Here is a 70044-nt window from a genome sequence, read left to right as displayed (position 1 = left end):
GCAGAAAACAGTAACACTTGTTCAGAACGAAAGAAAGCACAGAGCCCCAGATTTTATGTTGTCCTGGAGAGCTTGCAGAGCACTGGGGAAAGGCAGGCAGAGAATTCCCTGCTAGCACCTTCTCTGTGCCTGGGAAGCAGAAGTGTTCACATTGCTTCGCAGAATCGCTTTTGTGCAGAAAACAGTAACACTTGTTCAGAATGAAAGAAAGCACAGAACCCCAGATTTTATGTTGTCCTGGAGAGCTTGCAGAGCACTGAGGAAAGGCAGGCAGAGAATTCCCTGCTAGCACCTTCTCTGTGCCTGTTCACTTTGCTTTGCAGAATCGCTTTTGTGCAGAAAACAGTAACACTTGTTCAGAACGAAAGAAAGCACAGAGCCCCAGATTTTATGTTGTCCTGGAGAGCTTGCAGAGCACTGGGGAAAGGCAGGCAGAGAATTCCCTGCTAGCACCTTCTCTGTGCCTGGGAAGCAGAAGTGTTCACATTACTTCGCAGAATCGCTTTTGTGCAGAAAACAGTAACACTTGTTCAGAACGAAAGAAAGCACAGAGCCCCAGATTTTATGTTGTCCTGGAGAGCTTGCAGAGCACTGGGGAAAGGCAGGCAGAGAATTCCCTGCTAGCACCTTCTCTGTGCCTGGGAAGCAGAAGTGTTCACATTGCTTGGCAGAATCGCTTTTGTGCAGAAAACAGTAACACTTGTTCAGAACGAAAGAAAGCACAGAGCCCCAGATTTTATGTTGTCCTGGAGAGCTTGCAGAGCACTGGGGAAAGGCAGGCAGAGAATTCCCTGCTAGCACCTTCTCTGTGCCTGGGAAGCAGAAGTGTTCACATTGCTTCACAGAATCGCTTTTGTGCAGAAAACAGTAACACTTGTTCAGAACGAAAGAAAGCACAGAGCCCCAGATTTTATGTTGTCCTGGAGAGCTTGCAGAGCACTGGGGAAAGGTAGGCAGAGAATTCCCTGCTAGCACCTTCTCTGTGCCTGGGAAGCACAAGTGTTCATATTGCTTCGCAGAATCGCTTTTGTGCAGAAAACAGTAACACTTGTTCAGAACGAAAGAAAGCACAGAGCCCCAGATTTTATGTTGTCCTGGAGAGCTTGCAGAGCACTGGGGAAAGGCAGGCAGAGAATTCCCTGCTAGCACCTTCTCTGTGCCTGGGAAGCACAAGTGTTCACATTGCTTCGCAGAATCGCTTTTGTGCAGAAAACAGTAACACTTGTTCAGAATGAAAGAAAGCACAGAACCCCAGATTTTATGTTGTCCTGGAGAGCTTGCAGAGCACTGAGGAAAGGCAGGCAGAGAATTCCCTGCTAGCACCTTCTCTGTGCTGTTCACATTGCTTCGCAGAATCGCTTTTGTGCAGAAAACAGTAACACTTGTTCAGAACGAAAGAAAGCACAGAGCCCCAGATTTTATGTTGTCCTGGAGAGCTTGCAGAGCACTGGGGAAAGGCAGGCAGAGAATTCCCTGCTAGCACCTTCTCTGTGCCTGGGAAGCACAAGTGTTCACATTGATTCGCAGAATCGCTTTTGTGCAGAAAACAGTAACACTTGTTCAGAACGAAAGAAAGCACAGAGCCCCAGATTTTATGTTGTCCTGGAGAGCTTGCAGAGCACTGGGGAAAGGCAGGCAGAGAATTCCCTGCTAGCACCTTCTCTGTGCCTGGGAAGCACAAGTGTTCACATTGCTTCGCAGAATCGCTTTTGTGCAGAAAACAGTAACACTTGTTCAGAACGAAAGAAAGCACAGAGCCCCAGATTTGCTGTTGTCCTGGAGAGCTTGCAGAGCACTGGGGAAAGGTAGGCAGAGAATTCCCTGCTAGCACCTTCTCTGTGCCTGGGAAGCACAAGTGTTCACATTACTTCGCAGAATTGCTTTTGTGCAGAAAACAGTAACACTTGTTCAGAACGAAAGAAAGCACAGAGCCCCAGATTTTATGTTGTCCTGGAGAGCTTGCAGAGCACTGGGGAAAGGCAGGCAGAGAATTCCCTGCTAGCACCTTCTCTGTGCCTGTTCACATTGCTTCGCAGAATCGCTTTTGTGCAGAAAACAGTAACACTTGTTCAGAACGAAAGAAAGCACAGAGCCCCAGATTTTATGTTGTCCTGGAGAGCTTGCAGAGCACTGGGGAAAGGCAGGCAGAGAATTCCCTGCTAGCACCTTCTCTGTGCCTGGGAAGCACAAGTGTTCACATTGCTTTGCAGAATCGCTTTTGTGCAGAAAACAGTAACACTTGTTCAGAACGAAAGAAAGCACAGAGCCCCAGATTTGCTGTTGTCCTGGAGAGCTTGCAGAGCACTGGGGAAAGGCAGGCAGAGAATTCCCTGCTAGCACCTTCTCTGTGCCTGGGAAGCACAAGTGTTCATATTGCTTCGCAGAATCGCTTTTGTGCAGAAAACAGTAACACTTGTTCAGAACGAAAGAAAGCACAGAGCCCCAGATTTTATGTTGTCCTGGAGAGCTTGCAGAGCACTGGGGAAAGGCAGGCAGAGAATTCCCTGCTAGCACCTTCTCTGTGCCTGGGAAGCACAAGTGTTCACATTGCTTCGCAGAATCGCTTTTGTGCAGAAAACAGTAACACTTGTTCAGAATGAAAGAAAGCACAGAACCCCAGATTTTATGTTGTCCTGGAGAGCTTGCAGAGCACTGGGGAAAGGCAGGCAGAGAATTCCCTGCTAGCACCTTCTCTGTGCCTGTTCACATTGCTTCGCAGAATCGCTTTTGTGCAGAAAACAGTAACACTTGTTCAGAACGAAAGAAAGCACAGAGCCCCAGATTTGCTGTTGTCCTGGAGAGCTTGCAGAGCACTGGGGAAAGGCAGGCAGAGAATTCCCTGCTAGCACCTTCTCTGTGCCTGGGAAGCACAAGTGTTCACATTGCTTGGCAGAATCGCTTTTGTGCAGAAAACAGTAACACTTGTTCAGAACGAAAGAAAGCACAGAGCCCCAGATTTTATGTTGTCCTGGAGAGCTTGCAGAGCACTGGGGAAAGGCAGGCAGAGAATTCCCTGCTAGCACCTTCTCTGTGCCTGGGAAGCAGAAGTGTTCACATTACTTCGCAGAATCGCTTTTGTGCAGAAAACAGTAACACTTGTTCAGAAGGAAAGAAAGCACAGAGCCCCAGATTTTATGTTGTCCTGGAGAGCTTGCAGAGCACTGGGGAAAGGCAGGCAGAGAATTCCCTGCTAGCACCTTCTCTGTGCCTGTTCACTTTGCTTCGCAGAATCGCTTTTGTGCAGAAAACAGTAACACTTGTTCAGAACGAAAGAAAGCACAGAGCCCCAGATTTTATGTTGTCCTGGAGAGCTTGCAGAGCACTGGGGAAAGGCAGGCAGAGAATTCCCTGCTAGCACCTTCTCTGTGCCTGGGAAGCACAAGTGTTCACATTGCTTTGCAGAATCGCTTTTGTGCAGAAAACAGTAACACTTGTTCAGAACGAAAGAAAGCACAGAACCCCAGATTTTATGTTGTCCTGGAGAGCTTGCAGAGCACTGGGGAAAGGCAGGCAGAGAATTCCCTGCTAGCACCTTCTCTGTGCCTGTTCACTTTGCTTCGCAGAATCGCTTTTGTGCAGAAAACAGTAACACTTGTTCAGAACGAAAGAAAGCACAGAGCCCCAGATTTTATGTTGTCCTGGAGAGCTTGCAGAGCACTGGGGAAAGGCAGGCAGAGAATTCCCTGCTAGCACCTTCTCTGTGCCTGGGAAGCACAAGTGTTCACATTACTTCGCAGAATCGCTTTTGTGCAGAAAACAGTAACACTTGTTCAGAACGAAAGAAAGCACAGAGCCCCAGATTTTATGTTGTCCTTGAGAGCTTGCAGAGCACTGGGGAAAGGCAGGCAGAGAATTCCCTGCTAGCACCTTCTCTGTGCCTGTTCACATTGCTTCGCAGAATCGCTTTTGTGCAGAAAACAGTAACACTTGTTCAGAACGAAAGAAAGCACAGAGCCCCAGATTTTATGTTGTCCTGGAGAGCTTGCAGAGCACTGGGGAAAGGCAGGCAGAGAATTCCCTGCTAGCACCTTCTCTGTGCCTGGGAAGCAGAAGTGTTCACATTGCTTCGCAGAATCGCTTTTGTGCAGAAAACAGTAACACTTGTTCAGAATGAAAGAAAGCACAGAACCCCAGATTTTACGTTGTCCTGGAGAGCTTGCAGAGCACTGAGGAAAGGCAGGCAGAGAATTCCCTGCTAGCACCTTCTCTGTGCCTGTTCACTTTGCTTCGCAGAATCGCTTTTGTGCAGAAAACAGTAACACTTGTTCAGAACGAAAGAAAGCACAGAGCCCCAGATTTTATGTTGTCCTGGAGAGCTTGCAGAGCACTGGGGAAAGGCAGGCAGAGAATTCCCTGCTAGCACCTTCTCTGTGCCTGGGAAGCACAAGTGTTCACATTACTTCGCAGAATCGCTTTTGTGCAGAAAACAGTAACACTTATTCAGAACGAAAGAAAGCACAGAGCCCCAGATTTTATGTTGTCCTGGAGAGCTTGCAGAGCACTGGGGAAAGGCAGGCAGAGAATTCCCTGCTAGCACCTTCTCTGTGCCTGGGAAGCACAAGTGTTCACATTGCTTGGCAGAATCGCTTTTGTGCAGAAAACAGTAACACTTGTTCAGAACGAAAGAAAGCACAGAGCCCCAGATTTTATGTTGCCCTGGAGAGCTTGCAGAGCACTGGGGAAAGGCAGGCAGAGAATTCCCTGCTAGCACCTTCTCTGTGCCTGGGAAGCACAAGTGTTCACATTGCTTCGCAGAATCGCTTTTGTGCAGAAAACAGTAACAGTTGTTCAGAACGAAAGAAAGCACAGAGCCCCAGATTTTATGTTGTCCTGGAGAGCTTGCAGAGCACTGGGGAAAGGCAGGCAGAGAATTCCCTGCTAGCACCTTCTCTGTGCCTGGGAAGCACAAGTGTTCACATTGCTTCGCAGAATCGCTTTTGTGCAGAAAACAGTAACACTTGTTCAGAACGAAAGAAAGCACAGAGCCTCAGATTTGCTGTTGTCCTGGAGAGCTTGCAGAGCACTGGGGAAAGGCAGGCAGAGAATTCCCTGCTAGCACCTTCTCTGTGCCTGGGAAGCACAAGTGTTCACATTACTTCGCAGAATCGCTTTTGTGCAGAAAACAGTAACACTTGTTCAGAACGAAAGAAAGCACAGAGCCCCAGATTTTATGTTGTCCTGGAGAGCTTGCAGAGCACTGGGGAAAGGCAGGCAGAGAATTCCCTGCTAGCACCTTCTCTGTGCCTGGGAAGCACAAGTGTTCACATTGCTTGGCAGAATCGCTTTTGTGCAGAAAACAGTAACACTTGTTCAGAACGAAAGAAAGCACAGAGCCCCAGATTTTATGTTGTCCTGGAGAGCTTGCAGAGCACTGGGGAAAGGCAGGCAGAGAATTCCCTGCTAGCACCTTCTCTGTGCCTGGGAAGCAGAAGTGTTCACATTGCTTCGCAGAATCGCTTTTGTGCAGAAAACAGTAACACTTGTTCAGAATGAAAGAAAGCACAGAGCCCCAGATTTTATGTTGTCCTGGAGAGCTTGCAGAGCACTGGGGAAAGGCAGGCAGAGAATTCCCTGCTAGCACCTTCTCTGTGCCTAATCACATTGCTTCGCAGAATCGCTTTTGTGCAGAAAACAGTAACACTTGTTCAGAACGAAAGAAAGCACAGAGCCCCAGATTTTATGTTGTCCTGGAGAGCTTGCAGAGCACTGGGGAAAGGCAGGCAGAGAATTCCCTGCTAGCACCTTCTCTGTGCCTGGGAAGCACAAGTGTTCACATTACTTCGCAGAATCGCTTTTGTGCAGAAAACAGTAACACTTGTTCAGAACGAAAGAAAGCACAGAGCCCCAGATTTTATGTTGTCCTGGAGAGCTTGCAGAGCACTGGGGAAAGGCAGGCAGAGAATTCCCTGCTAGCACCTTCTCTGTGCCTGGGAAGCACAAGTGTTCACATTGCTTGGCAGAATCGCTTTTGTGCAGAAAACAGTAACACTTGTTCAGAACGAAAGAAAGCACAGAGCCCCAGATTTTATGTTGTCCTGGAGAGCTTGCAGAGCACTGGGGAAAGGCAGGCAGAGAATTCCCTGCTAGCACCTTCTCTGTGCCTGGGAAGCACAAGTGTTCACATTGCTTCGCAGAATCGCTTTTGTGCAGAAAACAGTAACACTTGTTCAGAACGAAAGAAAGCACAGAGCCCCAGATTTTATGTTGTCCTGGAGAGCTTGCAGAGCACTGGGGAAAGGCAGGCAGAGAATTCCCTGCTAGCACCTTCTCTGTGCCTGTTCACATTGCTTCGCAGAATCGCTTTTGTGCAGAAAACAGTAACACTTGTTCAGAACGAAAGAAAGCACAGAGCCCCAGATTTTATGTTGTCCTGGAGAGCTTGCAGAGCACTGGGGAAAGGCAGGCAGAGAATTCCCTGCTAGCACCTTCTCTGTGCCTGGGAAGCACAAGTGTTCACATTGCTTCGCAGAATCGCTTTTGTGCAGAAAACAGTAACACTTGTTCAGAACGAAAGAAAGCACAGAGCCCCAGATTTTATGTTGTCCTGGAGAGCTTGCAGAGCACTGGGGAAAGGCAGGCAGAGAATTCCCTGCTAGCACCTTCTCTGTGCCTGTTCACATTGCTTCGCAGAATCGCTTTTGTGCAGAAAACAGTAACACTTGTTCAGAACGAAAGAAAGCACAGAGCCCCAGATTTTATGTTGTCCTGGAGAGCTTGCAGAGCACTGGGGAAAGGCAGGCAGAGAATTCCCTGCTAGCACCTTCTCTGTGCCTGTTCACATTGCTTCGCAGAATCGCTTTTGTGCAGAAAACAGTAACACTTGTTCAGAACGAAAGAAAGCACAGAGCCCCAGATTTTATGTTGTCCTGGAGAGCTTGCAGAGCACTGGGGAAAGGCAGGCAGAGAATTCCCTGCTAGCACCTTCTCTGTGCCTGGGAAGCAGAAGTCTTCACATTGCTTCGCAGAATCGCTTTTGTGCAGAAAACAGTAACACTTGTTCAGAATGAAAGAAAGCACAGAACCCCAGATTTTATGTTGTCCTGGAGAGCTTGCAGAGCACTGAGGAAAGGCAGGCAGAGAATTCCCTGCTAGCACCTTCTCTGTGCCTGTTCACTTTGCTTTGCAGAATCGCTTTTGTGCAGAAAACAGTAACACTTGTTCAGAACGAAAGAAAGCACAGAGCCCCAGATTTTATGTTGTCCTGGAGAGCTTGCAGAGCACTGGGGAAAGGCAGGCAGAGAATTCCCTGCTAGCACCTTCTCTGTGCCTGGGAAGCAGAAGTGTTCACATTGCTTCGCAGAATCGCTTTTGTGCAGAAAACAGTAACAGTTGTTCAGAACGAAAGAAAGCACAGAGCCCCAGATTTTATGTTGTCCTGGAGAGCTTGCAGAGCACTGGGGAAAGGCAGGCAGAGAATTCCCTGCTAGCACCTTCTCTGTGCCTGGGAAGCACAAGTGTTCACATTGCTTCGCAGAATCGCTTTTGTGCAGAAAACAGTAACACTTGTTCAGAACGAAAGAAAGCACAGAGCCCCAGATTTTATGTTGTCCTGGAGAGCTTGCAGAGCACTGGGGAAAGGCAGGCAGAGAATTCCCTGCTAGCACCTTCTCTGTGCCTGGGAAGCACAAGTGTTCACATTGCTTCGCAGAATCGCTTTTGTGCAGAAAACAGTAACACTTTTTCAGAATGAAAGAAAGCACAGAACCCCAGATTTTATGTTGTCCTGGAGAGCTTGCAGAGCACTGGGGAAAGGCAGGCAGAGAATTCCCTGCTAGCACCTTCTCTGTGCCTGTTCACATTGCTTCGCAGAATCGCTTTTGTGCAGAAAACAGTAACACTTGTTCAGAACGAAAGAAAGCACAGAGCCCCAGATTTTATGTTGTCCTGGAGAGCTTGCAGAGCACTGGGGAAAGGCAGGCAGAGAATTCCCTGCTAGCACCTTCTCTGTGCCTGGGAAGCACAAGTGTTCACATTGCTTGGCAGAATCGCTTTTGTGCAGAAAACAGTAACAGTTGTTCAGAACGAAAGAAAGCACAGAGCCCCAGATTTTATGTTGTCCTGGAGAGCTTGCAGAGCACTGGGGAAAGGCAGGCAGAGAATTCCCTGCTAGCACCTTCTCTGTGCCTGTTCACATTGCTTCGCAGAATCGCTTTTGTGCAGAAAACAGTCACACTTGTTCAGAACGAAAGAAAGCACAGAGCCCCAGATTTTATGTTGTCCTGGAGAGCTTGCAGAGCACTGGGGAAAGGCAGGCAGAGAATTCCCTGCTAGCACCTTCTCTGTGCCTGGGAAGCACAAGTGTTCACATTGCTTCGCAGAATCGCTTTTGTGCAGAAAACAGTAACACTTGTTCAGAATGAAAGAAAGCACAGAACCCCAGATTTTATGTTGTCCTGGAGAGCTTGCAGAGCACTGAGGAAAGGCAGGCAGAGAATTCCCTGCTAGCACCTTCTCTGTGCCTGTTCACTTTGCTTTGCAGAATCGCTTTTGTGCAGAAAACAGTAACACTTGTTCAGAACGAAAGAAAGCACAGAGCCCCAGATTTTATGTTGTCCTGGAGAGCTTGCAGAGCACTGGGGAAAGGCAGGCAGAGAATTCCCTGCTAGCACCTTCTCTGTGCCTGGGAAGCAGAAGTGTTCACATTACTTCGCAGAATCGCTTTTGTGCAGAAAACAGTAACACTTGTTCAGAACGAAAGAAAGCACAGAGCCCCAGATTTTATGTTGTCCTGGAGAGCTTGCAGAGCACTGGGGAAAGGCAGGCAGAGAATTCCCTGCTAGCACCTTCTCTGTGCCTGGGAAGCAGAAGTGTTCACATTGCTTGGCAGAACCGCTTTTGTGCAGAAAACAGTAACACTTGTTCAGAACGAAAGAAAGCACAGAGCCCCAGATTTTATGTTGTCCTGGAGAGCTTGCAGAGCACTGGGGAAAGGCAGGCAGAGAATTCCCTGCTAGCACCTTCTCTGTGCCTGGGAAGCACAAGTGTTCACATTGCTTCGCAGAATCGCTTTTGTGCAGAAAACAGTAACACTTGTTCAGAACGAAAGAAAGCACAGAGCCCCAGATTTTATGTTGTCCTGGAGAGCTTGCAGAGCACTGGGGAAAGGCAGGCAGAGAATTCCCTGCTAGCACCTTCTCTGTGCCTGGGAAGCACAAGTGTTCATATTGCTTCGCAGAATCGCTTTTGTGCAGAAAACAGTAACACTTGTTCAGAACGAAAGAAAGCACAGAGCCCCAGATTTTATGTTGTCCTGGAGAGCTTGCAGAGCACTGGGGAAAGGCAGGCAGAGAATTCCCTGCTAGCACCTTCTCTGTGCCTGGGAAGCACAAGTGTTCACATTGCTTCGCAGAATCGCTTTTGTGCAGAAAACAGTAACACTTTTTCAGAATGAAAGAAAGCACAGAACCCCAGATTTTATGTTGTCCTGGAGAGCTTGCAGAGCACTGGGGAAAGGCAGGCAGAGAATTCCCTGCTAGCACCTTCTCTGTGCCTGTTCACATTGCTTCGCAGAATCGCTTTTGTGCAGAAAACAGTAACACTTGTTCAGAACGAAAGAAAGCACAGAGCCCCAGATTTGCTGTTGTCCTGGAGAGCTTGCAGAGCACTGGGGAAAGGCAGGCAGAGAATTCCCTGCTAGCACCTTCTCTGTGCCTGGGAAGCAGAAGTGTTCACATTGCTTCGCAGAATCGCTTTTGTGCAGAAAACAGTAACACTTGTTCAGAACGAAAGAAAGCACAGAACCCCAGATTTTATGTTGTCCTGGAGAGCTTGCAGAGCACTGAGGAAAGGCAGGCAGAGAATTCCCTGCTAGCACCTTCTCTGTGCCTGTTCACTTTGCTTTGCAGAATCGCTTTTGTGCAGAAAACAGTAACACTTGTTCAGAACGAAAGAAAGCACAGAGCCCCAGATTTTATGTTGTCCTGGAGAGCTTGCAGAGCACTGGGGAAAGGCAGGCAGAGAATTCCCTGCTAGCACCTTCTCTGTGCCTGTTCACATTGCTTCGCAGAATCGCTTTTCTGCAGAAAACAGTAACACTTGTTCAGAACGAAAGAAAGCACAGAGCCCCAGATTTTATGTTGTGCTGGAGAGCTTGCAGAGCACTGGGGAAAGGCAGGCAGAGAATTCCCTGCTAGCACCTTCTCTGTGCCTGGGAAGCACAAGTGTTCACATTGCTTTGCAGAATCGCTTTTGTGCAGAAAACAGTAACACTTGTTCAGAACGAAAGAAAGCACAGAGCCCCAGATTTTATGTTGTCCTGGAGAGCTTGCAGAGCACTGGGGAAAGGCAGGCAGAGAATTCCCTGCTAGCACCTTCTCTGTGCCTGGGAAGCACAAGTGTTCACATTGCTTCGCAGAATCGCTTTTGTGCAGAAAACAGTAACACTTGTTCAGAACGAAAGAAAGCACAGAGCCCCAGATTTGCTGTTGTCCTGGAGAGCTTGCAGAGCACTGGGGAAAGGCAGGCAGAGAATTCCCTGCTAGCACCTTCTCTGTGCCTGGGAAGCACAAGTGTTCACATTACTTCGCAGAATTGCTTTTGTGCAGAAAACAGTAACACTTGTTCAGAAGGAAAGAAAGCACAGAGCCCCAGATTTTATGTTGTCCTGGAGAGCTTGCAGAGCACTGGGGAAAGGCAGGCAGAGAATTCCCTGCTAGCACCTTCTCTGTGCCTGTTCACATTGCTTGGCAGAATCGCTTTTGTGCAGAAAACAGTAACACTTGTTCAGAACGAAAGAAAGCACAGAGCCCCAGATTTTATGTTGTCCTGGAGAGCTTGCAGAGCACTGGGGAAAGGCAGGCAGAGAATTCCCTGCTAGCACCTTCTCTGTGCCTGGGAAGCACAAGTGTTCACATTGCTTTGCAGAATCGCTTTTGTGCAGAAAACAGTAACAGTTGTTCAGAACGAAAGAAAGCACAGAGCCCCAGATTTGCTGTTGTCCTGGAGAGCTTGCAGAGCACTGGGGAAAGGCAGGCAGAGAATTCCCTGCTAGCACCTTCTCTGTGCCTGGGAAGCACAAGTGTTCATATTGCTTCGCAGAATCGCTTTTGTGCAGAAAACAGTAACACTTGTTCAGAACGAAAGAAAGCACAGAGCCCCAGATTTTATGTTGTCCTGGAGAGCTTGCAGAGCACTGGGGAAAGGCAGGCAGAGAATTCCCTGCTAGCACCTTCTCTGTGCCTGGGAAGCACAAGTGTTCACATTGCTTCGCAGAATCGCTTTTGTGCAGAAAACAGTAACACTTGTTCAGAATGAAAGAAAGCACAGAACCCCAGATTTTATGTTGTCCTGGAGAGCTTGCAGAGCACTGGGGAAAGGCAGGCAGAGAATTCCCTGCTAGCACCTTCTCTGTGCCTGTTCACATTGCTTCGCAGAATCGCTTTTGTGCAGAAAACAGTAACACTTGTTCAGAACGAAAGAAAGCACAGAGCCCCAGATTTGCTGTTGTCCTGGAGAGCTTGCAGAGCACTGGGGAAAGGCAGGCAGAGAATTCCCTGCTAGCACCTTCTCTGTGCCTGGGAAGCACAAGTGTTCACATTGCTTTGCAGAATCGCTTTTGTGCAGAAAACAGTAACACTTGTTCAGAACGAAAGAAAGCACAGAGCCCCAGATTTTATGTTGTCCTGGAGAGCTTGCAGAGCACTGGGGAAAGGCAGGCAGAGAATTCCCTGCTAGCACCTTCTCTGTGCCTGGGAAGCAGAAGTGTTCACATTACTTCGCAGAATCGCTTTTGTGCAGAAAACAGTAACACTTGTTCAGAAGGAAAGAAAGCACAGAGCCCCAGATTTTATGTTGTCCTGGAGAGCTTGCAGAGCACTGGGGAAAGGCAGGCAGAGAATTCCCTGCTAGCACCTTCTCTGTGCCTGTTCACATTGCTTCGCAGAATCGCTTTTCTGCAGAAAACAGTAACACTTGTTCAGAACGAAAGAAAGCACAGAGCCCCAGATTTTATGTTGTCCTGGAGAGCTTGCAGAGCACTGGGGAAAGGCAGGCAGAGAATTCCCTGCTAGCACCTTCTCTGTGCCTGGGAAGCACAAGTGTTCACATTGCTTTGCAGAATCGCTTTTGTGCAGAAAACAGTAACACTTGTTCAGAACGAAAGAAAGCACAGAACCCCAGATTTTATGTTGTCCTGGAGAGCTTGCAGAGCACTGGGGAAAGGCAGGCAGAGAATTCCCTGCTAGCACCTTCTCTGTGCCTGTTCACTTTGCTTCGCAGAATCGCTTTTGTGCAGAAAACAGTAACACTTGTTCAGAACGAAAGAAAACACAGAGCCCCAGATTTGCTGTTGTCCTGGAGAGCTTGCAGAGCACTGGGGAAAGGCAGGCAGAGAATTCCCTGCTAGCACCTTCTCTGTGCCTGGGAAGCACAAGTGTTCACATTACTTCGCAGAATCGCTTTTGTGCAGAAAACAGTAACACTTGTTCAGAACGAAAGAAAGCACAGAGCCCCAGATTTTATGTTGTCCTGGAGAGCTTGCAGAGCACTGGGGAAAGGCAGGCAGAGAATTCCCTGCTAGCACCTTCTCTGTGCCTGTTCACATTGCTTCGCAGAATCGCTTTTGTGCAGAAAACAGTAACACTTGTTCAGAACGAAAGAAAGCACAGAGCCCCAGATTTGCTGTTGTCCTGGAGAGCTTGCAGAGCACTGGGGAAAGGCAGGCAGAGAATTCCCTGCTAGCACCTTCTCTGTGCCTGGGAAGCAGAAGTGTTCACATTGCTTCGCAGAATCGCTTTTGTGCAGAAAACAGTAACACTTGTTCAGAATGAAAGAAAGCACAGAACCCCAGATTTTACGTTGTCCTGGAGAGCTTGCAGAGCACTGAGGAAAGGCAGGCAGAGAATTCCCTGCTAGCACCTTCTCTGTGCCTGTTCACTTTGCTTCGCAGAATCGCTTTTGTGCAGAAAACAGTAACACTTGTTCAGAACGAAAGAAAGCACAGAGCCCCAGATTTTATGTTGTCCTGGAGAGCTTGCAGAGCACTGGGGAAAGGCAGGCAGAGAATTCCCTGCTAGCACCTTCTCTGTGCCTGGGAAGCACAAGTGTTCACATTACTTCGCAGAATCGCTTTTGTGCAGAAAACAGTAACAGTTGTTCAGAAGGAAAGAAAGCACAGAGCCCCAGATTTTATGTTGTCCTGGAGAGCTTGCAGAGCACTGGGGAAAGGCAGGCAGAGAATTCCCTGCTAGCACCTTCTCTGTGCCTGGGAAGCACAAGTGTTCACATTGCTTCGCAGAATCGCTTTTGTGCAGAAAACAGTAACAGTTGTTCAGAACGAAAGAAAGCACAGAGCCCCAGATTTTATGTTGTCCTGGAGAGCTTGCAGAGCACTGGGGAAAGGCAGGCAGAGAATTCCCTGCTAGCACCTTCTCTGTGCCTGGGAAGCACAAGTGTTCACATTGCTTCGCAGAATCGCTTTTGTGCAGAAAACAGTAACACTTGTTCAGAACGAAAGAAAGCACAGAGCCTCAGATTTGCTGTTGTCCTGGAGAGCTTGCAGAGCACTGGGGAAAGGCAGGCAGAGAATTCCCTGCTAGCACCTTCTCTGTGCCTGGGAAGCAGAAGTGTTCACATTGCTTCGCAGAATCGCTTTTGTGCAGAAAACAGTAACACTTGTTCAGAACGAAAGAAAGCACAGAGCCCCAGATTTTATGTTGTCCTGGAGAGCTTGCAGAGCACTGGGGAAAGGCAGGCAGAGAATTCCCTGCTAGCACCTTCTCTGTGCCTGGGAAGCACAAGTGTTCACATTGCTTGGCAGAATCGCTTTTGTGCAGAAAACAGTAACACTTGTTCAGAACGAAAGAAAGCACAGAGCCCCAGATTTTATGTTGTCCTGGAGAGCTTGCAGAGCACTGGGGAAAGGCAGGCAGAGAATTCCCTGCTAGCACCTTCTCTGTGCCTGGGAAGCAGAAGTGTTCACATTGCTTCGCAGAATCGCTTTTGTGCAGAAAACAGTAACACTTGTTCAGAATGAAAGAAAGCACAGAGCCCCAGATTTTATGTTGTCCTGGAGAGCTTGCAGAGCACTGGGGAAAGGCAGGCAGAGAATTCCCTGCTAGCACCTTCTCTGTGCCTAATCACATTGCTTCGCAGAATCGCTTTTGTGCAGAAAACAGTAACACTTGTTCAGAACGAAAGAAAGCACAGAGCCCCAGATTTTATGTTGTCCTGGAGAGCTTGCAGAGCACTGGGGAAAGGCAGGCAGAGAATTCCCTTCTAGCACCTTCTCTGTGCCTGGGAAGCACAAGTGTTCACATTACTTCGCAGAATCGCTTTTGTGCAGAAAACAGTAACACTTGTTCAGAACGAAAGAAAGCACAGAGCCCCAGATTTTATGTTGTCCTGGAGAGCTTGCAGAGCACTGGGGAAAGGCAGGCAGAGAATTCCCTGCTAGCACCTTCTCTGTGCCTGTTCACATTGCTTTGCAGAATCGCTTTTGTGCAGAAAACAGTAACACTTGTTCAGAACGAAAGAAAGCACAGAGCCCCAGATTTTATGTTGTCCTGGAGAGCTTGCAGAGCACTGGGGAAAGGCAGGCAGAGAATTCCCTGCTAGCACCTTCTCTGTGCCTGGGAAGCACAAGTGTTCACATTGCTTTGCAGAATCGCTTTTGTGCAGAAAACAGTAACACTTGTTCAGAACGAAAGAAAGCACAGAGCCCCAGATTTTATGTTGTCCTGGAGAGCTTGCAGAGCACTGGGGAAAGGCAGGCAGAGAATTCCCTGCTAGCACCTTCTCTGTGCCTGTTCACATTGCTTCGCAGAATCGCTTTTGTGCAGAAAACAGTAACACTTGTTCAGAACGAAAGAAAGCACAGAGCCCCAGATTTTATGTTGTCCTGGAGAGCTTGCAGAGCACTGGGGAAAGGCAGGCAGAGAATTCCCTGCTAGCACCTTCTCTGTGCCTGGGAAGCAGAAGTCTTCACATTGCTTCGCAGAATCGCTTTTGTGCAGAAAACAGTAACACTTGTTCAGAATGAAAGAAAGCACAGAACCCCAGATTTTATGTTGTCCTGGAGAGCTTGCAGAGCACTGAGGAAAGGCAGGCAGAGAATTCCCTGCTAGCACCTTCTCTGTGCCTGTTCACTTTGCTTTGCAGAATCGCTTTTGTGCAGAAAACAGTAACACTTGTTCAGAACGAAAGAAAGCACAGAGCCCCAGATTTTATGTTGTCCTGGAGAGCTTGCAGAGCACTGGGGAAAGGCAGGCAGAGAATTCCCTGCTAGCACCTTCTCTGTGCCTGTTCACATTGCTTTGCAGAATCGCTTTTGTGCAGAAAACAGTAACACTTGTTCAGAACGAAAGAAAGCACAGAGCCCCAGATTTTATGTTGTCCTGGAGAGCTTGCAGAGCACTGGGGAAAGGCAGGCAGAGAATTCCCTGCTAGCACCTTCTCTGTGCCTGGGAAGCACAAGTGTTCACATTGCTTTGCAGAATCGCTTTTGTGCAGAAAACAGTAACACTTGTTCAGAACGAAAGAAAGCACAGAGCCCCAGATTTTATGTTGTCCTGGAGAGCTTGCAGAGCACTGGGGAAAGGCAGGCAGAGAATTCCCTGCTAGCACCTTCTCTGTGCCTGTTCACATTGCTTCGCAGAATCGCTTTTGTGCAGAAAACAGTAACACTTGTTCAGAACGAAAGAAAGCACAGAGCCCCAGATTTTATGTTGTCCTGGAGAGCTTGCAGAGCACTGGGGAAAGGCAGGCAGAGAATTCCCTGCTAGCACCTTCTCTGTGCCTGGGAAGCAGAAGTCTTCACATTGCTTCGCAGAATCGCTTTTGTGCAGAAAACAGTAACACTTGTTCAGAATGAAAGAAAGCACAGAACCCCAGATTTTATGTTGTCCTGGAGAGCTTGCAGAGCAGTGAGGAAAGGCAGGCAGAGAATTCCCTGCTAGCACCTTCTCTGAGCCTGTTCACTTTGCTTTGCAGAATCGCTTTTGTGCAGAAAACAGTAACACTTGTTCAGAACGAAAGAAAGCACAGAGCCCCAGATTTTATGTTGTCCTGGAGAGCTTGCAGAGCACTGGGGAAAGGCAGGCAGAGAATTCCCTGCTAGCACCTTCTCTGTGCCTGGGAAGCACAAGTATTCACATTGCTTGGCAGAATCGCTTTTGTGCAGAAAACAGTAACACTTGTTCAGAACGAAAGAAAGCACAGAGCCCCAGATTTTATGTTGTCCTGGAGAGCTTGCAGAGCACTGGGGAAAGGCAGGCAGAGAATTCCCTGCTAGCACCTTCTCTGTGCCTGGGAAGCAGAAGTGTTCACATTGCTTCGCAGAATCGCTTTTGTGCAGAAAACAGTAACACTTGTTCAGAATGAAAGAAAGCACAGAGCCCCAGATTTTATGTTGTCCTGGAGAGCTTGCAGAGCACTGGGGAAAGGCAGGCAGAGAATTCCCTGCTAGCACCTTCTCTGTGCCTAATCACATTGCTTCGCAGAATCGCTTTTGTGCAGAAAACAGTAACACTTGTTCAGAACGAAAGAAAGCACAGAGCCCCAGATTTTATGTTGTCCTGGAGAGCTTGCAGAGCACTGGGGAAAGGCAGGCAGAGAATTCCCTGCTAGCACCTTCTCTGTGCCTGGGAAGCACAAGTGTTCCCATTACTTCGCAGAATCGCTTTTGTGCAGAAAACAGTAACACTTGTTCAGAACGAAAGAAAGCACAGAGCCCCAGATTTTATGTTGTCCTGGAGAGCTTGCAGAGCACTGGGGAAAGGCAGGCAGAGAATTCCCTGCTAGCACATTCTCTGTGCCTGGGAAGCACAAGTGTTCACATTGCTTGGCAGAATCGCTTTTGTGCAGAAAACAGTAACACTTGTTCAGAACGAAAGAAAGCACAGAGCCCCAGATTTTATGTTGTCCTGGAGAGCTTGCAGAGCACTGGGGAAAGGCAGGCAGAGAATTCCCTGCTAGCACCTTCTCTGTGCCTGGGAAGCACAAGTGTTCACATTGCTTCGCAGAATCGCTTTTGTGCAGAAAACAGTAACAGTTGTTCAGAACGAAAGAAAGCACAGAGCCCCAGATTTTATGTTGTCCTGGAGAGCTTGCAGAGCACTGGGGAAAGGCAGGCAGAGAATTCCCTGCTAGCACCTTCTCTGTGCCTGTTCACATTGCTTTGCAGAATCGCTTTTGTGCAGAAAACAGTAACACTTGTTCAGAATGAAAGAAAGCACAGAACCCCAGATTTTATGTTGTCCTGGAGAGCTTGCAGAGCACTGAGGAAAGGCAGGCAGAGAATTCCCTGCTAGCACCTTCTCTGTGCCTGTTCACTTTGCTTTGCAGAATCGCTTTTGTGCAGAAAACAGTAACACTTGTTCAGAACGAAAGAAAGCACAGAGCCCCAGATTTTATGTTGTCCTGGAGAGCTTGCAGAGCACTGGGGAAAGGCAGGCAGAGAATTCCCTGCTAGCACCTTCTCTGTGCCTGTTCACATTGCTTTGCAGAATCGCTTTTGTGCAGAAAACAGTAACACTTGTTCAGAACGAAAGAAAGCACAGAGCCCCAGATTTTATGTTGTCCTGGAGAGCTTGCAGAGCACTGGGGAAAGGCAGGCAGAGAATTCCCTGCTAGCACCTTCTCTGTGCCTGGGAAGCACAAGTGTTCACATTGCTTTGCAGAATCGCTTTTGTGCAGAAAACAGTAACACTTGTTCAGAACGAAAGAAAGCACAGAGCCCCAGATTTTATGTTGTCCTGGAGAGCTTGCAGAGCACTGGGGAAAGGCAGGCAGAGAATTCCCTGCTAGCACCTTCTCTGTGCCTGTTCACATTGCTTCGCAGAATCGCTTTTGTGCAGAAAACAGTAACACTTGTTCAGAACGAAAGAAAGCACAGAGCCCCAGATTTTATGTTGTCCTGGAGAGCTTGCAGAGCACTGGGGAAAGGCAGGCAGAGAATTCCCTGCTAGCACCTTCTCTGTGCCTGGGAAGCAGAAGTCTTCACATTGCTTCGCAGAATCGCTTTTGTGCAGAAAACAGTAACACTTGTTCAGAATGAAAGAAAGCACAGAACCCCAGATTTTATGTTGTCCTGGAGAGCTTGCAGAGCACTGAGGAAAGGCAGGCAGAGAATTCCCTGCTAGCACCTTCTCTGAGCCTGTTCACTTTGCTTTGCAGAATCGCTTTTGTGCAGAAAACAGTAACACTTGTTCAGAACGAAAGAAAGCACAGAGCCCCAGATTTTATGTTGTCCTGGAGAGCTTGCAGAGCACTGGGGAAAGGCAGGCAGAGAATTCCCTGCTAGCACCTTCTCTGTGCCTGGGAAGCACAAGTGTTCACATTGCTTCGCAGAATCGCTTTTGTGCAGAAAACAGTAACAGTTGTTCAGAACGAAAGAAAGCACAGAGCCCCAGATTTTATGTTGTCCTGGAGAGCTTGCAGAGCACTGGGGAAAGGCAGGCAGAGAATTCCCTGCTAGCACCTTCTCTGTGCCTGGGAAGCACAAGTGTTCACATTGCTTCGCAGAATCGCTTTTGTGCAGAAAACAGTAACACTTGTTCAGAACGAAAGAAAGCACAGAGCCCCAGATTTTATGTTGTCCTGGAGAGCTTGCAGAGCACTGGGGAAAGGCAGGCAGAGAATTCCCTGCTAGCACCTTCTCTATGCCTGGGAAGCACAAGTGTTCACATTGCTTCGCAGAATCGCTTTTGTGCAGAAAACAGTAACACTTTTTCAGAATGAAAGAAAGCACAGAACCCCAGATTTTATGTTGTCCTGGAGAGCTTGCAGAGCACTGGGGAAAGGCAGGCAGAGAATTCCCTGCTAGCACCTTCTCTGTGCCTGTTCACATTGCTTCGCAGAATCGCTTTTGTGCAGAAAACAGTAACACTTGTTCAGAACGAAAGAAAGCACAGAGCCCCAGATTTTATGTTGTCCTGGAGAGCTTGCAGAGCACTGGGGAAAGGCAGGCAGAGAATTCCCTGCTAGCACCTTCTCTGTGCCTGGGAAGCACAAGTGTTCACATTGCTTCGCAGAATCGCTTTTGTGCAGAAAACAGTAACAGTTGTTCAGAACGAAAGAAAGCACAGAGCCCCAGATTTTATGTTGTCCTGGAGAGCTTGCAGAGCACTGGGGAAAGGCAGGCAGAGAATTCCCTGCTAGCACCTTCTCTGTGCCTGGGAAGCACAAGTGTTCACATTGCTTCGCAGAATCGCTTTTGTGCAGAAAACAGTAACACTTGTTCAGAACGAAAGAAAGCACAGAGCCCCAGATTTGCTGTTGTCCTGGAGAGCTTGCAGAGCACTGGGGAAAGGCAGGCAGAGAATTCCCTGCTAGCACCTTCTCTGTGCCTGTTCACATTGCTTCGCAGAATCGCTTTTGTGCAGAAAACAGTAACACTTGTTCAGAACGAAAGAAAGCACAGAGCCCCAGATTTTATGTTGTCCTGGAGAGCTTGCAGAGCACTGGGGAAAGGCAGGCAGAGAATTCCCTGCTAGCACCTTCTCTGTGCCTGGGAAGCAGAAGTGTTCACATTGCTTCGCAGAATCGCTTTTGTGCAGAAAACAGTAACAGTTGTTCAGAAGGAAAGAAAGCACAGAGCCCCAGATTTTATGTTGTCCTGGAGAGCTTGCAGAGCACTGGGGAAAGGCAGGCAGAGAATTCCCTGCTAGCACCTTCTCTGTGCCTGGGAAGCACAAGTGTTCATATTGCTTCGCAGAATCACTTTTGTGCAGAAAACAGTAACACTTGTTCAGAACGAAAGAAAGCACAGAGCCCCAGATTTTATGTTGTCCTGGAGAGCTTGCAGAGCACTGGGGAAAGGCAGGCAGAGAATTCCCTGCTAGCACCTTCTCTGTGCCTGTTCACATTGCTTCGCAGAATCGCTTTTGTGCAGAAAACAGTAACACTTGTTCAGAACGAAAGAAAGCACAGAGCCCCAGATTTTATGTTGTCCTGGAGAGCTTGCAGAGCACTGGGGAAAGGCAGGCAGAGAATTCCCTGCTAGCACCTTCTCTGTGCCTGGGAAGCAGAAGTGTTCACATTGCTTCGCAGAATCGCTTTTGTGCAGAAAACAGTAACACTTGTTCAGAACGAAAGAAAGCACAGAGCCCCAGATTTTATGTTGTCCTGGAGAGCTTGCAGAGCACTGGGGAAAGGCAGGCAGAGAATTCCCTGCTAGCACCTTCTCTGTGCCTGGGAAGCAGAAGTGTTCACATTACTTCGCAGAATCGCTTTTGTGCAGAAAACAGTAACACTTGTTCAGAAGGAAAGAAAGCACAGAGCCCCAGATTTTATGTTGTCCTGGAGAGCTTGCAGAGCACTGGGGAAAGGCAGGCAGAGAATTCCCTGCTAGCACCTTCTCTGTGCCTGTTCACATTGCTTCGCAGAATCGCTTTTCTGCAGAAAACAGTAACACTTGTTCAGAACGAAAGAAAGCACAGAGCCCCAGATTTTATGTTGTCCTGGAGAGCTTGCAGAGCACTGGGGAAAGGCAGGCAGAGAATTCCCTGCTAGCACCTTCTCTGTGCCTGGGAAGCACAAGTGTTCACATTGCTTCGCAGAATCGCTTTTGTGCAGAAAACAGTAACACTTGTTCAGAATGAAAGAAAGCACAGAACCCCAGATTTTATGTTGTCCTGGAGAGCTTGCAGAGCACTGGGGAAAGGCAGGCAGAGAATTCCCTGCTAGCACCTTCTCTGTGCCTGTTCACATTGCTTCGCAGAATCGCTTTTGTGCAGAAAACAGTAACACTTGTTCAGAACGAAAGAAAGCACAGAGCCCCAGATTTTATGTTGTCCTGGAGAGCTTGCAGAGCACTGGGGAAAGGCAGGCAGAGAATTCCCTGCTAGCACCTTCTCTGTGCCTGGGAAGCACAAGTGTTCACATTGCTTCGCAGAATCGCTTTTGTGCAGAAAACAGTAACACTTGTTCAGAACGAAAGAAAGCACAGAGCCCCAGATTTTATGTTGTCCTGGAGAGCTTGCAGAGCACTGGGGAAAGGCAGGCAGAGAATTCCCTGCTAGCACCTTCTCTGTGCCTGGGAAGCAGAAGTGTTCACATTACTTCGCAGAATCGCTTTTGTGCAGAAAACAGTAACAGTTGTTCAGAAGGAAAGAAAGCACAGAGCCCCAGATTTTATGTTGTCCTGGAGAGCTTGCAGAGCACTGGGGAAAGGCAGGCAGAGAATTCCCTGCTAGCACCTTCTCTGTGCCTGTTCACATTGCTTCGCAGAATCGCTTTTGTGCAGAAAACAGTAACACTTGTTCAGAACGAAAGAAAGCACAGAGCCCCAGATTTTATGTTGTCCTGGAGAGCTTGCAGAGCACTGGGGAAAGGCAGGCAGAGAATTCCCTGCTAGCACCTTCTCTGTGCCTGGGAAGCACAAGTGTTCACATTGCTTTGCAGAATCGCTTTTGTGCAGAAAACAGTAACACTTGTTCAGAACGAAAGAAAGCACAGAGCCCCAGATTTTATGTTGTCCTGGAGAGCTTGCAGAGCACTGGGGAAAGGCAGGCAGAGAATTCCCTGCTAGCACCTTCTCTGTGCCTGTTCACATTGCTTCGCAGAATCGCTTTTGTGCAGAAAACAGTAACACTTGTTCAGAACGAAAGAAAGCACAGAGCCCCAGATTTTATGTTGTCCTGGAGAGCTTGCAGAGCACTGGGGAAAGGCAGGCAGAGAATTCCCTGCTAGCACCTTCTCTGTGCCTGGGAAGCACAAGTGTTCACATTGCTTCGCAGAATCGCTTTTGTGCAGAAAACAGTAACACTTGTTCAGAATGAAAGAAAGCACAGAACCCCAGATTTTATGTTGTCCTGGAGAGCTTGCAGAGCACTGAGGAAAGGCAGGCAGAGAATTCCCTGCTAGCACCTTCTCTGTGCCTGTTCACTTTGCTTCGCAGAATCGCTTTTGTGCAGAAAACAGTAACACTTGTTCAGAACGAAAGAAAGCACAGAGCCCCAGATTTTATGTTGTCCTGGAGAGCTTGCAGAGCACTGGGGAAAGGCAGGCAGAGAATTCCCTGCTAGCACCTTCTCTGTGCCTGGGAAGCACAAGTGTTCACATTACTTCGCAGAATCGCTTTTGTGCAGAAAACAGTAACACTTGTTCAGAACGAAAGAAAGCACAGAGCCCCAGATTTTATGTTGTCCTGGAGAGCTTGCAGAGCACTGGGGAAAGGCAGGCAGAGAATTCCCTGCTAGCACCTTCTCTGTGCCTGGGAAGCACAAGTGTTCACATTGCTTCGCAGAATCGCTTTTGTGCAGAAAACAGTAACACTTGTTCAGAACGAAAGAAAGCACAGAGCCCCAGATTTTATGTTGTCCTGGAGAGCTTGCAGAGCACTGGGGAAAGGCAGGCAGAGAATTCCCTGCTAGCACCTTCTCTGTGCCTGGGAAGCAGAAGTCTTCACATTGCTTCGCAGAATCGCTTTTGTGCAGAAAACAGTAACAGTTGTTCAGAACGAAAGAAAGCACAGAGCCCCAGATTTTATGTTGTCCTGGAGAGCTTGCAGAGCACTGGGGAAAGGCAGGCAGAGAATTCCCTGCTAGCACCTTCTCTGTGCCTGGGAAGCACAAGTGTTCACATTGCTTCGCAGAATCGCTTTTGTGCAGAAAACAGTAACACTTGTTCAGAACGAAAGAAAGCACAGAGCCTCAGATTTGCTGTTGTCCTGGAGAGCTTGCAGAGCACTGGGGAAAGGCAGGCAGAGAATTCCCTGCTAGCACCTTCTCTGTGCCTGGGAAGCACAAGTGTTCACATTACTTCGCAGAATCGCTTTTGTGCAGAAAACAGTAACACTTGTTCAGAACGAAAGAAAGCACAGAGCCCCAGATTTTATGTTGTCCTGGAGAGCTTGCAGAGCACTGGGGAAAGGCAGGCAGAGAATTCCCTGCTAGCACCTTCTCTGTGCCTGTTCACATTGCTTCACAGAATCGCTTTTGTGCAGAAAACAGTAACACTTGTTCAGAACGAAAGAAAGCACAGAGCCCCAGATTTTATGTTGTCCTGGAGAGCTTGCAGAGCACTGGGGAAAGGCAGGCAGAGAATTCCCTGCTAGCACCTTCTCTGTGCCTGGGAAGCACAAGTGTTCACATTGCTTCGCAGAATCGCTTTTGTGCAGAAAACAGTAACACTTGTTCAGAATGAAAGAAAGCACAGAACCCCAGATTTTATGTTGTCCTGGAGAGCTTGCAGAGCACTGAGGAAAGGCAGGCAGAGAATTCCCTGCTAGCACCTTCTCTGTGCCTGTTCACTTTGCTTCGCAGAATCGCTTTTGTGCAGAAAACAGTAACACTTGTTCAGAACGAAAGAAAGCACAGAGCCCCAGATTTTATGTTGTCCTGGAGAGCTTGCAGAGCACTGGGGAAAGGCAGGCAGAGAATTCCCTGCTAGCACCTTCTCTGTGCCTGGGAAGCACAAGTGTTCACATTACTTCGCAGAATCGCTTTTGTGCAGAAAACAGTAACACTTGTTCAGAACGAAAGAAAGCACAGAGCCCCAGATTTTATGTTGTCCTGGAGAGCTTGCAGAGCACTGGGGAAAGGCAGGCAGAGAATTCCCTGCTAGCACCTTCTCTGTGCCTGGGAAGCACAAGTGTTCACATTGCTTCGCAGAATCGCTTTTGTGCAGAAAACAGTAACACTTGTTCAGAACGAAAGAAAGCACAGAGCCCCAGATTTTATGTTGTCCTGGAGAGCTTGCAGAGCACTGGGGAAAGGCAGGCAGAGAATTCCCTGCTAGCACCTTCTCTGTGCCTGGGAAGCAGAAGTCTTCACATTGCTTCGCAGAATCGCTTTTGTGCAGAAAACAGTAACAGTTGTTCAGAACGAAAGAAAGCACAGAGCCCCAGATTTTATGTTGTCCTGGAGAGCTTGCAGAGCACTGGGGAAAGGCAGGCAGAGAATTCCCTGCTAGCACCTTCTCTGTGCCTGGGAAGCACAAGTGTTCACATTGCTTCGCAGAATCGCTTTTGTGCAGAAAACAGTAACACTTGTTCAGAACGAAAGAAAGCACAGAGCCTCAGATTTGCTGTTGTCCTGGAGAGCTTGCAGAGCACTGGGGAAAGGCAGGCAGAGAATTCCCTGCTAGCACCTTCTCTGTGCCTGGGAAGCACAAGTGTTCACATTACTTCGCAGAATCGCTTTTGTGCAGAAAACAGTAACACTTGTTCAGAACGAAAGAAAGCACAGAGCCCCAGATTTTATGTTGTCCTGGAGAGCTTGCAGAGCACTGGGGAAAGGCAGGCAGAGAATTCCCTGCTAGCACCTTCTCTGTGCCTGTTCACATTGCTTCACAGAATCGCTTTTGTGCAGAAAACAGTAACACTTGTTCAGAACGAAAGAAAGCACAGAGCCCCAGATTTTATGTTGTCCTGGAGAGCTTGCAGAGCACTGGGGAAAGGCAGGCAGAGAATTCCCTGCTAGCACCTTCTCTGTGCCTGGGAAGCACAAGTGTTCACATTACTTCGCAGAATCGCTTTTGTGCAGAAAACAGTAACACTTGTTCAGAACGAAAGAAAGCACAGAGCCCCAGATTTTATGTTGTCCTGGAGAGCTTGCAGAGCACTGGGGAAAGGCAGGCAGAGAATTCCCTGCTAGCACCTTCTCTGTGCCTGGGAAGCACAAGTGTTCACATTGCTTCGCAGAATCGCTTTTGTGCAGAAAACAGTAACACTTGTTCAGAACGAAAGAAAGCACAGAGCCCCAGATTTTATGTTGTCCTGGAGAGCTTGCAGAGCACTGGGGAAAGGCAGGCAGAGAATTCCCTGCTAGCACCTTCTCTGTGCCTGGGAAGCACAAGTGTTCACACTGCTTCGCAGAATCGCTTTTGTGCAGAAAACAGTAACACTTGTTCAGAACGAAAGAAAGCACAGAGCCCCAGATTTTATGTTGTCCTGGAGAGCTTGCAGAGCACTGGGGAAAGGCAGGCAGAGAATTCCCTGCTAGCACCTTCTCTGTGCCTGGGAAGCACAAGTGTTCACATTGCTTCGCAGAATCGCTTTTGTGCAGAAAACAGTAACACTTGTTCAGAACGAAAGAAAGCACAGAGCCTCAGATTTGCTGTTGTCCTGGAGAGCTTGCAGAGCACTGGGGAAAGGCAGGCAGAGAATTCCCTGCTAGCACCTTCTCTGTGCCTGGGAAGCACAAGTGTTCACATTACTTCGCAGAATCGCTTTTGTGCAGAAAACAGTAACACTTGTTCAGAACGAAAGAAAGCACAGAGCCCCAGATTTTATGTTGTCCTGGAGAGCTTGCAGAGCACTGGGGAAAGGCAGGCAGAGAATTCCCTGCTAGCACCTTCTCTGTGCCTGTTCACATTGCTTCACAGAATCGCTTTTGTGCAGAAAACAGTAACACTTGTTCAGAACGAAAGAAAGCACAGAGCCCCAGATTTTATGTTGTCCTGGAGAGCTTGCAGAGCACTGGGGAAAGGCAGGCAGAGAATTCCCTGCTAGCACCTTCTCTGTGCCTGGGAAGCACAAGTGTTCACATTGCTTTGCAGAATCGCTTTTGTGCAGAAAACAGTAACACTTGTTCAGAACGAAAGAAAGCACAGAGCCCCAGATTTTATGTTGTCCTGGAGAGCTTGCAGAGCACTGGGGAAAGGCAGGCAGAGAATTCCCTGCTAGCACCTTCTCTGTGCCTGGGAAGCACAAGTGTTCACATTGCTTCGCAGAATCGCTTTTGTGCAGAAAACAGTAACACTTGTTCAGAACGAAAGAAAGCACAGAGCCCCAGATTTTATGTTGTCCTGGAGAGCTTGCAGAGCACTGGGGAAAGGCAGGCAGAGAATTCCCTGCTAGCACCTTCTCTGTGCCTGGGAAGCACAAGTGTTCACATTACTTCGCAGAATTGCTTTTGTGCAGAAAACAGTAACACTTGTTCAGAACGAAAGAAAGCACAGAGCCCCAGATTTTATGTTGTCCTGGAGAGCTTGCAGAGCACTGGGGAAAGGCAGGCAGAGAATTCCCTGCTAGCACCTTCTCTGTGCCTGGGAAGCACAAGTGTTCACATTGCTTCGCAGAATCGCTTTTGTGCAGAAAACAGTAACACTTGTTCAGAACGAAAGAAAGCACAGAGCCCCAGATTTTATGTTGTCCTGGAGAGCTTGCAGAGCACTGGGGAAAGGCAGGCAGAGAATTCCCTGCTAGCACCTTCTCTGTGCCTGGGAAGCAGAAGTGTTCACATTGCTTCGCAGAATCGCTTTTGTGCAGAAAACAGTAACACTTGTTCAGAACGAAAGAAAGCACAGAGCCCCAGATTTTATGTTGTCCTGGAGAGCTTGCAGAGCACTGGGGAAAGGCAGGCAGAGAATTCCCTGCTAGCACCTTCTCTGTGCCTGGGAAGCACAAGTGTTCACATTGCTTCGCAGAATCGCTTTTGTGCAGAAAACAGTAACACTTGTTCAGAACGAAAGAAAGCACAGAGCCTCAGATTTGCTGTTGTCCTGGAGAGCTTGCAGAGCACTGGGGAAAGGCAGGCAGAGAATTCCCTGCTAGCACCTTCTCTGTGCCTGGGAAGCACAAGTGTTCACATTACTTCGCAGAATCGCTTTTGTGCAGAAAACAGTAACACTTGTTCAGAACGAAAGAAAGCACAGAGCCCCAGATTTTATGTTGTCCTGGAGAGCTTGCAGAGCACTGGGGAAAGGCAGGCAGAGAATTCCCTGCTAGCACCTTCTCTGTGCCTGTTCACATTGCTTCACAGAATCGCTTTTGTGCAGAAAACAGTAACACTTGTTCAGAACGAAAGAAAGCACAGAGCCCCAGATTTTATGTTGTCCTGGAGAGCTTGCAGAGCACTGGGGAAAGGCAGGCAGAGAATTCCCTGCTAGCACCTTCTCTGTGCCTGGGAAGCAGAAGTGTTCACATTGCTTTGCAGAATCGCTTTTGTGCAGAAAACAGTAACACTTGTTCAGAACGAAAGAAAGCACAGAGCCCCAGATTTTATGTTGTCCTGGAGAGCTTGCAGAGCACTGGGGAAAGGCAGGCAGAGAATTCCCTGCTAGCACCTTCTCTGTGCCTGGGAAGCACAAGTGTTCACATTACTTCGCAGAATCGCTTTTGTGCAGAAAACAGTAACACTTGTTCAGAACGAAAGAAAGCACAGAGCCCCAGATTTTATGTTGTCCTGGAGAGCTTGCAGAGCACTGGGGAAAGGCAGGCAGAGAATTCCCTGCTAGCACCTTCTCTGTGCCTGGGAAGCACAAGTGTTCACATTGCTTGGCAGAATCGCTTTTGTGCAGAAAACAGTAACACTTGTTCAGAACGAAAGAAAGCACAGAGCCCCAGATTTTATGTTGTCCTGGAGAGCTTGCAGAGCACTGGGGAAAGGCAGGCAGAGAATTCCCTGCTAGCACCTTCTCTGTGCCTGGGAAGCACAAGTGTTCACATTGCTTCGCAGAATCGCTTTTGTGCAGAAAACAGTAACACTTGTTCAGAACGAAAGAAAGCACAGAGCCCCAGATTTTATGTTGTCCTGGAGAGCTTGCAGAGCACTGGGGAAAGGCAGGCAGAGAATTCCCTGCTAGCACCTTCTCTGTGCCTGTTCACATTGCTTCGCAGAATCGCTTTTGTGCAGAAAACAGTAACACTTGTTCAGAACGAAAGAAAGCACAGAGCCCCAGATTTTATGTTGTCCTGGAGAGCTTGCAGAGCACTGGGGAAAGGCAGGCAGAGAATTCCCTGCTAGCACCTTCTCTGTGCCTGGGAAGCACAAGTGTTCACATTGCTTTGCAGAATCGCTTTTGTGCAGAAAACAGTAACACTTGTTCAGAACGAAAGAAAGCACAGAGCCCCAGATTTTATGTTGTCCTGGAGAGCTTGCAGAGCACTGGGGAAAGGCAGGCAGAGAATTCCCTGCTAGCACCTTCTCTGTGCCTGTTCACATTGCTTCGCAGAATCGCTTTTGTGCAGAAAACAGTAACACTTGTTCAGAACGAAAGAAAGCACAGAGCCCCAGATTTTATGTTGTCCTGGAGAGCTTGCAGAGCACTGGGGAAAGGCAGGCAGAGAATTCCCTGCTAGCACCTTCTCTGTGCCTGGGAAGCAGAAGTCTTCACATTGCTTCGCAGAATCGCTTTTGTGCAGAAAACAGTAACACTTGTTCAGAATGAAAGAAAGCACAGAACCCCAGATTTTATGTTGTCCTGGAGAGCTTGCAGAGCACTGGGGAAAGGCAGGCAGAGAATTCCCTGCTAGCACCTTCTCTGTGCCTGGGAAGCACAAGTGTTCACATTGCTTCGCAGAATCGCTTTTGTGCAGAAAACAGTAACACTTGTTCAGAACGAAAGAAAGCACAGAGCCCCAGATTTGCTGTTGTCCTGGAGAGCTTGCAGAGCACTGGGGAAAGGCAGGCAGAGAATTCCCTGCTAGCACCTTCTCTGTGCCTGGGAAGCACAAGTGTTCACATTGCTTCGCAGAATCGCTTTTGTGCAGAAAACAGTAACACTTGTTCAGAACGAAAGAAAGCACAGAGCCTCAGATTTGCTGTTGTCCTGGAGAGCTTGCAGAGCACTGGGGAAAGGCAGGCAGAGAATTCCCTGCTAGCACCTTCTCTGTGCCTGGGAAGCACAAGTGTTCACATTACTTCGCAGAATCGCTTTTGTGCAGAAAACAGTAACACTTGTTCAGAACGAAAGAAAGCACAGAGCCCCAGATTTTATGTTGTCCTGGAGAGCTTGCAGAGCACTGGGGAAAGGCAGGCAGAGAATTCCCTGCTAGCACCTTCTCTGTGCCTGTTCACATTGCTTCACAGAATCGCTTTTGTGCAGAAAACAGTAACACTTGTTCAGAACGAAAGAAAGCACAGAGCCCCAGATTTTATGTTGTCCTGGAGAGCTTGCAGAGCACTGGGGAAAGGCAGGCAGAGAATTCCCTGCTAGCACCTTCTCTGTGCCTGGGAAGCAGAAGTGTTCACATTGCTTCGCAGAATCGCTTTTGTGCAGAAAACAGTAACACTTGTTCAGAACGAAAGAAAGCACAGAGCCCCAGATTTTATGTTGTCCTGGAGAGCTTGCAGAGCACTGGGGAAAGGCAGGCAGAGAATTCCCTGCTAGCACCTTCTCTGTGCCTGGGAAGCACAAGTGTTCACATTACTTCGCAGAATTGCTTTTGTGCAGAAAACAGTAACACTTGTTCAGAAGGAAAGAAAGCACAGAGCCCCAGATTTTATGTTGTCCTGGAGAGCTTGCAGAGCACTGGGGAAAGGCAGGCAGAGAATTCCCTGCTAGCACCTTCTCTGTGCCTGGGAAGCACAAGTGTTCACATTGCTTCGCAGAATCGCTTTTGTGCAGAAAACAGTAACACTTGTTCAGAACGAAAGAAAGCACAGAGCCCCAGATTTTATGTTGTCCTGGAGAGCTTGCAGAGCACTGGGGAAAGGCAGGCAGAGAATTCCCTGCTAGCACCTTCTCTGTGCCTGGGAAGCACAAGTGTTCACATTGCTTCGCAGAATCGCTTTTGTGCAGAAAACAGTAACACTTGTTCAGAACGAAAGAAAGCACAGAGCCCCAGATTTTATGTTGTCCTGGAGAGCTTGCAGAGCACTGGGGAAAGGCAGGCAGAGAATTCCCTGCTAGCACCTTCTCTGTGCCTGGGAAGCACAAGTGTTCACATTGCTTCGCAGAATCGCTTTTGTGCAGAAAACAGTAACACTTGTTCAGAACGAAAGAAAGCACAGAGCCTCAGATTTGCTGTTGTCCTGGAGAGCTTGCAGAGCACTGGGGAAAGGCAGGCAGAGAATTCCCTGCTAGCACCTTCTCTGTGCCTGGGAAGCACAAGTGTTCACATTGCTTTGCAGAATCGCTTTTGTGCAGAAAACAGTAACACTTGTTCAGAACGAAAGAAAGCACAGAGCCCCAGATTTTATGTTGTCCTGGAGAGCTTGCAGAGCACTGGGGAAAGGCAGGCAGAGAATTCCCTGCTAGCACCTTCTCTGTGCCTGTTCACATTGCTTCACAGAATCGCTTTTGTGCAGAAAACAGTAACACTTGTTCAGAACGAAAGAAAGCACAGAGCCCCAGATTTTATGTTGTCCTGGAGAGCTTGCAGAGCACTGGGGAAAGGCAGGCAGAGAATTCCCTGCTAGCACCTTCTCTGTGCCTGGGAAGCACAAGTGTTCACATTGCTTTGCAGAATCGCTTTTGTGCAGAAAACAGTAACACTTGTTCAGAACGAAAGAAAGCACAGAGCCCCAGATTTTATGTTGTCCTGGAGAGCTTGCAGAGCACTGGGGAAAGGCAGGCAGAGAATTCCCTGCTAGCACCTTCTCTGTGCCTGGGAAGCAGAAGTGTTCACATTGCTTCGCAGAATCGCTTTTGTGCAGAAAACAGTAACACTTGTTCAGAACGAAAGAAAGCACAGAGCCCCAGATTTTATGTTGTCCTGGAGAGCTTGCAGAGCACTGGGGAAAGGCAGGCAGAGAATTCCCTGCTAGCACCTTCTCTGTGCCTGGGAAGCACAAGTGTTCACATTACTTCGCAGAATCGCTTTTGTGCAGAAAACAGTAACACTTGTTCAGAACGAAAGAAAGCACAGAGCCCCAGATTTTATGTTGTCCTGGAGAGCTTGCAGAGCACTGGGGAAAGGCAGGCAGAGAATTCCCTGCTAGCACCTTCTCTGTGCCTGGGAAGCACAAGTGTTCACATTGCTTGGCAGAATCGCTTTTGTGCAGAAAACAGTAACAGTTGTTCAGAAGGAAAGAAAGCACAGAGCCCCAGATTTTATGTTGTCCTGGAGAGCTTGCAGAGCACTGGGGAAAGGCAGGCAGAGAATTCCCTGCTAGCACCTTCTCTGTGCCTGGGAAGCAGAAGTGTTCACATTGCTTCGCAGAATCGCTTTTGTGCAGAAAACAGTAACACTTGTTCAGAACGAAAGAAAGCACAGAGCCCCAGATTTTATGTTGTCCTGGAGAGCTTGCAGAGCACTGGGGAAAGGCAGGCAGAGAATTCCCTGCTAGCACCTTCTCTGTGCCTGTTCACATTGCTTCGCAGAATCGCTTTTGTGCAGAAAACAGTAACACTTGTTCAGAACGAAAGAAAGCACAGAGCCCCAGATTTTATGTTGTCCTGGAGAGCTTGCAGAGCACTGGGGAAAGGCAGGCAGAGAATTCCCTGCTAGCACCTTCTCTGTGCCTGGGAAGCACAAGTGTTCACATTGCTTTGCAGAATCGCTTTTGTGCAGAAAACAGTAACACTTGTTCAGAACGAAAGAAAGCACAGAGCCCCAGATTTTATGTTGTCCTGGAGAGCTTGCAGAGCACTGGGGAAAGGCAGGCAGAGAATTCCCTGCTAGCACCTTCTCTGTGCCTGTTCACATTGCTTTGCAGAATCGCTTTTGTGCAGAAAAAAGTAACACTTGTTCAGAACGAAAGAAAGCACAGAGCCCCAGATTTTATGTTGTCCTGGAGAGCTTGCAGAGCACTGGGGAAAGGCAGGCAGAGAATTCCCTGCTAGCACCTTCTCTGTGCCTGTTCACATTGCTTCACAGAATCGCTTTTGTGCAGAAAACAGTAACACTTGTTCAGAACGAAAGAAAGCACAGAGCCCCAGATTTTATGTTGTCCTGGAGAGCTTGCAGAGCACTGGGGAAAGGCAGGCAGAGAATTCCCTGCTAGCACCTTCTCTGTGCCTGGGAAGCAGAAGTGTTCACATTGCTTCGCAGAATCGCTTTTGTGCAGAAAACAGTAACACTTGTTCAGAACGAAAGAAAGCACAGAGCCCCAGATTTTATGTTGTCCTGGAGAGCTTGCAGAGCACTGGGGAAAGGCAGGCAGAGAATTCCCTGCTAGCACCTTCTCTGTGCCTGGGAAGCACAAGTGTTCACATTACTTCGCAGAATTGCTTTTGTGCAGAAAACAGTAACACTTGTTCAGAAGGAAAGAAAGCACAGAGCCCCAGATTTTATGTTGTCCTGGAGAGCTTGCAGAGCACTGGGGAAAGGCAGGCAGAGAATTCCCTGCTAGCACCTTCTCTGTGCCTGGGAAGCACAAGTGTTCACATTGCTTCGCAGAATCGCTTTTGTGCAGAAAACAGTAACACTTGTTCAGAACGAAAGAAAGCACAGAGCCCCAGATTTTATGTTGTCCTAGAGAGCTTGCAGAGCACTGGGGAAAGGCAGGCAGAGAATTCCCTGCTAGCACCTTCTCTGTGCCTGGGAAGCACAAGTGTTCACATTGCTTCGCAGAATCGCTTTTGTGCAGAAAACAGTAACACTTGTTCAGAACGAAAGAAAGCACAGAGCCCCAGATTTTATGTTGTCCTGGAGAGCTTGCAGAGCACTGGGGAAAGGCAGGCAGAGAATTCCCTGCTAGCACCTTCTCTGTGCCTGGGAAGCACAAGTGTTCACATTGCTTCGCAGAATCGCTTTTGTGCAGAAAACAGTAACACTTGTTCAGAACGAAAGAAAGCACAGAGCCTCAGATTTGCTGTTGTCCTGGAGAGCTTGCAGAGCACTGGGGAAAGGCAGGCAGAGAATTCCCTGCTAGCACCTTCTCTGTGCCTGGGAAGCACAAGTGTTCACATTGCTTTGCAGAATCGCTTTTGTGCAGAAAACAGTAACACTTGTTCAGAACGAAAGAAAGCACAGAGCCCCAGATTTTATGTTGTCCTGGAGAGCTTGCAGAGCACTGGGGAAAGGCAGGCAGAGAATTCCCTGCTAGCACCTTCTCTGTGCCTGTTCACATTGCTTCACAGAATCGCTTTTGTGCAGAAAACAGTAACACTTGTTCAGAACGAAAGAAAGCACAGAGCCCCAGATTTTATGTTGTCCTGGAGAGCTTGCAGAGCACTGGGGAAAGGCAGGCAGAGAATTCCCTGCTAGCACCTTCTCTGTGCCTGGGAAGCACAAGTGTTCACATTGCTTTGCAGAATCGCTTTTGTGCAGAAAACAGTAACACTTGTTCAGAACGAAAGAAAGCACAGAGCCCCAGATTTTATGTTGTCCTGGAGAGCTTGCAGAGCACTGGGGAAAGGCAGGCAGAGAATTCCCTGCTAGCACCTTCTCTGTGCCTGGGAAGCAGAAGTGTTCACATTGCTTCGCAGAATCGCTTTTGTGCAGAAAACAGTAACACTTGTTCAGAACGAAAGAAAGCACAGAGCCCCAGATTTTATGTTGTCCTGGAGAGCTTGCAGAGCACTGGGGAAAGGCAGGCAGAGAATTCCCTGCTAGCACCTTCTCTGTGCCTGGGAAGCACAAGTGTTCACATTACTTCGCAGAATCGCTTTTGTGCAGAAAACAGTAACACTTGTTCAGAACGAAAGAAAGCACAGAGCCCCAGATTTTATGTTGTCCTGGAGAGCTTGCAGAGCACTGGGGAAAGGCAGGCAGAGAATTCCCTGCTAGCACCTTCTCTGTGCCTGGGAAGCACAAGTGTTCACATTGCTTGGCAGAATCGCTTTTGTGCAGAAAACAGTAACACTTGTTCAGAACGAAAGAAAGCACAGAGCCCCAGATTTTATGTTGTCCTGGAGAGCTTGCAGAGCACTGGGGAAAGGCAGGCAGAGAATTCCCTGCTAGCACCTTCTCTGTGCCTGGGAAGCAGAAGTGTTCACATTGCTTCGCAGAATCGCTTTTGTGCAGAAAACAGTAACACTTGTTCAGAACGAAAGAAAGCACAGAGCCCCAGATTTTATGTTGTCCTGGAGAGCTTGCAGAGCACTGGGGAAAGGCAGGCAGAGAATTCCCTGCTAGCACCTTCTCTGTGCCTGTTCACATTGCTTCGCAGAATCGCTTTTGTGCAGAAAACAGTAACACTTGTTCAGAACGAAAGAAAGCACAGAGCCCCAGATTTTATGTTGTCCTGGAGAGCTTGCAGAGCACTGGGGAAAGGCAGGCAGAGAATTCCCTGCTAGCACCTTCTCTGTGCCTGGGAAGCACAAGTGTTCACATTGCTTTGCAGAATCGCTTTTGTGCAGAAAACAGTAACACTTGTTCAGAACGAAAGAAAGCACAGAGCCCCAGATTTTATGTTGTCCTGGAGAGCTTGCAGAGCACTGGGGAAAGGCAGGCAGAGAATTCCCTGCTAGCACCTTCTCTGTGCCTGTTCACATTGCTTTGCAGAATCGCTTTTGTGCAGAAAAAAGTAACACTTGTTCAGAACGAAAGAAAGCACAGAGCCCCAGATTTTATGTTGTCCTGGAGAGCTTGCAGAGCACTGGGGAAAGGCAGGCAGAGAATTCCCTGCTAGCACCTTCTCTGTGCCTGGGAAGCAGAAGTCTTCACATTGCTTCGCAGAATCGCTTTTGTGCAGAAAACAGTAACACTTGTTCAGAATGAAAGAAAGCACAGAACCCCAGATTTTATGTTGTCCTGGAGAGCTTGCAGAGCACTGGGGAAAGGCAGGCAGAGAATTCCCTGCTAGCACCTTCTCTGTGCCTGGGAAGCACAAGTGTTCACATTGCTTCGCAGAATCGCTTTTGTGCAGAAAACAGTAACACTTGTTCAGAACGAAAGAAAGCACAGAGCCCCAGATTTGCTGTTGTCCTGGAGAGCTTGCAGAGCACTGGGGAAAGGTAGGCAGAGAATTCCCTGCTAGCACCTTCTCTGTGCCTGGGAAGCACAAGTGTTCACATTACTTCGCAGAATCGCTTTTGTGCAGAAAACAGTAACACTTGTTCAGAAGGAAAGAAAGCACAGAGCCCCAGATTTTATGTTGTCCTGGAGAGCTTGCAGAGCACTGGGGAAAGGCAGGCAGAGAATTCCCTGCTAGCACCTTCTCTGTGCCTGTTCACATTGCTTCGCAGAATCGCTTTTGTGCAGAAAACAGTAACACTTGTTCAGAACGAAAGAAAGCACAGAGCCCCAGATTTGCTGTTGTCCTGGAGAGCTTGCAGAGCACTGGGGAAAGGTAGGCAGAGAATTCCCTGCTAGCACCTTCTCTGTGCCTGGGAAGCAGAAGTGTTCACATTGCTTTGCAGAATCGCTTTTGTGCAGAAAACAGTAACAGTTGTTCAGAAGGAAAGAAAGCACAGAGCCCCAGATTTTATGTTGTCCTGGAGAGCTTGCAGAGCACTGGGGAAAGGCAGGCAGAGAATTCCCTGCTAGCACCTTCTTTGTGCCTGGGAAGCAGAAGTCTTCACATTGCTTCGCAGAATCGCTTTTGTGCAGAAAACAGTAACACTTGTTCAGAACGAAAGAAAGCACAGAGCCCCAGATTTGCTGTTGTCCTGGAGAGCTTGCAGAGCACTGGGGAAAGGCAGGCAGAGAATTCCCTGCTAGCACCTTCTCTGTGCCTGTTCACATTGCTTCGCAGAATCGCTTTTGTGCAGAAAACAGTAACACTTGTTCAGAACAAAAGAAAGCACAGAGCCCCAGATTTTATGTTGTCCTGGAGAGCTTGCAGAGCACTGGGGAAAGGCAGGCAGAGAATTCCCTGCTAGCACCTTCTCTGTGCCTGGGAAGCAGAAGTGTTCACATTGCTTCGCAGAATCGCTTTTGTGCAGAAAACAGTAACACTTGTTCAGAACGAAAGAAAGCACAGAGCCTCAGATTTTATGTTGTCCTGGAGAGCTTGCAGAGCACTGGGGAAAGGCAGGCAGAGAATTCCCTGCTAGCACCTTCTCTGTGCCTGGGAAGCAGAAGTGTTCACATTACTTCGCAGAATCGCTTTTGTGCAGAAAACAGTAACACTTGTTCAGAAGGAAAGAAAGCACAGAGCCCCAGATTTTATGTTGTCCTGGAGAGCTTGCAGAGCACTGGGGAAAGGCAGGCAGAGAATTCCCTGCTAGCACCTTCTCTGTGCCTGTTCACATTGCTTCGCAGAATCGCTTTTCTGCAGAAAACAGTAACACTTGTTCAGAACGAAAGAAAGCACAGAGCCCCAGATTTTATGTTGTCCTGGAGAGCTTGCAGAGCACTGGGGAAAGGCAGGCAGAGAATTCCCTGCTAGCACCTTCTCTGTGCCTGGGAAGCACAAGTGTTCACATTGCTTCGCAGAATCGCTTTTGTGCAGAAAACAGTAACACTTGTTCAGAATGAAAGAAAGCACAGAACCCCAGATTTTATGTTGTCCTGGAGAGCTTGCAGAGCACTGGGGAAAGGCAGGCAGAGAATTCCCTGCTAGCACCTTCTCTGTGCCTGTTCACATTGCTTCGCAGAATCGCTTTTGTGCAGAAAACAGTAACACTTGTTCAGAACGAAAGAAAGCACAGAGCCCCAGATTTTATGTTGTCCTGGAGAGCTTGCAGAGCACTGGGGAAAGGCAGGCAGAGAATTCCCTGCTAGCACCTTCTCTGTGCCTGGGAAGCACAAGTGTTCACATTGCTTCGCAGAATCGCTTTTGTGCAGAAAACAGTAACACTTGTTCAGAACGAAAGAAAGCACAGAGCCCCAGATTTTATGTTGTCCTGGAGAGCTTGCAGAGCACTGGGGAAAGGCAGGCAGAGAATTCCCTGCTAGCACCTTCTCTGTGCCTGGGAAGCAGAAGTGTTCACATTACTTCGCAGAATCGCTTTTGTGCAGAAAACAGTAACAGTTGTTCAGAAGGAAAGAAAGCACAGAGCCCCAGATTTTATGTTGTCCTGGAGAGCTTGCAGAGCACTGGGGAAAGGCAGGCAGAGAATTCCCTGCTAGCACCTTCTCTGTGCCTGTTCACATTGCTTCGCAGAATCGCTTTTGTGCAGAAAACAGTAACACTTGTTCAGAACGAAAGAAAGCACAGAGCCCCAGATTTTATGTTGTCCTGGAGAGCTTGCAGAGCACTGGGGAAAGGCAGGCAGAGAATTCCCTGCTAGCACCTTCTCTGTGCCTGGGAAGCACAAGTGTTCACATTGCTTTGCAGAATCGCTTTTGTGCAGAAAACAGTAACACTTGTTCAGAACGAAAGAAAGCACAGAGCCCCAGATTTTATGTTGTCCTGGAGAGCTTGCAGAGCACTGGGGAAAGGCAGGCAGAGAATTCCCTGCTAGCACCTTCTCTGTGCCTGTTCACATTGCTTCGCAGAATCGCTTTTGTGCAGAAAACAGTAACACTTGTTCAGAACGAAAGAAAGCACAGAGCCCCAGATTTTATGTTGTCCTGGAGAGCTTGCAGAGCACTGGGGAAAGGCAGGCAGAGAATTCCCTGCTAGCACCTTCTCTGTGCCTGGGAAGCACAAGTGTTCACATTGCTTCGCAGAATCGCTTTTGTGCAGAAAACAGTAACACTTGTTCAGAATGAAAGAAAGCACAGAACCCCAGATTTTATGTTGTCCTGGAGAGCTTGCAGAGCACTGAGGAAAGGCAGGCAGAGAATTCCCTGCTAGCACCTTCTCTGTGCCTGTTCACTTTGCTTCGCAGAATCGCTTTTGTGCAGAAAACAGTAACACTTGTTCAGAACGAAAGAAAGCACAGAGCCCCAGATTTTATGTTGTCCTGGAGAGCTTGCAGAGCACTGGGGAAAGGCAGGCAGAGAATTCCCTGCTAGCACCTTCTCTGTGCCTGGGAAGCACAAGTGTTCACATTACTTCGCAGAATCGCTTTTGTGCAGAAAACAGTAACACTTGTTCAGAACGAAAGAAAGCACAGAGCCCCAGATTTTATGTTGTCCTGGAGAGCTTGCAGAGCACTGGGGAAAGGCAGGCAGAGAATTCCCTGCTAGCACCTTCTCTGTGCCTGGGAAGCACAAGTGTTCACATTGCTTCGCAGAATCGCTTTTGTGCAGAAAACAGTAACACTTGTTCAGAACGAAAGAAAGCACAGAGCCCCAGATTTTATGTTGTCCTGGAGAGCTTGCAGAGCACTGGGGAAAGGCAGGCAGAGAATTCCCTGCTAGCACCTTCTCTGTGCCTGGGAAGCAGAAGTCTTCACATTGCTTCGCAGAATCGCTTTTGTGCAGAAAACAGTAACAGTTGTTCAGAACGAAAGAAAGCACAGAGCCCCAGATTTTATGTTGTCCTGGAGAGCTTGCAGAGCACTGGGGAAAGGCAGGCAGAGAATTCCCTGCTAGCACCTTCTCTGTGCCTGGGAAGCACAAGTGTTCACATTGCTTCGCAGAATCGCTTTTGTGCAGAAAACAGTAACACTTGTTCAGAACGAAAGAAAGCACAGAGCCTCAGATTTGCTGTTGTCCTGGAGAGCTTGCAGAGCACTGGGGAAAGGCAGGCAGAGAATTCCCTGCTAGCACCTTCTCTGTGCCTGGGAAGCACAAGTGTTCACATTACTTCGCAGAATCGCTTTTGTGCAGAAAACAGTAACACTTGTTCAGAACGAAAGAAAGCACAGAGCCCCAGATTTTATGTTGTCCTGGAGAGCTTGCAGAGCACTGGGGAAAGGCAGGCAGAGAATTCCCTGCTAGCACCTTCTCTGTGCCTGTTCACATTGCTTCACAGAATCGCTTTTGTGCAGAAAACAGTAACACTTGTTCAGAACGAAAGAAAGCACAGAGCCCCAGATTTTATGTTGTCCTGGAGAGCTTGCAGAGCACTGGGGAAAGGCAGGCAGAGAATTCCCTGCTAGCACCTTCTCTGTGCCTGGGAAGCACAAGTGTTCACATTGCTTCGCAGAATCGCTTTTGTGCAGAAAACAGTAACACTTGTTCAGAACGAAAGAAAGCACAGAGCCCCAGATTTTATGTTGTCCTGGAGAGCTTGCAGAGCACTGGGGAAAGGCAGGCAGAGAATTCCCTGCTAGCACCTTCTCTGTGCCTGGGAAGCACAAGTGTTCACATTACTTCGCAGAATCGCTTTTGTGCAGAAAACAGTAACACTTGTTCAGAACGAAAGAAAGCACAGAGCCCCAGATTTTATGTTGTCCTGGAGAGCTTGCAGAGCACTGGGGAAAGGCAGGCAGAGAATTCCCTGCTAGCACCTTCTCTGTGCCTGGGAAGCACAAGTGTTCACATTGCTTCGCAGAATCGCTTTTGTGCAGAAAACAGTAACACTTGTTCAGAACGAAAGAAAGCACAGAGCCCCAGATTTTATGTTGTCCTGGAGAGCTTGCAGAGCACTGGGGAAAGGCAGGCAGAGAATTCCCTGCTAGCACCTTCTCTGTGCCTGGGAAGCACAAGTGTTCACACTGCTTCGCAGAATCGCTTTTGTGCAGAAAACAGTAACACTTGTTCAGAACGAAAGAAAGCACAGAGCCCCAGATTTTATGTTGTCCTGGAGAGCTTGCAGAGCACTGGGGAAAGGCAGGCAGAGAATTCCCTGCTAGCACCTTCTCTGTGCCTGGGAAGCACAAGTGTTCACATTGCTTCGCAGAATCGCTTTTGTGCAGAAAACAGTAACACTTGTTCAGAACGAAAGAAAGCACAGAGCCTCAGATTTGCTGTTGTCCTGGAGAGCTTGCAGAGCACTGGGGAAAGGCAGGCAGAGAATTCCCTGCTAGCACCTTCTCTGTGCCTGGGAAGCACAAGTGTTCACATTACTTCGCAGAATCGCTTTTGTGCAGAAAACAGTAACACTTGTTCAGAACGAAAGAAAGCACAGAGCCCCAGATTTTATGTTGTCCTGGAGAGCTTGCAGAGCACTGGGGAAAGGCAGGCAGAGAATTCCCTGCTAGCACCTTCTCTGTGCCTGTTCACATTGCTTCACAGAATCGCTTTTGTGCAGAAAACAGTAACACTTGTTCAGAACGAAAGAAAGCACAGAGCCCCAGATTTTATGTTGTCCTGGAGAGCTTGCAGAGCACTGGGGAAAGGCAGGCAGAGAATTCCCTGCTAGCACCTTCTCTGTGCCTGGGAAGCACAAGTGTTCACATTGCTTTGCAGAATCGCTTTTGTGCAGAAAACAGTAACACTTGTTCAGAACGAAAGAAAGCACAGAGCCCCAGATTTTATGTTGTCCTGGAGAGCTTGCAGAGCACTGGGGAAAGGCAGGCAGAGAATTCCCTGCTAGCACCTTCTCTGTGCCTGGGAAGCAGAAGTGTTCACATTGCTTCGCAGAATCGCTTTTGTGCAGAAAACAGTAACACTTGTTCAGAACGAAAGAAAGCACAGAGCCCCAGATTTTATGTTGTCCTGGAGAGCTTGCAGAGCACTGGGGAAAGGCAGGCAGAGAATTCCCTGCTAGCACCTTCTCTGTGCCTGGGAAGCACAAGTGTTCACATTACTTCGCAGAATTGCTTTTGTGCAGAAAACAGTAACACTTGTTCAGAACGAAAGAAAGCACAGAGCCCCAGATTTTATGTTGTCCTGGAGAGCTTGCAGAGCACTGGGGAAAGGCAGGCAGAGAATTCCCTGCTAGCACCTTCTCTGTGCCTGGGAAGCACAAGTGTTCACATTGCTTCGCAGAATCGCTTTTGTGCAGAAAACAGTAACACTTGTTCAGAACGAAAGAAAGCACAGAGCCCCAGATTTTATGTTGTCCTGGAGAGCTTGCAGAGCACTGGGGAAAGGCAGGCAGAGAATTCCCTGCTAGCACCTTCTCTGTGCCTGGGAAGCAGAAGTGTTCACATTGCTTCGCAGAATCGCTTTTGTGCAGAAAACAGTAACACTTGTTCAGAACGAAAGAAAGCACAGAGCCCCAGATTTTATGTTGTCCTGGAGAGCTTGCAGAGCACTGGGGAAAGGCAGGCAGAGAATTCCCTGCTAGCACCTTCTCTGTGCCTGGGAAGCACAAGTGTTCACATTGCTTCGCAGAATCGCTTTTGTGCAGAAAACAGTAACACTTGTTCAGAACGAAAGAAAGCACAGAGCCTCAGATTTGCTGTTGTCCTGGAGAGCTTGCAGAGCACTGGGGAAAGGCAGGCAGAGAATTCCCTGCTAGCACCTTCTCTGTGCCTGGGAAGCACAAGTGTTCACATTACTTCGCAGAATCGCTTTTGTGCAGAAAACAGTAACACTTGTTCAGAACGAAAGAAAGCACAGAGCCCCAGATTTTATGTTGTCCTGGAGAGCTTGCAGAGCACTGGGGAAAGGCAGGCAGAGAATTCCCTGCTAGCACCTTCTCTGTGCCTGTTCACATTGCTTCACAGAATCGCTTTTGTGCAGAAAACAGTAACACTTGTTCAGAACGAAAGAAAGCACAGAGCCCCAGATTTTATGTTGTCCTGGAGAGCTTGCAGAGCACTGGGGAAAGGCAGGCAGAGAATTCCCTGCTAGCACCTTCTCTGTGCCTGGGAAGCAGAAGTGTTCACATTGCTTTGCAGAATCGCTTTTGTGCAGAAAACAGTAACACTTGTTCAGAACGAAAGAAAGCACAGAGCCCCAGATTTTATGTTGTCCTGGAGAGCTTGCAGAGCACTGGGGAAAGGCAGGCAGAGAATTCCCTGCTAGCACCTTCTCTGTGCCTGGGAAGCACAAGTGTTCACATTACTTCGCAGAATCGCTTTTGTGCAGAAAACAGTAACACTTGTTCAGAACGAAAGAAAGCACAGAGCCCCAGATTTTATGTTGTCCTGGAGAGCTTGCAGAGCACTGGGGAAAGGCAGGCAGAGAATTCCCTGCTAGCACCTTCTCTGTGCCTGGGAAGCACAAGTGTTCACATTGCTTGGCAGAATCGCTTTTGTGCAGAAAACAGTAACACTTGTTCAGAACGAAAGAAAGCACAGAGCCCCAGATTTTATGTTGTCCTGGAGAGCTTGCAGAGCACTGGGGAAAGGCAGGCAGAGAATTCCCTGCTAGCACCTTCTCTGTGCCTGGGAAGCACAAGTGTTCACATTGCTTCGCAGAATCGCTTTTGTGCAGAAAACAGTAACACTTGTTCAGAACGAAAGAAAGCACAGAGCCCCAGATTTTATGTTGTCCTGGAGAGCTTGCAGAGCACTGGGGAAAGGCAGGCAGAGAATTCCCTGCTAGCACCTTCTCTGTGCCTGTTCACATTGCTTCGCAGAATCGCTTTTGTGCAGAAAACAGTAACACTTGTTCAGAACGAAAGAAAGCACAGAGCCCCAGATTTTATGTTGTCCTGGAGAGCTTGCAGAGCACTGGGGAAATGCAGGCAGAGAATTCCCTGCTAGCACCTTCTCTGTGCCTGGGAAGCACAAGTGTTCACATTGCTTTGCAGAATCGCTTTTGTGCAGAAAACAGTAACACTTGTTCAGAACGAAAGAAAGCACAGAGCCCCAGATTTTATGTTGTCCTGGAGAGCTTGCAGAGCACTGGGGAAAGGCAGGCAGAGAATTCCCTGCTAGCACCTTCTCTGTGCCTGGGAAGCACAAGTGTTCACATTGCTTCGCAGAATCGCTTTTGTGCAGAAAACAGTAACACTTGTTCAGAACGAAAGAAAGCACAGAGCCCCAGATTTTATGTTGTCCTGGAGAGCTTGCAGAGCACTGGGGAAAGGCAGGCAGAGAATTCCCTGCTAGCACCTTCTCTGTGCCTGGGAAGCAGAAGTGTTCACATTACTTCGCAGAATCGCTTTTGTGCAGAAAACAGTAACACTTGTTCAGAACGAAAGAAAGCACAGAGCCCCAGATTTGCTGTTGTCCTGGAGAGCTTGCAGAGCACTGGGGAAAGGCAGGCAGAGAATTCCCTGCTAGCACCTTCTCTGTGCCTGGGAAGCACAAGTGTTCACATTGCTTCGCAGAATCGCTTTTGTGCAGAAAACAGTAACACTTGTTCAGAACGAAAGAAAGCACAGAGCCCCAGATTTTATGTTGTCCTGGAGAGCTTGCAGAGCACTGGGGAAAGGCAGGCAGAGAATTCCCTGCTAGCACCTTCTCTGTGCCTGTTCACATTGCTTCGCAGAATCGCTTTTGTGCAGAAAACAGTAACACTTGTTCAGAACGAAAGAAAGCACAGAGCCCCAGATTTTATGTTGTCCTGGAGAGCTTGCAGAGCACTGGGGAAAGGCAGGCAGAGAATTCCCTGCTAGCACCTTCTCTGTGCCTGGGAAGCAGAAGTGTTCACATTACTTCGCAGAATCGCTTTTGTGCAGAAAACAGTAACACTTGTTCAGAACGAAAGAAAGCACAGAGCCCCAGATTTGCTGTTGTCCTGGAGAGCTTGCAGAGCACTGGGGAAAGGCAGGCAGAGAATTCCCTGCTAGCACCTTCTCTGTGCCTGGGAAGCACAAGTGTTCACATTGCTTTGCAGAATCGCTTTTGTGCAGAAAACAGTAACACTTGTTCAGAACGAAAGAAAGCACAGAGCCCCAGATTTTATGTTGTCCTGGAGAGCTTGCAGAGCACTGGGGAAAGGCAGGCAGAGAATTCCCTGCTAGCACCTTCTCTGTGCCTGGGAAGCACAAGTGTTCACATTGCTTTGCAGAATCGCTTTTGTGCAGAAAACAGTAACACTTGTTCAGAACGAAAGAAAGCACAGAGCCCCAGATTTGCTGTTGTCCTGGAGAGCTTGCAGAGCACTGGGGAAAGGCAGGCAGAGAATTCCCTGCTAGCACCTTCTCTGTGCCTGGGAAGCAGAAGTGTTCACATTGCTTCGCAGAATCGCTTTTGTGCAGAAAACAGTAACACTTGTTCAGAACGAAAGAAAGCACAGAGCCCCAGATTTTATGTTGTCCTGGAGAGCTTGCAGAGCACTGGGGAAAGGCAGGCAGAGAATTCCCTGCTAGCACCTTCTCTGTGCCTGGGAAGCACAAGTGTTCATATTGCTTCGCAGAATCGCTTTTGTGCAGAAAACAGTAACACTTGTTCAGAACGAAAGAAAGCACAGAGCCCCAGATTTTATGTTGTCCTGGAGAGCTTGCAGAGCACTGGGGAGAGGCAGGCAGAGAATTCCCTGCTAGCACCTTCTCTGTGCCTGGGAAGCACAAGTGTTCACATTGCTTCGCAGAATCGCTTTTGTGCAGAAAACAGTAACACTTGTTCAGAATGAAAGAAAGCACAGAGCCCCAGATTTTATGTTGTCCTGGAGAGCTTGCAGAGCACTGAGGAAAGGCAGGCAGAGAATTCCCTGCTAGCACCTTCTCTGTGCCTGTTCACATTGCTTCGCAGAATCGCTTTTGTGCAGAAAACAGTAACACTTGTTCAGAACGAAAGAAAGCACAGAGCCCCAGATTTTATGTTGTCCTGGAGAGCTTGCAGAGCACTGGGGAAAGGCAGGCAGAGAATTCCCTGCTAGCACCTTCTCTGTGCCTGGGAAGCACAAGTGTTCACATTGCTTCGCAGAATCGCTTTTGTGCAGAAAACAGTAACACTTGTTCAGAACGAAAGAAAGCACAGAGCCCCAGATTTTATGTTGTCCTGGAGAGCTTGCAGAGCACTGGGGAAAGGCAGGCAGAGAATTCCCTGCTAGCACCTTCTCTGTGCCTGGGAAGCACAAGTGTTCACATTGCTTCGCAGAATCGCTTTTGTGCAGAAAACAGTAACACTTGTTCAGAACGAAAGAAAGCACAGAGCCCCAGATTTGCTGTTGTCCTGGAGAGCTTGCAGAGCACTGGGGAAAGGCAGGCAGAGAATTCCCTGCTAGCACCTTCTCTGTGCCTGGGAAGCAGAAGTGTTCACATTGCTTTGCAGAATCGCTTTTGTGCAGAAAACAGTAACAGTTGTTCAGAACGAAAGAAAGCACAGAGCCCCAGATTTTATGTTGTCCTGGAGAGCTTGCAGAGCACTGGGGAAAGGCAGGCAGAGAATTCCCTGCTAGCACCTTCTCTGTGCCTGGGAAGCACAAGTGTTCACATTGCTTTGCAGAATCGCTTTTGTGCAGAAAACAGTAACACTTGTTCAGAACGAAAGAAAGCACAGAGCCCCAGATTTTATGTTGTCCTGGAGAGCTTGCAGAGCACTGGGGAAAGGCAGGCAGAGAATTCCCTGCTAGCACCTTCTCTGTGCCTGGGAAGCAGAAGTGTTCACATTGCTTCGCAGAATCGCTTTTGTGCAGAAAACAGTAACACTTGTTCAGAACGAAAGAAAGCACAGAGCCCCAGATTTTATGTTGTCCTGGAGAGCTTGCAGAGCACTGGGGAAAGGCAGGCAGAGAATTCCCTGCTAGCACCTTCTCTGTGCCTGGGAAGCAGAAGTGTTCACATTGCTTCGCAGAATCGCTTTTGTGCAGAAAACAGTAACACTTGTTCAGAACGAAAGAAAGCACAGAGCCCCAGATTTTATGTTGTCCTGGAGAGCTTGCAGAGCACTGGGGAAAGGCAGGCAGAGAATTCCCTGCTAGCACCTTCTCTGTGCCTGGGAAGCACAAGTGTTCATATTGCTTCGCAGAATCGCTTTTGTGCAGAAAACAGTAACACTTGTTCAGAACGAAAGAAAGCACAGAGCCCCAGATTTGCTGTTGTCCTGGAGAGCTTGCAGAGCACTGGGGAGAGGCAGGCAGAGAATTCCCTGCTAGCACCTTCTCTGTGCCTGGGAAGCAGAAGTGTTCACATTGCTTCGCAGAATCGCTTTTGTGCAGAAAACAGTAACACTTGTTCAGAACGAAAGAAAGCACAGAGCCCCAGATTTTATGTTGTCCTGGAGAGCTTGCAGAGCACTGGGGAAAGGCAGGCAGAGAATTCCCTGCTAGCACCTTCTCTGTGCCTGGGAAGCACAAGTGTTCATATTGCTTCGCAGAATCGCTTTTGTGCAGAAAACAGTAACACTTGTTCAGAACGAAAGAAAGCACAGAGCCCCAGATTTTATGTTGTCCTGGAGAGCTTGCAGAGCACTGGGGAGAGGCAGGCAGAGAATTCCCTGCTAGCACCTTCTCTGTGCCTGGGAAGCACAAGTGTTCACATTGCTTCGCAGAATCGCTTTTGTGCAGAAAACAGTAACACTTGTTCAGAATGAAAGAAAGCACAGAGCCCCAGATTTTATGTTGTCCTGGAGAGCTTGCAGAGCACTGAGGAAAGGCAGGCAGAGAATTCCCTGCTAGCACCTTCTCTGTGCCTGTTCACTTTGCTTCGCAGAATCGCTTTTGTGCAGAAAACAGTAACACTTGTTCAGAACGAAAGAAAGCACAGAGCCCCAGATTTTATGTTGTCCTGGAGAGCTTGCAGAGCACTGGGGAAAGGCAGGCAGAGAATTCCCTGCTAGCACCTTCTCTGTGCCTGGGAAGCACAAGTGTTCACATTGCTTCGCAGAATCGCTTTTGTGCAGAAAACAGTAACACTTGTTCAGAACGAAAGAAAGCACAGAGCCCCAGATTTTATGTTGTCCTGGAGAGCTTGCAGAGCACTGGGGAAAGGCAGGCAGAGAATTCCCTGCTAGCACCTTCTCTGTGCCTGGGAAGCACAAGTGTTCACATTGCTTCGCAGAATCGCTTTTGTGCAGAAAACAGTAACACTTGTTCAGAACGAAAGAAAGCACAGAGCCCCAGATTTGCTGTTGTCCTGGAGAGCTTGCAGAGCACTGGGGAAAGGCAGGCAGAGAATTCCCTGCTAGCACCTTCTCTGTGCCTGGGAAGCAGAAGTGTTCACATTGCTTTGCAGAATCGCTTTTGTGCAGAAAACAGTAACAGTTGTTCAGAACGAAAGAAAGCACAGAGCCCCAGATTTTATGTTGTCCTGGAGAGCTTGCAGAGCACTGGGGAAAGGCAGGCAGAGAATTCCCTGCTAGCACCTTCTCTGTGCCTGGGAAGCAGAAGTGTTCACATTGCTTTGCAGAATCGCTTTTGTGCAGAAAACAGTAACACTTGTTCAGAACGAAAGAAAGCACAGAGCCCCAGATTTTATGTTGTCCTGGAGAGCTTGCAGAGCACTGGGGAAAGGCAGGCAGAGAATTCCCTGCTAGCACCTTCTCTGTGCCTGGGAAGCAGAAGTGTTCACATTGCTTCGCAGAATCGCTTTTGTGCAGAAAACAGTAACACTTGTTCAGAACGAAAGAAAGCACAGAGCCCCAGATTTGCTGTTGTCCTGGAGAGCTTGCAGAGCACTGGGGAAAGGCAGGCAGAGAATTCCCTGCTAGCACCTTCTCTGTGCCTGGGAAGCAGAAGTGTTCACATTGCTTCGCAGAATCGCTTTTGTGCAGAAAACAATAACACTTGTTCAGAACGAAAGAAAGCACAGAGCCCCAGATTTTATGTTGTCCTGGAGAGCTTGCAGAGCACTGGGGAAAGGCAGGCAGAGAATTCCCTGCTAGCACCTTCTCTGTGCCTGGGAAGCACAAGTGTTCATATTGCTTCGCAGAATCGCTTTTGTGCAGAAAACAGTAACACTTGTTCAGAACGAAAGAAAGCACAGAGCCCCAGATTTTATGTTGTCCTGGAGAGCTTGCAGAGCACTGGGGAGAGGCAGGCAGAGAATTCCCTGCTAGCACCTTCTCTGTGCCTGGGAAGCACAAGTGTTCACATTGCTTCGCAGAATCGCTTTTGTGCAGAAAACAGTAACACTTGTTCAGAATGAAAGAAAGCACAGAGCCCCAGATTTTATGTTGTCCTGGAGAGCTTGCAGAGCACTGGGGAAAGGCAGGCAGAGAATTCCCTGCTAGCACCTTCTCTGTGCCTGGGAAGCAGAAGTGTTCATATTGCTTCGCAGAATCTCTTTTGTGCAGAAAACAGTAACACTTGTTCAGAACGAAAGAAAGCACAGAGCCCCGGATTTTATGTTGTCCTGGAGAGCTTGCAGAGCACTGGGGAAAGTCAGGCAGAGAATTCCCTGCTAGCACCTTCTCTGTGCCTGTTCACATTGCTTCGCAGAATCGCTTTTGTGCAGAAAACAGTAACACTTGTACAGAACGAAAGAAAGCACAGAGCCCCAGATTTTATGTTGTCCTGGAAGCATGCAGAGCACTGGGGAAAGGCAGGCAGAGATATCCCTGCTAGCACCTTCTCTGTGCCTGGGAAGCACAAGTGTTCACATTGCTTCGCAGAATCGCTTTTGTGCAGAAAACAGTAACACTTGTTCAGAACGAAAGAAAGCACAGAGCCCCAGATTTTATGTTGTCCTGGAGAGCTTGCAGAGCACTGGGGAAAGGCAGGCAGAGAATTCCCTGCTAGCACCTTCTCTGTGCCTGGGAAGCAGAAGTGTTCACATTGCTTCGCAGAATCGCTTTTGTGCAGAAAACAGTAACACTTGTTCAGAACGAAAGAAAGCACAGAGCCCCAGATTTTATGTTGTCCTGGAGAGCTTGCAGAGCACTGGGGAAAGGCAGGCAGAGAATTCCCTGCTAGCACCTTCTCTGTGCCTGGGAAGCAGAAGTGTTCACATTGCTTTGCAGAATCGCTTTTGTGCAGAAAACAGTAACACTTGTTCAGAACGAAAGAAAGCACAGAGCCCCAGATTTTATGTTGTCCTGGAGAGCTTGCAGAGCACTGGGGAAAGGCAGGCAGAGAATTCCCTGCTAGCACCTTCTCTGTGCCTGGGAAGCACAAGTGTTCACATTGCTTTGCAGAATCGCTTTTGTGCAGAAAACAGTAACACTTGTTCAGAACGAAAGAAAGCACAGAGCCCCAGATTTTATGTTGTCCTGGAGAGCTTGCAGAGCACTGAGGAAGGCAGGCAGAGAGTTCCCTGCTAGCACCTTCTCTGTGCCTGGGAAGCAGAAGTGTTCACATTGCTTCGCAGAATCGCTTTTGTGCAGAAAACAGTAACACTTGTTCAGAACGAAAGAAAGCACAGAGCCCCAGATTTTATGTTGTCCTGGAGAGCTTGCAGAGCACTGGGGAAAGGCAGGCAGAGAATTCCCTGCTAGCACCTTCTCTGTGCCTGGGAAGCACAAGTGTTCACATTGCTTCGCAGAATCGCTTTTGTGCAGAAAACAGTAACACTTGTTCAGAACGAAAGAAAGCACAGAGCCCCAGATTTTATGTTGTCCTGGAGAGCTTGCAGAGCACTGGGGAAAGGCAGGCAGAGAATTCCCTGCTAGCACCTTCTCTGTGCCTGGGAAGCACAAGTGTTCACATTGCTTCGCAGAATCGCTTTTGTGCAGAAAACAGTAACACTTGTTCAGAACGAAAGAAAGCACAGAGCCCCAGATTTGCTGTTGTCCTGGAGAGCTTGCAGAGCACTGGGGAAAGGCAGGCAGAGAATTCCCTGCTAGCACCTTCTCTGTGCCTGGGAAGCAGAAGTGTTCACATTGCTTTGCAGAATCGCTTTTGTGCAGAAAACAGTAACAGTTGTTCAGAACGAAAGAAAGCACAGAGCCCCAGATTTTATGTTGTCCTGGAGAGCTTGCAGAGCACTGGGGAAAGGCAGGCAGAGAATTCCCTGCTAGCACCTTCTCTGTGCCTGGGAAGCAGAAGTGTTCACATTGCTTTGCAGAATCGCTTTTGTGCAGAAAACAGTAACACTTGTTCAGAACGAAAGAAAGCACAGAGCCCCAGATTTTATGTTGTCCTGGAGAGCTTGCAGAGCACTGGGGAAAGGCAGGCAGAGAATTCCCTGCTAGCACCTTCTCTGTGCCTGGGAAGCAGAAGTGTTCACATTGCTTCGCAGAATCGCTTTTGTGCAGAAAACAGTAACACTTGTTCAGAACGAAAGAAAGCACAGAGCCCCAGATTTTATGTTGTCCTGGAGAGCTTGCAGAGCACTGAGGAAGGCAGGCAGAGAGTTCCCTGCTAGCACCTTCTCTGTGCCTGGGAAGCAGAAGTGTTCACATTGCTTCGCAGAATCGCTTTTGTGCAGAAAACAGTAACACTTGTTCAGAACGAAAGAAAGCACAGAGCCCCAGATTTTATGTTGTCCTGGAGAGCTTGCAGAGCACTGGGGAAAGGCAGGCAGAGAATTCCCTGCTAGCACCTTCTCTGTGCCTGGGAAGCACAAGTGTTCAAATTGCTTCGCAGAATCGCTTTTGTGCAGAAAACAGTAACACTTGTTCAGAACGAAGGAAAGCACAGAGCCCCAGATTTTATGTTGTCCTGGAGAGCTTGCAGAGCACTGGGGAAAGGCAGGCAGAGAATTCCCTGCTAGCACCTTCTCTGTGCCTGGGAAGCAGAAGTGTTCACATTGCTTTGCAGAATCGCTTTTGTGCAGAAAACAGTAACACTTGTTCAGAACGAAAGAAAGCACAGAGCCCCAGATTTTATGTTGTCCTGGAGAGCTTGCAGAGCACTGGGGAAAGGCAGGCAGAGAATTCCCTGCTAGCACCTTCTCTGTGCCTGGGAAGCAGAAGTGTTCACATTGCTTCGCAGAATCGCTTTTGTGCAGAAAACAGTAACAGTTGTTCAGAATGAAAGAAAGCACAGAACCCCAGATTTTATGTTGTCCTGGAGAGCTTGCAGAGCACTGAGGAAAGGCAGGCAGAGAATTCCCTGCTAGCACCTTCTCTGTGCCTGTTCACTTTGCTTCGCAGAATCGCTTTTGTGCAGAAAACAGTAACACTTGTTCAGAACGAAAGAAAGCACAGAGCCCCAGATTTTATGTTGTCCTGGAGAGCTTGCAGAGCACTGGGGAAAGGCAGGCAGAGAATTCCCTGCTAGCACCTTCTCTGTGCCTGGGAAGCACAAGTGTTCACATTACTTCGCAGAATCGCTTTTGTGCAGAAAACAGTAACACTTGTTCAGAATGAAAGAAAGCACAGAGCCCCAGATTTTATGTTGTCCTGGAGAGCTTGCAGAGCACTGAGGAAAGGCAGGCAGAGAATTCCCTGCTAGCACCTTCTCTGTGCCTGGGAAGCAGAAGTGTTCACATTACTTCGCAGAATCGCTTTTGTGCAGAAAACAGTAACACTTGTTCAGAACGAAAGAAAGCACAGAGCCCCAGATTTTATGTTGTCCTGGAGAGCTTGCAGAGCACTGGGGAAAGGCAGGCAGAGAATTCCCTGCTAGCACCTTCTCTGTGCCTGGGAAGCACAAGTGTTCACATTGCTTTGCAGAATCGCTTTTGTGCAGAAAACAGTAACACTTGTTCAGAACGAAAGAAAGCACAGAGCCCCAGATTTGCTGTTGTCCTGGAGAGCTTGCAGAGCACTGGGGAAAGGCAGGCAGAGAATTCCCTGCTAGCACCTTCTCTGTGACTGTTCACATTGCTTCGCAGAATCGCTTTTGTGCAGAAAACAGTAACACTTGTTCAGAACGAAAGAAAGCACAGAGCCCCAGATTTTATGTTGTCCTGGAGAGCTTGCAGAGCACTGGGGAAAGGCAGGCAGAGAATTCCCTGCTAGCACCTTCTCTGTGCCTGGGAAGCACAAGTGTTCACATTGCTTCGCAGAATCGCTTTTGTGCAGGAAACAGTAACACTTGTTCAGAACGAAAGAAAGCACAGAGCCCCAGGTTTTATGTTGTCCTGGAGAGCTTGCAGAGCACTGGGGAAAGGCAGGCAGAGAATTCCCTGCTAGCACCTTCTCTGTGCCTGTTCACATTGCTTCGCAGAATCGCTTTTGTGCAGAAAACAGTAACACTTGTTCAGAACGAAAGAAAGCACAGAGCCCCAGATTTTATGTTGTCCTGGAGAGCTTGCAGAGCACTGGGGAAAGGCAGGCAGAGAATTCCCTGCTAGCACCTTCTCTGTGCCTGGGAAGCACAAGTGTTCACATTGCTTTGCAGAATCGCTTTTGTGCAGAAAACAGTAACACTTGTTCAGAACGAAAGAAAGCACAGAGCCCCAGATTTTATGTTGTCCTGGAGAGCTTGCAGAGCACTGGGGAAAGGCAGGCAGAGAATTCCCTGCTAGCACCTTCTCTGTGCCTGTTCACATTGCTTCGCAGAATCGCTTTTGTGCAGAAAACAGTAACACTTGTTCAGAACGAAAGAAAGCACAGAGCCCCAGATTTTATGTTGTCCTGGAGAGCTTGCAGAGCACTGGGGAAAGGCAGGCAGAGAATTCCCTGCTAGCACCTTCTCTGTGCCTGGGAAGCACAAGTGTTCACATTGCTTCGCAGAATCGCTTTTGTGCAGAAAACAGTAACACTTGTTCAGAATGAAAGAAAGCACAGAACCCCACATTTTATGTTGTCCTGGAGAGCTTGCAGAGCACTGAGGAAAGGCAGGCAGAGAATTCCCTGCTAGCACCTTCTCTGTGCCTGTTCACTTTGCTTTGCAGAATCGCTTTTGTGCAGAAAACAGTAACACTTGTTCAGAACGAAAGAAAGCACAGAGCCCCAGATTTTATGTTGTCCTGGAGAGCTTGCAGAGCACTGGGGAAAGGCAGGCAGAGAATTCCCTGCTAGCACCTTCTCTGTGCCTGGGAAGCAGAAGTGTTCACATTACTTCGCAGAATCGCTTTTGTGCAGAAAACAGTAACACTTGTTCAGAACGAAAGAAAGCACAGAGCCCCAGATTTTATGTTGTCCTGGAGAGCTTGCAGAGCACTGGGGAAAGGCAGGCAGAGAATTCCCTGCTAGCACCTTCTCTGTGCCTGGGAAGCAGAAGTGTTCACATTGCTTCGCAGAATCGCTTTTGTGCAGAAAACAGTAACACTTGTTCAGAACGAAAGAAAGCACAGAGCCTCAGATTTGCTGTTGTCCTGGAGAGCTTGCAGAGCACTGGGGAAAGGCAGGCAGAGAATTCCCTGCTAGCACCTTCTCTGTGCCTGGGAAGCAGAAGTGTTCACATTACTTCGCAGAATCGCTTTTGTGCAGAAAACAGTAACACTTGTTCAGAACGAAAGAAAGCACAGAGCCCCAGATTTTATGTTGTCCTGGAGAGCTTGCAGAGCACTGGGGAAAGGCAGGCAGAGAATTCCCTGCTAGCACCTTCTCTGTGCCTGTTCACATTGCTTCGCAGAATCGCTTTTGTGCAGAAAACAGTAACACTTGTTCAGAACGAAAGAAAGCACAGAGCCCCAGATTTTATGTTGTCCTGGAGAGCTTGCAGAGCACTGGGGAAAGGCAGGCAGAGAATTCCCTGCTAGCACCTTCTCTGTGCCTGGGAAGCACAAGTGTTCACATTGCTTTGCAGAATCGCTTTTGTGCAGAAAACAGTAACAGTTGTTCAGAAGGAAAGAAAGCACAGAGCCCCAGATTTTATGTTGTCCTGGAGAGCTTGCAGAGCACTGGGGAAAGGCAGGCAGAGAATTCCCTGCTAGCACCTTCTCTGTGCCTGGGAAGCAGAAGTGTTCACATTGCTTCTCACAATCGCTTTTGTGCAGAAAACAGTAACACTTGTTCAGAATGAAAGAAAGCACAGAACCCCAGATTTTATGTTGTCCTGGAGAGCTTGCAGAGCACTGAGGAAAGGCAGGCAGAGAATTCCCTGCTAGCACCTTCTCTGTGCCTGTTCACTTTGCTTCGCAGAATCGCTTTTGTGCAGAAAACAGTAACACTTGTTCAGAACGAAAGAAAGCACAGAGCCCCAGATTTTATGTTGTCCTGGAGAGCTTGCAGAGCACTGAGGAAAGGCAGGCAGAGAATTCCCTGCTAGCACCTTCTCTGTGCCTGGGAAGCACAAGTGTTCACATTACTTCGCAGAATCGCTTTTGTGCAGAAAACAGTAACACTTGTTCAGAACGAAAGAAAGCACAGAGCCCCAGATTTTATGTTGTCCTGGAGAGCTTGCAGAGCACTGGGGAAAGGCAGGCAGAGAATTCCCTGCTAGCACCTTCTCTGTGCCTGGGAAGCACAAGTGTTCACATTGCTTCGCAGAATCGCTTTTGTGCAGAAAACAGTAACACTTGTTCAGAACGAAAGAAAGCACAGAGCCCCAGGTTTTATGTTGTCCTGGAGAGCTTGCAGAGCACTGGGGAAAGGCAGGCAGAGAATTCCCTGCTAGCACCTTCTCTGTGCCTGTTCACATTGCTTCGCAGAATCGCTTTTGTGCAGAAAACAGTAACACTTGTTCAGAACGAAAGAAAGCACAGAGCCCCAGATTTTATGTTGTCCTGGAGAGCTTGCAGAGCACTGGGGAAAGGCAGGCAGAGAATTCCCTGCTAGCACCTTCTCTGTGCCTGGGAAGCAGAAGTGTTCACATTGCTTTGCAGAATGGCTTTTGTGCAGAAAACAGTAACAGTTGTTCAGAACGAAAGAAAGCACAGAGCCCCAGATTTTATGTTGTCCTGGAGAGCTTGCAGAGCACTGGGGAAAGGCAGGCAGAGAATTCCCTGCTAGCACCTTCTCTGTGCCTGTTCACATTGCTTCGCAGAATCGCTTTTGTGCAGAAAACAGTAACACTTGTTCAGAACGAAAGAAAGCACAGAGCCCCAGATTTTATGTTGTCCTGGAGAGCTTGCAGAGCACTGGGGAAAGGCAGGCAGAGAATTCCCTGCTAGCACCTTCTCTGTGCCTGGGAAGCAGAAGTGTTCACATTACTTCGCAGAATCGCTTTTGTGCAGAAAACAGTAACACTTGTTCAGAACGAAAGAAAGCACAGAGCCCCAGATTTTATGTTGTCCTGGAGAGCTTGCAGAGCACTGGGGAAAGGCAGGCAGAGAATTCCCTGCTAGCACCTTCTCTGTGCCTGGGAAGCACAAGTGTTCACATTGCTTGGCAGAATCGCTTTTGTGCAGAAAACAGTAACAGTTGTTCAGAACGAAAGAAAGCACAGAGCCCCAGATTTTATGTTGTCCTGGAGAGCTTGCAGAGCACTGGGGAAAGGCAGGCAGAGAATTCCCTGCTAGCACCTTCTCTGTGCCTGGGAAGCACAAGTGTTCACATTGCTTCGCAGAATCGCTTTTGTGCAGAAAACAGTAACACTTGTTCAGAACGAAAGAAAGCACAGAGCCCCAGATTTGCTGTTGTCCTGGAGAGCTTGCAGAGCACTGGGGAAAGGTAGGCAGAGAATTCCCTGCTAGCACCTTCTCTGTGCCTGGGAAGCACAAGTGTTCACATTACTTCGCAGAATCGCTTTTGTGCAGAAAACAGTAACACTTGTTCAGAACGAAAGAAAGCACAGAGCCCCAGATTTTATGTTGTCCTGGAGAGCTTGCAGAGCACTGGGGAAAGGCAGGCAGAGAATTCCCTGCTAGCACCTTCTCTGTGCCTGGGAAGCACAAGTGTTCACATTGCTTTGCAGAATCGCTTTTGTGCAGAAAACAGTAACACTTGTTCAGAAGGAAAGAAAGCACAGAGCCCCAGATTTTATGTTGTCCTGGAGAGCTTGCAGAGCACTGGGGAAAGGCAGGCAGAGAATTCCCTGCTAGCACCTTCTCTGTGCCTGGGAAGCACAAGTGTTCACATTGCTTCGCAGAATCGCTTCTGTGCAGAAAACAGTAACACTTGTTCAGAACGAAAGAAAGCACAGAGCCCCAGATTTGCTGTTGTCCTGGAGAGCTTGCAGAGCACTGGGGAAAGGCAGGCAGAGAATTCCCTGCTAGCACCTTCTCTGTGCCTGGGAAGCACAAGTGTTCACATTGCTTCGCAGAATCGCTTTTGTGCAGAAAACAGTAACACTTGTTCAGAACGAAAGAAAGCACAGAGCCCCAGATTTTATGTTGTCCTGGAGAGCTTGCAGAGCACTGGGGAAAGGCAGGCAGAGAATTCCCTGCTAGCACCTTCTCTGTGCCTGGGAAGCACAAGTGTTCATATTGCTTCGCAGAATCGCTTTTGTGCAGAAAACAGTAACACTTGTTCAGAACGAAAGAAAGCACAGAGCCCCAGATTTTATGTTGTCCTGGAGAGCTTGCAGAGCACTGGGGAGAGGCAGGCAGAGAATTCCCTGCTAGCACCTTCTCTGTGCCTGGGAAGCAGAAGTGTTCACATTGCTTCGCAGAATCGCTTTTGTGCAGAACACAGTAACACTTGTTCAGAACGAAAGAAAGCACAGAGCCCCAGTTTTTATGTTGTCCTGGAGAGCTTGCAGAGCACTGGGGAAAGGCAGGCAGAGAATTCCCTGCTAGCACCTTCTCTGTGCCTGTTCACATTGCTTCGCAGAATCGCTTTTGTGCAGAAAACAGTAACACTTGTTCAGAACGAAAGAAAGCACAGAGCCCCAGATTTTATGTTGTCCTGGAGAGCTTGCAGAGCACTGGGGAAAGGCAGGCAGAGAATTCCCTGCTAGCACCTTCTCTGTGCCTGGGAAGCAGAAGTGTTCACATTACTTCGCAGAATCGCTTTTGTGCAGAAAACAGTAACACTTGTTCAGAACGAAAGAAAGCACAGAGCCCCAGATTTTATGTTGTCCTGGAGAGCTTGCAGAGCACTGGGGAAAGGCAGGCAGAGAATTCCCTGCTAGCACCTTCTCTGTGCCTGGGAAGCACAAGTGTTCACATTGCTTCGCAGAATCGCTTTTGTGCAGAAAACAGTAACACTTGTTCAGAACGAAAGAAAGCACAGAGCCCCAGATTTTATGTTGTCCTGGAGAGCTTGCAGAGCACTGAGGAAGGCAGGCAGAGAATTCCCTGCTAGCACCTTCTCTGTGCCTGGGAAGCACAAGTGTTCACTTTGCTTCGCAGAATCGCTTTTGTGCAGAAAACAGTAACACTTGTTCAGAATGAAAGAAAGCACAGAACCCCAGATTTTATGTTGTCCTGGAGAGCTTGCAGACCACTGAGGAAAGGCAGGCAGAGAATTCCCTGCTAGCACCTTCTCTGTGCCTGTTCACATTGCTTCGCAGAATCGCTTTTGTGCAGAAAACAGTAACACTTGTTCAGAACGAAAGAAAGCACAGAGCCCCAGATTTTATGTTGTCCTGGAGAGCTTGCAGAGCACTGGGGAAAGGCAGGCAGAGAATTCCCTGCTAGCACCTTCTCTGTGCCTGGGAAGCACAAGTGTTCACATTGCTTCGCAGAATCGCTTTTGTGCAGAAAACAGTAACACTTGTTCAGAACGAAAGAAAGCACAGAGCCCCAGATTTTATGTTGTCCTGGAGAGCTTGCAGAGCACTGGGGAAAGGCAGGCAGAGAATTCCCTGCTAGCACCTTCTCTGTGCCTGGGAAGCACAAGTGTTCACATTACTTCGCAGAATCGCTTTTGTGCAGAAAACAGTAACACTTGTTCAGAACGAAAGAAAGCACAGAGCCCCAGATTTTATGTTGTCCTGGAGAGCTTGCAGAGCACTGGGGAAAGGCAGGCAGAGAATTCCCTGCTAGCACCTTCTCTGTGCCTGGGAAGCACAAGTGTTCACATTGCTTTGCAGAATCGCTTTTGTGCAGAAAACAGTAACACTTGTTCAGAACGAAAGAAAGCACAGAGCCCCAGATTTGCTGTTGTCCTGGAGAGCTTGCAGAGCACTGGGGAAAGGCAGGCAGAGAATTCCCTGCTAGCACCTTCTCTGTGCCTGGGAAGCACAAGTGTTCACATTGCTTCGCAGAATCGCTTTTGTGCAGAAAACAGTAACACTTGTTCAGAACGAAAGAAAGCACAGAGCCCCAGATTTTATGTTGTCCTGGAGAGCTTGCAGAGCACTGAGGAAGGCAGGCAGAGAATTCCCTGCTAGCACCTTCTCTGTGCCTGGGAAGCACAAGTGTTCACTTTGCTTCGCAGAATCGCTTTTGTGCAGAAAACAGTAACACTTGTTCAGAATGAAAGAAAGCACAGAACCCCAGATTTTATGTTGTCCTGGAGAGCTTGCAGACCACTGAGGAAAGGCAGGCAGAGAATTCCCTGCTAGCACCTTCTCTGTGCCTGTTCACATTGCTTCGCAGAATCGCTTTTGTGCAGAAAACAGTAACACTTGTTCAGAACGAAAGAAAGCACAGAGCCCCAGATTTTATGTTGTCCTGGAGAGCTTGCAGAGCACTGGGGAAAGGCAGGCAGAGAATTCCCTGCTAGCACCTTCTCTGTGCCTGGGAAGCACAAGTGTTCACATTGCTTCGCAGAATCGCTTTTGTGCAGAAAACAGTAACACTTGTTCAGAACGAAAGAAAGCACAGAGCCCCAGATTTTATGTTGTCCTGGAGAGCTTGCAGAGCACTGGGGAAAGGCAGGCAGAGAATTCCCTGCTAGCACCTTCTCTGTGCCTGGGAAGCACAAGTGTTCACATTACTTCGCAGAATCGCTTTTGTGCAGAAAACAGTAACACTTGTTCAGAACGAAAGAAAGCACAGAGCCCCAGATTTTATGTTGTCCTGGAGAGCTTGCAGAGCACTGGGGAAAGGCAGGCAGAGAATTCCCTGCTAGCACCTTCTCTGTGCCTGGGAAGCACAAGTGTTCACATTGCTTTGCAGAATCGCTTTTGTGCAGAAAACAGTAACACTTGTTCAGAACGAAAGAAAGCACAGAGCCCCAGATTTGCTGTTGTCCTGGAGAGCTTGCAGAGCACTGGGGAAAGGCAGGCAGAGAATTCCCTGCTAGCACCTTCTCTGTGCCTGGGAAGCAGAAGTGTTCACATTGCTTCGCAGAATCGCTTTTGTGCAGAAAACAGTAACACTTGTTCAGAACGAAAGAAAGCACAGAGCCCCAGATTTTATGTTGTCCTGGAGAGCTTGCAGAGCACTGGGGAAAGGCAGGCAGAGAATTCCCTGCTAGCACCTTCTCTGTGCCTGGGAAGCACAAGTGTTCACATTACTTCGCAGAATCGCTTTTGTGCAGAAAACAGTAACACTTGTTCAGAATGAAAGAAAGCACAGAGCCCCAGATTTTATGTTGTCCTGGAGAGCTTGCAGAGCACTGAGGAAAGGCAGGCAGAGAATTCCCTGCTAGCACCTTCTCTGTGCCTGGGAAGCAGAAGTGTTCACATTACTTCGCAGAATCGCTTTTGTGCAGAAAACAGTAACACTTGTTCAGAACGAAAGAAAGCACAGAGCCCCAGATTTTATGTTGTCCTGGAGAGCTTGCAGAGCACTGGGGAAAGGCAGGCAGAGAATTCCCTGCTAGCACCTTCTCTGTGCCTGGGAAGCACAAGTGTTCACATTGCTTCGCAGAATCGCTTTTGTGCAGAAAACAGTAACACTTGTTCAGAACGAAAGAAAGCACAGAGCCCCAGATTTGCTGTTGTCCTGGAGAGCTTGCAGAGCACTGGGGAAAGGTAGGCAGAGAATTCCCTGCTAGCACCTTCTCTGTGCCTGGGAAGCACAAGTGTTCACATTACTTCGCAGAATCGCTTTTGTGCAGAAAACAGTAACACTTGTTCAGAACGAAAGAAAGCACAGAGCCCCAGATTTTATGTTGTCCTGGAGAGCTTGCAGAGCACTGGGGAAAGGCAGGCAGAGAATTCCCTGCTAGCACCTTCTCTGTGCCTGGGAAGCACAAGTGTTCACATTGCTTCGCAGAATCGCTTTTGTGCAGAAAACAGTAACACTTGTTCAGAACGAAAGAAAGCACAGAGCCCCAGGTTTTATGTTGTCCTGGAGAGCTTGCAGAGCACTGGGTAAAGGCAGGCAGAGAATTCCCTGCTAGCACCTTCTCTGTGCCTGTTCACATTGCTTCGCAGAATCGCTTTTGTGCAGAAAACAGTAACACTTGTTCAGAACGAAAGAAAGCACAGAGCCCCAGATTTTATGTTGTCCTGGAGAGCTTGCAGAGCACTGGGTAAAGGCAGGCAGAGAATTCCCTGCTAGCACCTTCTCTGTGCCTGGGAAGCACAAGTGTTCACATTGCTTTGCAGAATCGCTTTTGTGCAGAAAACAGTAACACTTGTTCAGAACGAAAGAAAGCACAGAGCCTCAGATTTGCTGTTGTCCTGGAGAGCTTGCAGAGCACTGGGGAAAGGCAGGCAGAGAATTCCCTGCTAGCACCTTCTCTGTGCCTGGGAAGCAGAAGTGTTCACATTACTTCGCAGAATCGCTTTTGTGCAGAAAACAGTAACACTTGTTCAGAACGAAAGAAAGCACAGAGCCCCAGATTTTATGTTGTCCTGGAGAGCTTGCAGAGCACTGGGGAAAGGCAGGCAGAGAATTCCCTGCTAGCACCTTCTCTGTGCCTGGGAAGCAGAAGTGTTCACATTGCTTCTCACAATCGCTTTTGTGCAGAAAACAGTAACACTTGTTCAGAATGAAAGAAAGCACAGAACCCCAGATTTTATGTTGTCCTGGAGAGCTTGCAGAGCACTGAGGAAAGGCAGGCAGAGAATTCCCTGCTAGCACCTTCTCTGTGCCTGTTCACTTTGCTTCGCAGAATCGCTTTTGTGCAGAAAACAGTAACACTTGTTCAGAACGAAAGAAAGCACAGAGCCCCGGATTTTATGTTGTCCTGGAGAGCTTGCAGAGCACTGGGGAAAGGCAGGCAGAGAATTCCCTGCTAGCACCTTCTCTGTGCCTGGGAAGCACAAGTGTTCACATTGCTTCGCAGAATCGCTTTTGTGCAGAAAACAGTAACACTTGTTCAGAACGAAAGAAAGCACAGAGCCCCAGGTTTTATGTTGTCCTGGAGAGCTTGCAGAGCACTGGGGAAAGGCAGGCAGATAATTCCCTGCTAGCACCTTCTCTGTGCCTGTTCACATTGCTTGGCAGAATCGCTTTTGTGCAGAAAACAGTAACACTTGTTCAGAACGAAAGAAAGCACAGAGCCCCAGATTTTATGTTGTCCTGGAGAGCTTGCAGAGCACTGGGGAAAGGCAGGCAGAGAATTCCCTGCTAGCACCTTCTCTGTGCCTGGGAAGCACAAGTGTTCACATTGCTTTGCAGAATCGCTTTTGTGCAGAAAACAGTAACACTTGTTCAGAACGAAAGAAAGCACAGAGCCCCAGATTTTATGTTGTCCTGGAGAGCTTGCAGAGCACTGGGGAAAGGCAGGCAGAGAATTCCCTGCTAGCACCTTCTCTGTGCCTGTTCACATTGCTTCGCAGAATCGCTTTTGTGCAGAAAACAGTAACACTTGTTCAGAACGAAAGAAAGCACAGAGCCCCAGATTTTATGTTGTCCTGGAGAGCTTGCAGAGCACTGGGGAAAGGCAGGCAGAGAATTCCCTGCTAGCACCTTCTCTGTGCCTGGGAAGCAGAAGTGTTCACATTACTTCGCAGAATCGCTTTTGTGCAGAAAACAGTAACACTTGTTCAGAACGAAAGAAAGCACAGAGCCCCAGATTTTATGTTGTCCTGGAGAGCTTGCAGAGCACTGGGGAAAGGCAGGCAGAGAATTCCCTGCTAGCACCTTCTCTGTGCCTGGGAAGCACAAGTGTTCACATTGCTTCGCAGAATCGCTTTTGTGCAGAAAACAGTAACACTTGTTCAGAACGAAAGAAAGCACAGAGCCCCAGATTTGCTGTTGTCCTGGAGAGCTTGCAGAGCACTGGGGAAAGGTAGGCAGAGAATTCCCTGCTAGCACCTTCTCTGTGCCTGGGAAGCACAAGTGTTCACATTACTTCGCAGAATCGCTTTTGTGCAGAAAACAGTAACACTTGTTCAGAACGAAAGAAAGCACAGAGCCCCAGATTTTATGTTGTCCTGGAGAGCTTGCAGAGCACTGGGGAAAGGCAGGCAGAGAATTCCCTGCTAGCACCTTCTCTGTGCCTGGGAAGCACAAGTGTTCACATTGCTTCGCAGAATCGCTTTTGTGCAGAAAACAGTAACACTTGTTCAGAACGAAAGAAAGCACAGAGCCCCAGGTTTTATGTTGTCCTGGAGAGCTTGCAGAGCACTGGGTAAAGGCAGGCAGAGAATTCCCTGCTAGCACCTTCTCTGTGCCTGTTCACATTGCTTCGCAGAATCGCTTTTGTGCAGAAAACAGTAACACTTGTTCAGAACGAAAGAAAGCACAGAGCCCCAGATTTTATGTTGTCCTGGAGAGCTTGCAGAGCACTGGGTAAAGGCAGGCAGAGAATTCCCTGCTAGCACCTTCTCTGTGCCTGGGAAGCACAAGTGTTCACATTGCTTTGCAGAATCGCTTTTGTGCAGAAAACAGTAACACTTGTTCAGAACGAAAGAAAGCACAGAGCCTCAGATTTGCTGTTGTCCTGGAGAGCTTGCAGAGCACTGGGGAAAGGCAGGCAGAGAATTCCCTGCTAGCACCTTCTCTGTGCCTGGGAAGCAGAAGTGTTCACATTACTTCGCAGAATCGCTTTTGTGCAGAAAACAGTAACACTTGTTCAGAACGAAAGAAAGCACAGAGCCCCAGATTTTATGTTGTCCTGGAGAGCTTGCAGAGCACTGGGGAAAGGCAGGCAGAGAATTCCCTGCTAGCACCTTCTCTGTGCCTGGGAAGCAGAAGTGTTCACATTGCTTCTCACAATCGCTTTTGTGCAGAAAACAGTAACACTTGTTCAGAATGAAAGAAAGCACAGAACCCCAGATTTTATGTTGTCCTGGAGAGCTTGCAGAGCACTGAGGAAAGGCAGGCAGAGAATTCCCTGCTAGCACCTTCTCTGTGCCTGTTCACTTTGCTTCGCAGAATCGCTTTTGTGCAGAAAACAGTAACACTTGTTCAGAACGAAAGAAAGCACAGAGCCCCGGATTTTATGTTGTCCTGGAGAGCTTGCAGAGCACTGGGGAAAGGCAGGCAGAGAATTCCCTGCTAGCACCTTCTCTGTGCCTGGGAAGCACAAGTGTTCACATTGCTTCGCAGAATCGCTTTTGTGCAGAAAACAGTAACACTTGTTCAGAACGAAAGAAAGCACAGAGCCCCAGGTTTTATGTTGTCCTGGAGAGCTTGCAGAGCACTGGGGAAAGGCAGGCAGATAATTCCCTGCTAGCACCTTCTCTGTGCCTGTTCACATTGCTTCGCAGAATCGCTTTTGTGCAGAAAACAGTAACACTTGTTCAGAACGAAAGAAAGCACAGAGCCCCAGATTTTATGTTGTCCTGGAGAGCTTGCAGAGCACTGGGGAAAGGCAGGCAGAGAATTCCCTGCTAGCACCTTCTCTGTGCCTGGGAAGCACAAGTGTTCACATTGCTTTGCAGAATCGCTTTTGTGCAGAAAACAGTAACACTTGTTCAGAACGAAAGAAAGCACAGAGCCCCAGATTTTATGTTGTCCTGGAGAGCTTGCAGAGCACTGGGGAAAGGCAGGCAGAGAATTCCCTGCTAGCACCTTCTCTGTGCCTGTTCACATTGCTTCGCAGAATCGCTTTTGTGCAGAAAACAGTAACACTTGTTCAGAACGAAAGAAAGCACAGAGCCCCAGATTTTATGTTGTCCTGGAGAGCTTGCAGAGCACTGGGGAAAGGCAGGCAGAGAATTCCCTGCTAGCACCTTCTCTGTGCCTGGGAAGCACAAGTGTTCACATTACTTCGCAGAATCGCTTTTGTGCAGAAAACAGTAACACTTGTTCAGAATGAAAGAAAGCACAGAGCCCCAGATTTTATGTTGTCCTGGAGAGCTTGCAGAGCACTGAGGAAAGGCAGGCAGAGAATTCCCTGCTAGCACCTTCTCTGTGCCTGGGAAGCAGAAGTGTTCACATTACTTCGCAGAATCGCTTTTGTGCAGAAAACAGTAACACTTGTTCAGAACGAAAGAAAGCACAGAGCCCCAGATTTTATGTTGTCCTGGAGAGCTTGCAGAGCACTGGGGAAAGGCAGGCAGAGAATTCCCTGCTAGCACCTTCTCTGTGCCTGGGAAGCACAAGTGTTCACATTGCTTCGCAGAATCGCTTTTGTGCAGAAAACAGTAACACTTGTTCAGAACGAAAGAAAGCACAGAGCCCCAGATTTGCTGTTGTCCTGGAGAGCTTGCAGAGCACTGGGGAAAGGTAGGCAGAGAATTCCCTGCTAGCACCTTCTCTGTGCCTGGGAAGCACAAGTGTTCACATTACTTCGCAGAATCGCTTTTGTGCAGAAAACAGTAACACTTGTTCAGAACGAAAGAAAGCACAGAGCCCCAGATTTTATGTTGTCCTGGAGAGCTTGCAGAGCACTGGGGAAAGGCAGGCAGAGAATTCCCTGCTAGCACCTTCTCTGTGCCTGGGAAGCACAAGTGTTCACATTGCTTCGCAGAATCGCTTTTGTGCAGAAAACAGTAACACTTGTTCAGAACGAAAGAAAGCACAGAGCCCCAGGTTTTATGTTGTCCTGGAGAGCTTGCAGAGCACTGGGTAAAGGCAGGCAGAGAATTCCCTGCTAGCACCTTCTCTGTGCCTGTTCACATTGCTTCGCAGAATCGCTTTTGTGCAGAAAACAGTAACACTTGTTCAGAACGAAAGAAAGCACAGAGCCCCAGATTTTATGTTGTCCTGGAGAGCTTGCAGAGCACTGGGTAAAGGCAGGCAGAGAATTCCCTGCTAGCACCTTCTCTGTGCCTGGGAAGCACAAGTGTTCACATTGCTTTGCAGAATCGCTTTTGTGCAGAAAACAGTAACACTTGTTCAGAACGAAAGAAAGCACAGAGCCTCAGATTTGCTGTTGTCCTGGAGAGCTTGCAGAGCACTGGGGAAAGGCAGGCAGAGAATTCCCTGCTAGCACCTTCTCTGTGCCTGGGAAGCAGAAGTGTTCACATTACTTCGCAGAATCGCTTTTGTGCAGAAAACAGTAACACTTGTTCAGAACGAAAGAAAGCACAGAGCCCCAGATTTTATGTTGTCCTGGAGAGCTTGCAGAGCACTGGGGAAAGGCAGGCAGAGAATTCCCTGCTAGCACCTTCTCTGTGCCTGGGAAGCAGAAGTGTTCACATTGCTTCTCACAATCGCTTTTGTGCAGAAAACAGTAACACTTGTTCAGAATGAAAGAAAGCACAGAACCCCAGATTTTATGTTGTCCTGGAGAGCTTGCAGAGCACTGAGGAAAGGCAGGCAGAGAATTCCCTGCTAGCACCTTCTCTGTGCCTGTTCACTTTGCTTCGCAGAATCGCTTTTGTGCAGAAAACAGTAACACTTGTTCAGAACGAAAGAAAGCACAGAGCCCCGGATTTTATGTTGTCCTGGAGAGCTTGCAGAGCACTGGGGAAAGGCAGGCAGAGAATTCCCTGCTAGCACCTTCTCTGTGCCTGGGAAGCACAAGTGTTCACATTGCTTCGCAGAATCGCTTTTGTGCAGAAAACAGTAACACTTGTTCAGAACGAAAGAAAGCACAGAGCCCCAGGTTTTATGTTGTCCTGGAGAGCTTGCAGAGCACTGGGGAAAGGCAGGCAGATAATTCCCTGCTAGCACCTTCTCTGTGCCTGTTCACATTGCTTCGCAGAATCGCTTTTGTGCAGAAAACAGTAACACTTGTTCAGAACGAAAGAAAGCACAGAGCCCCAGATTTTATGTTGTCCTGGAGAGCTTGCAGAGCACTGGGGAAAGGCAGGCAGAGAATTCCCTGCTAGCACCTTCTCTGTGCCTGGGAAGCACAAGTGTTCACATTGCTTTGCAGAATCGCTTTTGTGCAGAAAACAGTAACACTTGTTCAGAACGAAAGAAAGCACAGAGCCCCAGATTTTATGTTGTCCTGGAGAGCTTGCAGAGCACTGGGGAAAGGCAGGCAGAGAATTCCCTGCTAGCACCTTCTCTGTGCCTGTTCACATTGCTTCGCAGAATCGCTTTTGTGCAGAAAACAGTAACACTTGTTCAGAACGAAAGAAAGCACAGAGCCCCAGATTTTATGTTGTCCTGGAGAGCTTGCAGAGCACTGGGGAAAGGCAGGCAGAGAATTCCCTGCTAGCACCTTCTCTGTGCCTGGGAAGCAGAAGTGTTCACATTACTTCGCAGAATCGCTTTTGTGCAGAAAACAGTAACACTTGTTCAGAACGAAAGAAAGCACAGAGCCCCAGATTTTATGTTGTCCTGGAGAGCTTGCAGAGCACTGGGGAAAGGCAGGCAGAGAATTCCCTGCTAGCACCTTCTCTGTGCCTGGGAAGCACAAGTGTTCACATTGCTTCGCAGAATCGCTTTTGTGCAGAAAACAGTAACACTTGTTCAGAACGAAAGAAAGCACAGAGCCCCAGATTTGCTGTTGTCCTGGAGAGCTTGCAGAGCACTGGGGAAAGGTAGGCAGAGAATTCCCTGCTAGCACCTTCTCTGTGCCTGGGAAGCACAAGTGTTCACATTACTTCGCAGAATCGCTTTTGTGCAGAAAACAGTAACACTTGTTCAGAACGAAAGAAAGCACAGAGCCCCAGATTTTATGTTGTCCTGGAGAGCTTGCAGAGCACTGGGGAAAGGCAGGCAGAGAATTCCCTGCTAGCACCTTCTCTGTGCCTGGGAAGCACAAGTGTTCACATTGCTTTGCAGAATCGCTTTTGTGCAGAAAACAGTAACAGTTGTTCAGAAGGAAAGAAAGCACAGAGCCCCAGATTTTATGTTGTCCTGGAGAGCTTGCAGAGCACTGGGGAAAGGCAGGCAGAGAATTCCCTGCTAGCACCTTCTCTGTGCCTGGGAAGCACAAGTGTTCACATTGCTTCGCAGAATCGCTTTTGTGCAGAAAACAGTAACACTTGTTCAGAACGAAAGAAAGCACAGAGCCCCAGATTTGCTGTTGTCCTGGAGAGCTTGCAGAGCACTGGGGAAAGGCAGGCAGAGAATTCCCTGCTAGCACCTTCTCTGTGCCTGGGAAGCACAAGTGTTCACATTGCTTCGCAGAATCGCTTTTGTGCAGAAAACAGTAACACTTGTTCAGAACGAAAGAAAGCACAGAGCCCCAGATTTTATGTTGTCCTGGAGAGCTTGCAGAGCACTGGGGAAAGGCAGGCAGAGAATTCCCTGCTAGCACCTTCTCTGTGCCTGGGAAGCACAAGTGTTCATATTGCTTCGCAGAATCGCTTTTGTGCAGAAAACAGTAACACTTGTTCAGAACGAAAGAAAGCACAGAGCCCCAGATTTTATGTTGTCCTGGAGAGCTTGCAGAGCACTGGGGAGAGGCAGGCAGAGAATTCCCTGCTAGCACCTTCTCTGTGCCTGGGAAGCACAAGTGTTCACATTGCTTCGCAGAATCGCTTTTGTGCAGAAAACAGTAACACTTGTTCAGAACGAAAGAAAGCACAGAGCCCCAGATTTTATGTTGTCCTGGAGAGCTTGCAGAGCACTGGGGAAAGGCAGGCAGAGAATTCCCTGCTAGCACCTTCTCTGTGCCTGTTCACTTTGCTTCGCAGAATCGCTTTTGTGCAGAAAACAGTAACACTTGTTCAGAACGAAAGAAAGCACAGAGCCCCAGATTTTATGTTGTCCTGGAGAGCTTGCAGAGCACTGGGGAAAGGCAGGCAGAGAATTCCCTGCTAGCACCTTCTCTGTGCCTGGGAAGCACAAGTGTTCACATTACTTCGCAGAATCGCTTTTGTGCAGAAAACAGTAACACTTGTTCAGAACGAAAGAAAGCACAGAGCCCCAGATTTTATGTTGTCCTGGAGAGCTTGCAGAGCACTGGGGAAAGGCAGGCAGAGAATTCCCTGCTAGCACCTTCTCTGTGCCTGGGAAGCACAAGTGTTCACATTGCTTCGCAGAATCGCTTTTGTGCAGAAAACAGTAACACTTGTTCAGAACGAAAGAAAGCACAGAGCCCCAGATTTTATGTTGTCCTGGAGAGCTTGCAGAGCACTGAGGAAGGCAGGCAGAGAATTCCCTGCTAGCACCTTCTCTGTGCCTGGGAAGCACAAGTGTTCACTTTGCTTCGCAGAATCGCTTTTGTGCAGAAAACAGTAACACTTGTTCAGAATGAAAGAAAGCACAGAACCCCAGATTTTATGTTGTCCTGGAGAGCTTGCAGACCACTGAGGAAAGGCAGGCAGAGAATTCCCTGCTAGCACCTTCTCTGTGCCTGGGAAGCACAAGTGTTCACATTGCTTCGCAGAATCGCTTTTGTGCAGAAAACAGTAACACTTGTTCAGAACGAAAGAAAGCACAGAGCCCCAGATTTTATGTTGTCCTGGAGAGCTTGCAGAGCACTGGGGAAAGGCAGGCAGAGAATTCCCTGCTAGCACCTTCTCTGTGCCTGGGAAGCAGAAGTGTTCACATTGCTTCGCAGAATCGCTTTTGTGCAGAAAACAGTAACACTTGTTCAGAACGAAAGAAAGCACAGAGCCCCAGATTTTATGTTGTCCTGGAGAGCTTGCAGAGCACTGGGGAAAGGCAGGCAGAGAATTCCCTGCTAGCACCTTCTCTGTGCCTGGGAAGCACAAGTGTTCACATTGCTTCGCAGAATCGCTTTTGTGCAGAAAACAGTAACACTTGTTCAGAACGAAAGAAAGCACAGAGCCCCAGATTTGCTGTTGTCCTGGAGAGCTTGCAGAGCACTGGGGAAAGGCAGGCAGAGAATTCCCTGCTAGCACCTTCTCTGTGCCTGGGAAGCAGAAGTGTTCACATTGCTTCGCAGAATCGCTTTTGTGCAGAAAACAGTAACACTTGTTCAGAACGAAAGAAAGCACAGAGCCCCAGATTTTATGTTGTCCTGGAGAGCTTGCAGAGCACTGGGGAAAGGCAGGCAGAGAATTCCCTGCTAGCACCTTCTCTGTGCCTGGGAAGCACAAGTGTTCATATTGCTTCGCAGAATCGCTTTTGTGCAGAAAACAGTAACACTTGTTCAGAACGAAAGAAAGCACAGAGCCCCAGATTTTATGTTGTCCTGGAGAGCTTGCAGAGCACTGGGGAGAGGCAGGCAGAGAATTACCTGCTAGCACCTTCTCTGTGCCTGGGAAGCAGAAGTGTTCACATTGCTTCGCAGAATCGCTTTTGTGCAGAAAACAGTAACACTTGTTCAGAACGAAAGAAAGCACAGAGCCCCAGATTTTATGTTGTCCTGGAGAGCTTGCAGAGCACTGGGGAAAGGCAGGCAGAGAATTCCCTGCTAGCACCTTCTCTGTGCCTGGGAAGCACAAGTGTTCACATTGCTTCGCAGAATCGCTTTTGTGCAGAAAACAGTAACACTTGTTCAGAACGAAAGAAAGCACAGAGCCCCAGATTTGCTGTTGTCCTGGAGAGCTTGCAGAGCACTGGGGAAAGGCAGGCAGAGAATTCCCTGCTAGCACCTTCTCTGTGCCTGGGAAGCACAAGTGTTCACATTGCTTTGCAGAATCGCTTTTGTGCAGAAAACAGTAACACTTGTTCAGAACGAAAGAAAGCACAGAGCCCCAGATTTTATGTTGTCCTGGAGAGCTTGCAGAGCACTGGGGAAAGGCAGGCAGAGAATTCCCTGCTAGCACCTTCTCTGTGCCTGGGAAGCAGAAGTGTTCACATTGCTTCGCAGAATCGCTTTTGTGCAGAAAACAGTAACACTTGTTCAGAACGAAAGAAAGCACAGAGCCCCAGATTTTATGTTGTCCTGGAGAGCTTGCAGAGCACTGGGGAAAGGCAGGCAGAGAATTCCCTGCTAGCACCTTCTCTGTGCCTGGGAAGCACAAGTGTTCACATTGCTTCGCAGAATCGCTTTTGTGCAGAAAACAGTAACACTTGTTCAGAACGAAAGAAAGCACAGAGCCCCAGATTTTATGTTGTCCTGGAGAGCTTGCAGAGCACTGGGGAAAGGCAGGCAGAGAATTCCCTGCTAGCACCTTCTCTGTGCCTGGGAAGCACAAGTGTTCATATTGCTTCGCAGAATCTCTTTTGTGCAGAAAACAGTAACACTTGTTCAGAACGAAAGAAAGCACAGAGCCCCAGATTTTATGTTGTCCTGGAGAGCTTGCAGAGCACTGGGGAAAGGCAGGCAGAGAATTCCCTGCTAGCACCTTCTCTGTGCCTGGGAAGCACAAGTGTTCACATTGCTTCGCAGAATCGCTTTTGTGCAGAAAACAGTAACACTTGTTCAGAACGAAAGAAAGCACAGAGCCCCAGATTTGCTGTTGTCCTGGAGAGCTTGCAGAGCACTGGGGAAAGGCAGGCAGAGAATTCCCTGCTAGCACCTTCTCTGTGCCTGTTCACATTGCTTCGCAGAATCGCTTTTGTGCAGAAAACAGTAACACTTGTTCAGAACGAAAGAAAGCACAGAGCCCCAGATTTTATGTTGTCCTGGAGAGCTTGCAGAGCACTGGGGAAAGGCAGGCAGAGAATTCCCTGCTAGCACCTTTTCTGTGCCTGGGAAGCAGAAGTGTTCACATTGCTTCGCAGAATCGCTTTTGTGCAGAAAACAGTAACACTTGTTCAGAATGAAAGAAAGCACAGAACCCCAGATTTTATGTTGTCCTGGAGAGCTTGCAGAGCACTGAGGAAAGGCAGGCAGAGAATTCCCTGCTAGCACCTTCTCTGTGCCTGTTCACTTTGCTTCGCAGAATCGCTTTTGTGCAGAAAACAGTAACACTTGTTCAGAACGAAAGAAAGCACAGAGCCCCAGATTTTATGTTGTCCTGGAGAGCTTGCAGAGCACTGGGGAAAGGCAGGCAGAGAATTCCCTGCTAGCACCTTCTCTGTGCCTGGGAAGCACAAGTGTTCACATTACTTCGCAGAATCGCTTTTGTGCAGAAAACAGTAACACTTGTTCAGAACGAAAGAAAGCACAGAGCCCCAGATTTTATGTTGTCCTGGAGAGCTTGCAGAGCACTGGGGAAAGGCAGGCAGAGAATTCCCTGCTAGCACCTTCTCTGTGCCTGGGAAGCACAAGTGTTCACATTGCTTTGCAGAATCGCTTTTGTGCAGAAAACAGTAACACTTGTTCAGAACGAAAGAAAGCACAGAGCCCCAGATTTTATGTTGTCCTGGAGAGCTTGCAGAGCACTGGGGAAAGGCAGGCAGAGAATTCCCTGCTAGCACCTTCTCTGTGCCTGGGAAGCAGAAGTGTTCCCATTGCTTCGCAGAATCGCTTTTGTGCAGAAAACAGTAACACTTGTTCAGAACGAAAGAAAGCACAGAGCCCCAG

The sequence above is a fragment of the Strix uralensis genome, chromosome 23, assembly GCF_047716275.1.
Source record: "Strix uralensis isolate ZFMK-TIS-50842 chromosome 23, bStrUra1, whole genome shotgun sequence".
NCBI lineage: Eukaryota > Metazoa > Chordata > Aves > Strigiformes > Strigidae > Strix > Strix uralensis.
The sequence above is the reverse complement of the archived record's forward strand: the minus strand, read 5'-3'. Positions refer to the sequence as shown.